General features: G+C 39.2%; 3 protein-coding genes across 3 annotated transcripts; 1 reads left to right on the top strand and 2 right to left on the bottom strand.

The window, feature by feature from the left end:
• Nucleotides 1–11,121: 11,121 nt before the first annotated feature.
• LOC137255573 (histone-lysine N-methyltransferase SETMAR-like) lies at nt 11,122–11,715 on the bottom strand. Its single transcript, XM_067792997.1, has one exon. It carries the CDS (start codon nt 11,713–11,715, stop codon nt 11,122–11,124), a length of 594 nt encoding a protein of 197 aa, XP_067649098.1.
• An 18,646-nt stretch (nt 11,716–30,361) lies between these two features.
• LOC137256063 (male-specific lethal 1-like 1) lies at nt 30,362–47,806 on the top strand. Its single transcript, XM_067793747.1, has 8 exons — nt 30,362–30,927; nt 34,205–34,341; nt 35,008–35,321; nt 36,135–36,196; nt 37,479–37,546; nt 39,549–39,679; nt 40,507–40,579; nt 43,827–47,806. Exons 1-8 carry the CDS (start codon nt 30,514–30,516, stop codon nt 43,909–43,911), a joined length of 1,284 nt encoding a protein of 427 aa, XP_067649848.1. The 5' UTR covers nt 30,362–30,513; the 3' UTR covers nt 43,912–47,806.
• An 811-nt stretch (nt 47,807–48,617) lies between these two features.
• On the bottom strand, nt 48,618–60,267 carry LOC137255741 (ribosome biogenesis protein wdr12-like). Its single transcript, XM_067793246.1, has 12 exons — nt 60,164–60,267; nt 59,472–59,557; nt 56,922–57,022; nt 56,630–56,736; nt 56,321–56,436; nt 54,856–55,010; nt 54,196–54,241; nt 53,248–53,339; nt 52,723–52,863; nt 52,206–52,311; nt 50,565–50,697; nt 48,618–48,817 (listed from the first exon to the last, which is right to left on the bottom strand). Exons 1-12 carry the CDS (start codon nt 60,214–60,216, stop codon nt 48,664–48,666), a joined length of 1,290 nt encoding a protein of 429 aa, XP_067649347.1. The 5' UTR covers nt 60,217–60,267; the 3' UTR covers nt 48,618–48,663.
• Nucleotides 60,268–60,948: the final 681 nt, after the last annotated feature.

Here is a 60,948-nt window from a genome sequence, read left to right on the forward strand (position 1 = left end):
ATTTTCAACACCATGTTTAATAATTACTCACATGAAATATGTTTTATTCAACATTTTATGCGCCATTCATGGTATTCAGATCGTTCTTCGCCTCCATTACCCTTGACAGCTTCCAGTTGAACGGAGTGAAGGAACATGAATAAGCAGAAATTAAAAAGAAATACCATATTGCCTAATTTTATCGTGAACCTGTTGGAGTTTATTTGTCTTATCTGCCGTCGCTATTGTTAGAATTTTCTCAAAAATTCCCTACATAAAAACACTTCTGGCGTAATAGGTGAATGATGCTGTAAGTATTTCATATGGAATAATACCCTCCTGTTCCTTCACTCCGTTGAACCGAAAGCTGGAAGGGGGAATGTAGGCGAAGAACAGTCTGATATACCACAAGTTGCGCTTAAAATGTTGAATAAAAAGTATTTCACGTGAGTAATTGTACAACATGGGGTTGGAAATGTGAGAACACAACCCGATGAAGAAATGGCTGTATAGTTTTGAGGGTGGCGATGTTTTGTTTTGACTTGAAAAATATTTTTCGAACCAAAGCGAGGAAAGGATGTTCCCAACCTTTGCTCGCTTCGCTTGCATGTAAGACGACTGGTCATTTTCTCTATGCTGCACAACCCATTTGCATTACAGTTTGCCTGTGGTTCAACCATGGGGGTGGGGCATGTTGTCAAATTTGTACACATTTATTAATGTGTGTCAGCCAATTTGTTCATAGTATTATTAAAAGATTATGCATGGTAAATGTGGGGTAGGGGGGTCATTTATTTTGTACACGACACTCGGGATTAGGGTTAGGTGTCATTTTCTTTGTCAGGAATTTACAGGACGCAAATTCCTGCATTCTGTATGGATTAAAATTGACAACGGATGAACAAAATTGATTAGCACGTCCACAGAGAAGCATAAAAAGTTCAAATAATTTTTTATTTATGTGTCGATCAAGTAACACTGAGTCTGCTGCTTGATGGGTTATGAAGTCTTTTGCAGGTTAGTTACTGTGATGATCACTATGCAAAACACAAAACAGTAACTCAATTTGCAATAATATTATAACATAGTATTAATAATAATATTTAAGTGTCTGGGATCCCCATTTTGTAGCCAGGAAAATTAAGAGGATGATTCTCATGGACCCTCAAATACAAGACTCAAGGTAAATCCATGCTTTGTACATGAATTTTAGGGGGATAGTCAGTCAGTCACATTGTACATGCTTCTCCATACCCATCACACCACCCCACCCCCACCCCACCCCCACCCACCCACATGCCATGAATTATGAATGATCCCTAACTTGGGATAGAGTATGAAAGAAAATTGTACTGTCATATCAAGATGAAATAATGACGCTCATGCTGCATTTTCTCAGAAACAGTTGTGTGGAAGATAGTATTTATATTCAATAATGTTTTCATCCTTGAAGGATTAAGTAAGGCCAATATTTTATCAGAGATAGTTTACTGTCCAGAAAAATTAAACAAACTTCATTCTTTTAAGTATATACGTGTTGGCCTAGTTGTCTAAGCTGCATCAAACCCTGTGCAGATCTTGCAGAGTCCTGGTTCAAATCCCAGTTCACCCTGGTTTTGTATTTTTGATTTGTCAACACTGTGTGTGTGTGGTTTTTTAGTTTTTTAGTGGTAATCTTCCAAGCTTTACTTGTATATGATACAACTGCGATACTAACTCACTGAATCGTGTAGATGAGGCTATAAGAGCGTGACTTAGTGCACAAGCTGGTTTAATATTGTAATGTGTCCATATGTACATTCTTATGTCTTCTGTACGTTACGATGATGGAGTCTCCTCTTAATGTGTGTAAATAGCATTATAACAGGTTGGCCAGCATTGTAGCAATGTTAGAACAGTTAACTATGGTTTGTTTAATCAACATGTTATACTTGTACATATCCAGAGTGTTTGATGTTCTTCTGTCAGTCTTATTAAGTTAAGATTTGTATAATTGATCATTGTTGTAATTTTTGTTTGTTATATATCATAACTTGTGTTTGTCCTGTGAACCTCATACTAGGTTGTCGTACGTGTTTGATATTTGAAACAGATATAACTATATACAGTGTCTGATATACTGAGCCTTGTTACAACACATAGATCATTTTGTGTCAAAATTTAAAATTTTAAGTTTTGCAGTGTTTTGGTCAGACCACAATGCAAGATATTTAAAGAGAGTGAATACTGAAACATCTGTGCATAAAAGCCACACATACAAAATGTACAATAGCATAAAAAATATCCATTTAGTATGTTCTGATAATTTTATGTAGTGCACTGTTTATGTAATGTCACACAACTGCAGGACAGATATAGTGTCACATTGGAATGTACTAATATTTGCAGTGGATTACATGCAAAGTAGCTGTGAAAGAAAATGGAAAAAAGGGGTTATCAGAAATCCAGTTTAAGTGATGTAGGATTGGAAGCAAAATATAAATACTGTCATGATCAATGCCCAGCAAATGTTGCCCCGCCCACTTTAGTTAACAAATAAATATTGAGATTCATAGCATATTGCATTGTCGTTTCAAATACCAATGCAGCCTTGCCCACATTAGTTAACCATTTCAGTTCACAAATTGACATACACAATTTATCCACATCTCCCATGAATGCATACATCATTTTTGTGAAGCTGCTGTTTTTCATATCAAACTAAAGTATGGAGAAAAAACAGACATGTAGACTCAAAATGTTATGTTTTACATGGACCAGCTCATGGGCGTCTAGTCATGGTTCCACGAAATTCTGTTCACAGAATCCAACTCAATTAAATTCTGAGATGTATAAATGATTTTTGAGGTAAGGACAAACAACTTTGATTGACAGCTTCTGCATATAGGTGATGCGATGTTTCAAAATAATGATGCAAGAATCTGCATAAAAATGGAGCATTGCCTGAAAAAACATACAGAAAGGTTGTCTTTATCTGATTCTCCATCTTTAAAAAATGCCAATGTGATTTTGTGTTTTTGGCTCAATATGGACATGTCGGTTGTACTCATTATAACTGATGAATTTCTTTGTGTGGAATGGCGGAACATAGTGCATACTCACTAATGTATTGTGTTGATGATGCTGTTATCCTGACAACAAAGTATAGGCTTGTCCAGTAACCGAGCATTGGCAGTGTTTGATGTACTCTTACAGGTGGATCAAGACCACAGTGGAAATATTCTACTCATGTTGTTTTACCATCTTTTACTGTGATATTGTGAAAATATACGGAAAAGGCCATAACAAATCAGTAACTTGTTTGTTGGAGTTGTACATCATTTTCTGAAAGAAAATATCAGGTGATTTCAAAATACATATTGATGACAAAAATAATTGTGAACATGTATGAATGAACTCCAGCTGATTCCTAGGCACTAAGCTTCCAACTGATATACTGTAGTGTTGACAGAGACCAGCTGTGTTAATGGTCGATGTCTGTTCAAATAAAACACTTGCCATTTTGTATATGTAGTTAGTAGACAGGGAACTAGCCTGGTATTGTGATCACAAGGGAGCATGAGGGCAGTGTCATTTTTTCTCTAGACTCAGAAAATTTGAGTTTTTTAAGAATAGGCTGGAAGATTTTATTTTATTATTTGTGAAAAACTGAGGCAAATATGTTTACATTTTCTGTTTGTTCTGTTCAATTTTAGTGTGTAGTTATTTCGAAGCACTAGATTTTCATAGATGGTACAGAATCTAATAGGAAAACAAATTTAGAGTTAATCACTCTTCCATTGATTTGCATTCGCAAAACATCGATGATCTCCTTACTTCATAAGTGGCTCAATCATTTGAGATAAAGAATTACTGACACAAAGTTCCAGTTGAATTCCCACAGTTCTTTATTCTCATATTTGTTGTTCATTTAGAAAAATACAACATATTTTAGGTAGCAAGAGATGAATGAACTGCATGAATTTGCTGAATTTTGACAGATCTATTTGATTTCGACATTTGTCAACAGGAAATTTCATATGGCACCTTTTTCAGTTTTTCCTAAATATTTAATATGGTTGAGGGCTTTGCAGGACACAAGCAGAATATGTGGGATTGCTTTATTTCTCTATTTATTTGGTGGTGATGGTATTTTTACTATTTTGTTTATTTTTTTATTTATTTTTTTTTTCTCAGTATGTCAGGTAGATTTTTATCAAGCCAAAGACATAAACATCCCGCCTTCTCTCCTGGACATATACTCCAGTATCAGTATTCATGGTCGAGTATCTCAAAATCAAAATAGACATGTGAATGTGGGTAACAGCCTCTCCGTCACAGTATAAATGTCAGTTCTTGAAAAATAAAAAAAAATTAAATTAGGTATTAGAATTGGCAAGTGTACAAATTTTTTACAACTGTTCTATGTTTTAAATAATTTTTAGCTACATTAGAATGACTGGAATGAGTGGGAAATTAAGCTCTGAAATACAAAAATAGACTTCTCATTGTAGAAAACATCACATAGCATTCATTAGTGTTGAAAAGCTCCACCGATTTCTTCAGTTTTACAAGAAACAAAATAACCCCATTCCAACCTTGTCCTTTGTAGTTTTCATATCCCATTTTGATTTTATATCAAGTGAGAATAATAAGAAACTTAATAAAATAAAAATAAAATTACATTCCATTACAGTGGAAGCTGTCTAAACTGGCATTCATCAGAACTAAAGAAATTATCTGGTTTAGACAATATGCCGGATTGTAGAGCTGATGATAAATATACATGCCATGGAGGGGCTGAGAGTTTATGCTGGTGTTGACAACTTGCCAGATTGGACAGATGCCGGTTATGACAACTTCCACTGTATAAACAAATACATATAGAAAAGGGGTTATGTAACTGTTAGACAACTTTTGTGGAAATATTGAGATTATCTTCTTTTAGGGGTCATTGTTAAATTGACAATTATCCACTCCAGCCCAGAGGACAGATATTTACGATGTTCTTGGTATTAATACATAATGTGTGCTGAAGTGCAGTCATGCCATTACATGTTGTCTGATGTCACTAGGTCTGTCCAGGATTGACAGTGTACTATGTATCCACCAGACAAAGATTCATATTCAATTATTAAGTCTCCATGTTTATGTTTAACGGTATGTGTAATTTTAAGAAACACTAAATTCCATCTGCTCAATAAAAAATGGCAGATAGCTAATGTAGTTCCATGGGTTTGGGGGCACAAGGAGAGAAGTTTGAAAATATGACTCTTGGCATTGTGTCGAAAAATACAGATGATATGAGGGTTTAGTGCTGTGGTGTGTGTATTTTCCAGTATTTATTTTGGATTCACATGAATAAATAATGTGTGTGTGTTTAGGGGTAGGGGAGTGGGTTTTTTTGTTGTGTGTGTAATCAGATCATAGTTTTTCAGACATCATACTTTCAGGAGGTTAGTGCACACTCGGGCTGTAACAAGGGTTTTGTATCACACAGATATCGTAAATACCTGATTGATGGCTCATGTTTAAGATAAAGTTATATTTTAGTTCATGACATGTTTTATGATCATTCATGTGATTGCAGATATCACATATTTTTCATTTATTATATACCTCAGTAAACTTGGAATAGTAGTAGAACTTAGAATAGTAGTAGATCTTAGAATAGTAATATTAGAGTGCAATACGGGATGTCCGTATAGCACCCCGTATTGTGCCCCAGCTGGTTCTGCTTTGTCCAAAGTTCATTAAAACAGATTTGTGCACGATAAGACAGTATGTGAAAAACATAGAACGTCATACTAGTGCATATTTTTCTTATGTGTCGGAAAATCAATAATTTATGAAATTGTCATTTCTTTAATTGATGTGAATGGATGTTTCAAAGACATGTACCAAGCTGCTTGTTCTGAAGCCTGGGTATTTAGTAATCAGTGAGGTTCTGACTGTGGCAACGTGTTGTATGGGACTATTTGGAATGTTCCATTTGAATCTTTACTGTTTATTTTGTGAACTGGGTCCATGTACAACACACATCTATACAGACCACACATTGATATAGCAAACACATTTTTATTGCACAAACGTATATCAATGAAGCTATATTATGTTTCCAGTACATTTGAACTAACTATGCAATGACAGTTAAATGCAGAGACCTTAATCTCTATTTTATTGTAGTCGTTAAAATTTGCTTTTGTGAAATTATTGTCATATGATCATTTTCTGAATCCATCATGATTTGGTTTATTTAGTTGACTACTAACTTCATGGTCAAACTATTAATTTTGATCCTTGGAACTACTATAGCCAGCACTATGCATTTCACACTTGTTTCCTCTAAGAATATTGAGTAAATACCTTCCATCAGTGAATACATCACACGGCATCAGGTATTATGATATGTATACTCATTGAAACAAATAACGGAACATTTGAAAGTACAGGTGTTCCTTTGGTCTTTTCCAGGTTTCGTTACAAGGCATGTATTGCACTGAGAGTTAGGGGTGGTGGGGTAGCCTAGTGGTTAAAGCGTTCGCTTGTCACACCGATTCCCCACATGGGTACAATGTGTGAGGCCCATTTTCTGGTGTCCCCCGCCGTGATATCGCTGGAATATTGCTAAAATTGCGTAAAACCAAACTCACTCACTCACTCACTCACTGAGAGTTAAATTCTTGACACAAATAAAGGAACACTTGTACTTTGAAATGTTCCCTTCTTCATTTCTATCAGTATACATGAGGATGCTTGAAGCTATGAAATAATGACAGCTGTTCTTTTAACAAGATAGAACATGAAACATGTTAACATTATTTGGGGAACAGTATTTTTTTATGGTTGGGAGTTTTGAAAAAAATGTTTTTAATTTTTATCTTATTGTCTGAATGAATAAATGTTAAAGAACATCTGTTTGTCATTAAAATTTGACACAATCCCATAGCTATACACTTCCTAAAACTTCTCCAAATACACTTACATACATGCCACATCGAACCTTTATATATTAAAACTGTCAGTCCCTTGGTGGTTCATTGTAAATAATGATTGGAAAACATCTAGGAATGTTGTTTGCCAACATGATAACTTCATAATAGTTGAATCCGAATAACATTGCAACATTTTTAAGGGTAATGAATGCATTTCACAATATCTGATATTTAAACAGTGATTGCCATATGTTCAGGCCACTGTAAATTGATTTTTAGGATTTCGTCCACTTTTATTGTAAAAGTAAAGGTGGGAGGCATATATTTTAAAATTGAATCTTCCTTTCCATCCATTGATTTGACTTGCATGATGACTGAATGTTTGGATCAACTGAGTACATGGTGTATTTCAGCACATAAAGAACAAAGTGGTGAGGAATACAGTTTCTTCATCTGTAGGCCATGGGGATACCATTCTCAGCCACTAAATAATAAGTAATCAGCTCATTTTGAATTGTTGAACAACAGGAACATATTAGTGTGCCAGAAATTATCCCCCAGATGTTGGCTTCAAATATATCGGTTAGAATATTTAGAATTAGAATAGGGTATTTTGGAATGTCTGTGTGTGAGGCAAAACGATGGTTCTTAAGTTCCATGGGAGAGTTTGCAAAACCATTGAAATGAGTTGCTTATTTGAAGCAGTGCTGTGATAAGACAATGTAACTGACATGTATTATCATTTAACTGGCAGATGTTATCATGGAGGAGCATAACATGCTAATATACTTGTCTTTAGGTTGGGGGAAGGATGAAGGGCACTGCATAATACTGAGATGAAAATGTAATAATTCTTTTGTTCTGGCCCAAGGTATGTAGGTCCTATATATGTTCCTGGGATGGGCTGCCCTTAGAGAGGGTTGTGCTGTAGATAAAGACTGTACATACACTTAAGGGCTTGAAACCCATAAATGATGTTATTGAAAAATATATGAATGTCAACTTTTATCGACTCTAAATATTTTTGTTTTTGCTCAATGTTATTTAGTTAAGTATATAAGAGAGAACTCCTACTGAGATATTAAAAAGTGTTTTTGACATCATGCTTGCTGTTTTTGTTGTGTGTATTTTGATAGATTCCATCTCTCTGTATATGACAGAAATATTGGTACATTGTGGTTAGTGTGACTGCTTGCCACACTGTAAGTCTGGGTTTGATATACAAGGAACGAGAGAGGTAAATTCTCCGCCACACTCAGCAATATTCTAGCTACATGGCGGCGGTCTGTAAATAATCGCGTCTGGGCCAGACAATCCAGTGACCAACAACATGAACATCGATCTGTGCAACTGGGAACCGATGACATGTGTCAATCAAGTCAGCCAGACAACCCGATCAGTTAGTCGCCTCTTACATAGTTGCCTTTTGCGGCAAGCAGGGGTTGCTGAAGGCATATTCTACCGTGAACCTTCATGGGTCTCCCATTTAAGGGTGTAAAGCCTGTTCCTAATATAACACATACACAAACATACAATGTATGTTGTTCTGCTCCTATATGATAGATTTAACCCTTGTTATCAGTGTTGGCGTTAACGAGGGAATCTGCGTTTTTTTTACGCAAAAAAAATAAAGACACGCAACAATTATTCTGCGTGCTCCTTCTGGTCACATTGATTATGATGTGCTTCAGCAAAAAGTACCTTGAAACAGCAACATATGTAAAAACAAATTTTGAAATGATTTCGGATTGTAATGAAAATTTCACGTGCATGTCTGTCTGTCTGTATGCACTCATACAAAAACTACCTGAACTGAACTTTTATTTTCACTCAAGCTGCAAAACTGCAGCATAAGAGGTACACTAATAGTGTTTACATATGTAAACAGTTGAGAGATGGATTCTTGAAAAACGCTATAAATGTTTCCTTTGGAGGAAGTTTCAATTATTGAGATCCATGTTTGCTGATATATATCTCTTAATTTACATTTGATAACAGTTTTAAGCCAAGATAGACTTTCAAACTTTTGGGATTTCCAGATGAAACTTGGTCCAAGATCGCCGAAAATGCATTTGAGATACATTATCCATTTACGCTCACATTTGCCAAATATACAATCGTTGAATATTAATGCATATATTAAGAAGCACACTTAATTTTTCCAATTAAAAGTTTAGCCCCAAATCATACCATTCTGCTTTTAATAACATTTACAAGCGGGAATCTGCCAAACTCGCCAGATAACATGAAGTTAGGTGTACTTTTCCTGAGTGATGCTAAATATTTGAGAAAGCGTTAGATGAACACTTTCAAAGCAAGAGGTATTTTCAAAACCCCAGACCTCACATCCATTTAAAAGAATAGGGGTGACCATACAATCAAACAGTTTCAAATGACCACGAACACTGATTATACTGCATGAAACTTCAGTGTCCAGAGACTGCGGACATGACGGGGGACTTCGACTTTCATTAGTTAACTTTATGTTTTAATCCAGCAATATTTTCACGTACAACTGTGCATGCATTCTTTGGATAACATCAAAGACCACCATGCTTACATTTGGTCAGATGAGCGTTACAACCTTCATGGTCTCTAAAATTCATTCAATGTTTTTAACCCTGTTTTGACATACACGTGGAATACATTTCCAAATTTGCCAAATTGGTAAAATAAATATAGATTTACATATTTGCACACACATGGCATCAACGCTATTTGATAGTCACTGTGGAAACCAGGTGTTATAAACGTGGCACCAAACTCTAGAACATTACTCACAAAGACGGTGTCCTCCCATTACGCAGACAGACAGTGCGCAGACCTTAAAACATTTACGGTACAATGAACAGATTAGCTATTACCTGTTACCTACTCATTAAAACACAACTAACAGACTGAAGCTATTTAGATTGCCTAAAATACATTGATGTGAACAAAGACCAGGGGCAGAAACTACCAAGCAAAGTAAGCGCTGCGACTGTTCTATCAGCCACAACACAGACTGGCACAGTGCTACAGATTCTTCGTGGAACCAAGCTAAACGTCACGTAGCAAGGATGTTCGGTCTTTTGGGGAGGTGCAGTCCTGTAGGCCAGCTGTTGCTGGTGATACTGATAGCGGGTTCTGATCCCATTCTCCACTATTATGTTTCTTGGTTTGTCTACAACATACCTGTGCTAGTCAAACCCGTGAGGATCAGGGTAACAATTGGTCTTCAACAACGTGCTTGTAAAAAGCGACTAACAGGATTGGATGGTGAGGCTCACTGACTTGGCTGACATATGCATCGTATCCCAATTGCGCAGATCGGTGTTCATGATGCTAATCGCAGGATTGCCTGGACCAGTTTCGACTGCCGCTATATAGCTGGAATATTGCCGCATGTTAAAAAAGAACCCAACTAAACCAAGCATTGAAGTGGAACAATGATCAAAGCCTTGATAAAACCGTCACACTTAGCATGTCAAGGTGTACTTGGCGAGTCAGAAACAGTACTACAGATTTCTGAACAACACCTTTGATGTGTACTGCTCAAAGCGGGTTTAACCCGAATTTACTCACTTACAGTGTCAAGGTGCTAATCTGATCAGAAACAGCACTAAGTTGTGCATGGCTCTGCACAACGCCCTGAGTGCAAGATGTGTTGACGATGAACTCCACTTCCTACTGTTATGTCCTCATCAAAAGACATGTAAAGAACTGTTTGTATCACCATATTTACGGGGATATAAAAAAATTGAGCCTCGCCCTGAAAAAGCAAGATTTTGGAATTCATAATGCTATACTTTTCAACATACAGTGTAGTCCCCTTCCAACTTCACACACTTCTCCCATCTGGTTTGCCAAATGCTGATTCCTGATCTGAAGAACTCCACATCTTGGTCCAGTCAAAAAACCCTCCACAGCAGCGATAAGCTCATCATCATCCTGTAATTTCTGGCCCCGGATGTGTTTTTTCAGTCGAGGAAAGAGGTGGAAGTCGCTAGGGGCTGGGGCTGGTGAATAGGGAGGGTGAGGTAAAATTTCGTACCCGCATTCGCGCGCAGTTTCCATTACAGCTCGACTGGTGTGGACTGGCGCATTGTCCTGGTGAAGAAGAATCCCTCGCCGGATCATTCCTCGCCGCTTCTCTTTAATGGAATGGCGTACCTGCCTCAGAAGATTAGCATAGTACTCTCCATTCATTGTCGTGCCGTGAGCCAAGTATTCGATGTGGATAACACATTTACTGTCCAAAAAAAATAGTTGTCATAACCTTCTTTGGGGACCTGGTCGATTTGAACCTCTTTGTCCTTGGAGAGGTAACATGTTTCCATTCCATTGACTCCTGCTTGCTCTCAGGTTCATAATGATGAAGCCAGGTTTCATCACAGGTTACAATTTTAAAGTGAAAATCTTCTGGTTTGGCATGGTAACGAGTCAGCATCGCGCCACTGATGTTGACCCGAGAAAGCTTCATGTCATCAGAGAGCATTATTGGGACCCATGTTGCACACACCTTGAACATGTGGAGATTGTCATGGAGTATGCTGTGAATGGATCCATATGAGAGCCCGGTTGCATCTTCTAACTCGTGCAGGGTGATACGACGATTTCCCATCACAGTGTCAATGTTTGCTTGGATGGTACTGGTTGAGGGTGGTCCTGGACGGGGGTCATCATCTAAGCTCTCTCTTCCTCGCTGAAACTCTTTCACCCAACGTTTGATGGTTGTAGCAGAAGGGGAAGGCTCTTTGTAAACAGCAGTGAGTCGCTCTTCAACATGCTTGCCCTCCAGGACAAGAAACTTTATTACTGCTCTATATTCAACCTTGTCCATTTTTCACATTCACTAGGGCGTATATCTCTTCTACAAGGCACTGCCACTGAAGAAATGCATCCAGCTATGTGATCCTACCGGGAATATGTAGCTAGGGCACTAATATACGTTAGGTGCCCTGCCCATTACTATTTGTCAAGTATAAATATGCAAGGCTCAAAACTTTTTGATTTCCCCACGTAACAATCTGTATCACGATAAGTTAGTATCATTAACGACAACAGCAAATTCTGTTCATATAAAGAGGATATCACTATTCCCCTAGGAAATGTATCATGTTAATTAGTTTTGGATCGTATATCAATATATCTTGCGCACTGTATTACTTGTACAAAGTATGCAATAGAGCTGTCCCAGTCAAAGGATCTCTTATGAGTGTAGTATATATTTTGGGGTGCATTGTTTAAATTGAGTGTTTAGTTACTACGTTGTTTGGAAGGTCAAAACAACTCAGAGTGTGGTGCACCATCTGTTGAAGAGGAATTCCATTTCTCTCTGTTATATCCTGTTATAAGACATCTAGAGAACGTTTTGTACTACAATGTTATAACAATTTATCCCATGATACACTTGTCTCATTAATGTCAACAACACATTCTGTTCGTATGAAGAAGTTATCATTGTTTTTCAAAAGAAATGTTTCATGTTAAGTGAGTTAGTGAGTGAGTTAAGTTTTATAACGCTCTCAGCACTATTCCAGCTATATGACGTCGATCTGTAAATGATCGAGTCTGGACCAGACAATCCAGGGATCGACAGTATGAGCATCGATCGACGCGTAGTCGCCTTTTATGGCAAGCATGGGTTGCTGAAGGCATATTCTACCCCGGGACATTCACGGGTCTCATGTTAAATAGCCCTGCGTTGTAGATCAATATATCTTGTGCATTGAGTGATGATTTTGGTATCTTAGCACTATGGGCCATGAGACTTCAAATGCAAATAAACCTGTCACTTGTCACTGGACAATTAAAGGACTCCCGCGTCACGCCATTGCAGATCGTATGATCCCTCGAATGGAGCAGGTGTGTGCACTTCAGTCCTCCACTAGAAACAGATAATCCGTAACAGTCCAAGTAGGCCGTGGGCTAATCTCTTCATATGCCCCTTTCCTACTCATAGAGCGTATAAGTTCTTATTTAACACTGTCTTACTTACCTAGAACATTATCTTACTCCCGCTCAGCATTCAACAGCAGTACAATTCAAATATTGATTATTGGGACAAGTGCATGTGCGTACAAAAATATTCTGAGGGCATAGACGATATCTCAGCCAAAAAACCTGAAGGTATAAATGGTGTGCAACCTTTTTGAATATTATTTCCAGGTTTGAACTATCTCATGCATTTTATTCACAATCACTTTCCTAACTGACCTTCAAGATATTTGGTCGTTCAGAAGTCATGTTGAACTTTTTACGTCTAAAATAGCATTTAAATAGTAATTACTCCTGTCCAAACGAAAGACATATAATTTCACGTAATTTCTTTCAGTTAATGATATTTTATCCAGCTGCCGTTTTCAAATGCTTTACATGTTGGGAAAGTGTCAAAACACCACGTGTTTCATAATATCAAGACGTCAACATTAACCAGAGCACGGAACTTATAGCAGCCTCAGTTTAACTTACTATCAAAATAACTTTACCCCAAGCACGAGGTAAATGCCAACTCTAAACTTAAGAATACGCAACACTGTAGTTAAATTAAGAGATGTAAACAAAGTAAAACATTTACTCATTCTGTGGTGCTGTCAAAAGATTCTGGCATATAGTACTCAAAAAATCACATTGGTATCAATAAACAGAGATATATGTTGATACATGGTATAATGACATCTCGGACACACACCCCACCACCACCACCACCACCACCACCACCACTCCCCACCCCACCCCACCCCACACCCCACCCCACCCTCCTCACTGATCGTCAGACCTTGGGTAATTGTGTTCTGTCCTTGAAGGAGGGCTTCATGTCAAAACATTGGTGACAGAACAGTCTCGTTTCATGGTGACTGGGTTCCGTCCGATTGCGCAGCTTTGTGCGATAACCAATGCAGAAATTTTAGACTAATTAATTTATTTGGATACATAATTATTAATCCCTAAGTCTAAGCACTTGTATAATGTAACACTACACTCCTTCCAATCGTTGCAAACACGTCGTACAGCGTGATCTGTCGTCTTGTGGGCTCCGACAGAGGGAGATCTGAAAATCGTGGAAATCTCAAAACGAGGCTCTGCCGCTAGAAAACTTTGGCGATGGGTACGGAATTGATATTATATCAGTATCATTGTGCGTCACAGAACAACACTGAATAAGCATACTAAACGCATAACAGGTGTAACCAGTGAGCCAAACGCGTTGTGAATCATTTTATGACCTCATCAAACAAGGGTAGTCTGTGCTTTCTAAGTTAAGGTATGCTGCCTATAAAATAATAGAAATACTGTGTTATTATATGAGTTCAAAATTGAAATTCAATTGTATACATGTACACCATTTCTTATGAAACAATGAACTGGAACTGAGTGTAACCAGATTTGTTTGTGATGTCGATTTTCCCTTTCACACGAGAAAATTCGGATCGGCTGAAAAGTAGGTTATTGCCTGAATAGGTTAATGGGACTCATGTTACGGCATGGTTTCAATGCATCAAGACTTTCTACGCGTCGGTCTCTGTTCTGCAACAGATGGTCTCCCAAAGATGCTCGGTGGGATTGTTTTGTGGACTTTTGTCGGGCCAAGGCAGAGTTGTTAACGTCTCTTGACGTAGCAAGACTCCTACGGCCTACGATGCGGCCTAGCACTGTTGGCCATGAAGACTATGATTGTGTTCAGAGGCTGGTCATCGACATGTGAACCCTGTCTAATATGTCAGTGATGTACGGTTGTGCATTCATGTTTGTTTGATCGTCACAAGCTCTAGTTATAGCATATTTACACCATCAAACAATCCCCTCCACACGGTAGTTGCTCTTGGATATTCCGGTGTCCGCAGTGTTTCTTCTGCGCCAAACACGAGCTCGGCCATCAAGCAGGAAACAAAAGAATCGACTCGCGTCCAAACAGTGAACCCTTTCCCGTGACCTCAACTTCCGGGGACGCCAAGGATGCACCAATCTAGGCGTGCTGCTTGGTAAGGGGTTCTTCCTGTTCCTTCGTGCTTTGGACATAACAACGTCTTGCTTCATAATCAGCCGATTTTAGGTGATTCCGGACAAACGACTATATGGAAGCCATTCTGTTTTTAACGCACAGCTTGAACAGATAAAGTCTTGTGATTCACTGAGGTTCTATATCCCCCCTAAGACGTCACTTGAGGTTAACCTGAATGTTGAAGGTCTGTAACGGCATTAGTTAAATGTTCTGATAAACGGCTGGTTGTCACCGAATGACAACCATGCATCATCCTGTTGCCCTCAGTTACATACCACCTGTCCGTACACCAATAACTTACAACTGTTATGAAGTTGCCGGGGGATCTATATTTGTTTATCAAAAAGAACTCCTTTGTTTTACGAGTTGCGAGAACACTTTACATGAAACATGCCCCTACGTGAAGGCACGTGTATCGCACGCGATGTTTGACTTTTGTCGTAGCACGTGTATATATATGAAACCAATTAATAAATTAATGAAATTGATCACCATTATCACACAAATAAACATAACGATCATATAAAATGTATATGGGAGATAAGAATCATGTATATCATGTATATACCATTAATGAAGGTTTTAAAACTAAGCAATGTTTTCCATTAATTTGGTCTGTACTTGTATTTGTTTCACTTATATTTCTTCTAGCTGTCTAGTTGCTATTATTTTGGCTATCACATAATATTGACTTTGAAACATTCCTGTCGTCTAATACTTAACACAGGCCTAAACCGTCAAATATTTGACATACAGGACCCAGTTGTATCAAACATTAATGAAGCATTAACATGCCATTAATTAAAGATGAATTGAGGATTTAATCTATCAGTAGGGTTTAATGTTGGCATTAGTTGATTAAGCAATGGTACAACCGGATCCATGCCATTTATGTATAAACACGCACCCCGTCTTATGGCTAACAGACAGACAGATAGTTTATTTAAGTCTCACCCTCATATAAAAGTGCAGATATGTGCATATAATATACGTTAAATGAACCACCGATAAGGCTTATGAGAGACTATTATATAAAAGTGATATATATGATAAAAATAACAAAATGGAATTAGCCGTATAAATGATGTTTTCTTTTTTGGAGTAGATAAAAGCAGTTTGAATTTAAAGGTGAATGCATTACGTAACCGCGTCCATCCATCCATTGAAAATGCTAAAATACTCTTTTGGTAAATACACTGAAACAACTAAGTGCTCATTGTGCGGGCTTATAAAAGGCCGGTGTACACCCCGGTAATCTGTGTGTAGTTGTCAACACTTGTACACGGACCCATCGCCCTTGTATTACTGAGTGAGTGAGTGAGTGAGTGAGTGAGTGAGTGGGCGAGGTTTAACGCTACATGAACACAATTCCAGTGACATCACGACAGTTTAAATGGGAAGGAATGTCTCAGACTGTGCCACGTGAGCCTGACTATACACGAGTGTAGCGGGCCATTTTGTTTCGTTTAAGCCCGATTAGTTGCAAATAGTCAATTTAGTGCTTTGAATTTAGATAGTATTGAAGACTTGCACAACTTCCATAGCAAAAATTATGTGTAAGCCCGGACATGTTTTATGTAATGGTAGTTGTGCTCCTGCCATTGCAGGACAGACATACAAACGTAATCGGGTCGAACTGCAATAAGAAACCAATCGCGGCGCCTCAATCGACCCCTGCACATTCTGAGAACCACGTGGGTTATATGTTTTAAAAAAGAACAAATTTTGTTTTAATGAAACGGTTACACCAAAAACCTCTTTGTTATTGATAGACACATACAATTCGGGTCACGTCACAACCAAGTGACGTTCTTATATATATTAAGCGTGTGGACACTCTCACGTTTCTTCTGAAATGGCGTACTCACTAATGGAACACTTCCGCATTCGTTGGGAAAATCTTTGTAATTCCCAAGAAGTAATTAATACGCAAGCTTCCTGGGGCCGTTGTGCATAGAAAACAGATGTGTCTAAGCATATTCATAAAGTTTAGTTCAGACCATTATGTACAGATGCTACAGTTCTGAACAAGGAAACTTTTTTAAAAAAGAAAGAACATTTAAATAAAAAAAAACATGGAAGAAATTGGTGAAACGTAGAATTAAACAAATAATGTTTTATACAAAATTGGAGATTACCTGATTGGGGAAATTGCATCTGAAAACTTCTAATTCAAAAATATTCCACCGGGAGCATGCTCCCGGACCTCTGCCATCTTCGCGGCCTCGAACGTAGGATCGTAGACTTCGGCAATGCTGGCCTTCACCCAAATTAAGAATGAGTGAGGATGGTTTATGCTCCATTAGATAATGAGCTTCGTAAAATTCACCCGTGCAAGGAATCGTTCACTCAAAGTAACAGAACAGAAAGCGAACTCAAAAAGTTTCTGGCAGCCTAGGATTTGTATGCTTGTTCCGTGTTTGTAGCTATTTTCACCAAAGTATATATGCCACCATCGAACATCCTGTGTTGGACTATCATCGGCGCAGTTCGATTTACAATGAGTGAGTGAGTTTATTTTTATGCCGCTTTTAGCAATAATCCAGCAACATCACGGCGGGGACACCACACATTTTCTTCACTCATTGTATACCCATGAGGGGAATCGAACACGGGTCTTCAACGAGATGAGCGACCTCTTTAACCACTAGACTGCCCCAAGGTCCAGTTGCAGCTGGAGATCCTCTTGTCCAATATCAGTACAGGAGGCGGATGCTGAGAATTTGGACGCTTGTTTTGTTTTCCGCCAGTGTTTGGCCATACAATAACAACAATCATTTAGTCGGAGAACAATGTGACAGACTGGTGGCTTAATGGTGACCTTCTGGTATTAATGACCTTCACCCTTTCGTGCATATATACCCTAGAAAGAAACTGAGTTGTTGTCAAATTTAACTTTCAGTTTTGTTTTTGTTTTAATCAGAGTAAAGTATATAGTGTTTGTCATATAGAACATGGGTTGGGATTGATTAACGCCGTTTATCACGCATGAAAATATCGACCTTGCCTTGTACTGTGCTTCCCTGATTTGTTTTGGTTTTAGATTCTCCACAATCTCACAGACATCGCCAACAGCGCGTATTAATCAACACCAGTCGTCACAGTCAGTGTACGGTGACAAAAGAGTTTGGTCTTCCCGTGGCTATGGATGTGTACTGGTGTCACAGTCAGAAATCTGCGTAGACGAATCTGATTTGTTTGTTTATTTTAACGCGTATAGTTTTAAATTGTTTCAGTAAATTGTGAAAATACTGAAAAGATCAAATGAAAATAAACGACGGACATGATTATAAACGGTGATGGATAGAAACTAAATCTAATATATAATCTATACCCAGCGTTTGTGCAACATCTAGCAACGGTCGCAACTCTATAACATAATATCACTGTCACAGGAACAACATACAAGATGTTAAGATGATATATGGAGAGGGAAAAACCCAATGTGTACATATGTCGCTGGGGCACCTTCTAAATTTAAACATATTTTTGTGTTTCTATCAATTTTGTTAAAGAGACGAATGTATGCGAGGATGTATGGAAAGAATTTCAGTAAAACGTAAAATCAGTCGGTTGGTGTTTATACGATGTAGCTGTTTGCAGTGGAAATTATGAATTTCAAGCTATTTAAGTTTGTTTTCACCGGCTTACAAAATCAAAAATTACTTTCTTCTGATAGTAACATGTATATTTCATTGATGGACCATAGGATTTTGCGTGACATTGCTTGTAACATAACAATTTCACTCTTGGAAGCGAGGCGGTTAATATAAATAGAGGATACCAAACGACCTTCTGTGTAATACCATTTTTATTAAACGAGTTAATGATTTGGTATCAGACGAGCGAAAGCGAGTTTGATACTAAATCTTTAACGAGTTTAATGAAAATGGTATTTCACGGAAGCGAGTTTAGTATTCTGTTTATTACTCGCCAACATAAATTGACAGAAACTGCGGCGAAATTGCCTACAGTGTGAGGACTCTCAGCTTTCAAGTCAAGCAAGGTCTAGTAAAATCGCGACATCAACATTAGCATTGTGACGTCACAACTTTGAACCATTTTGACGTCATACGTTAAGCGGTATTACACTAGTGTAATATTGAAGTGAAAATATTACACTGCAGTTTCTTCAACGGGCGAGTAATAATATCACTTACAATATCACTTATATCGCTTTGCACACACAAACAACCCATAAACTACGGGGTACGTGGAAATCTGTGCATAGTGACACCATCACCCGGCCCCATGGAGCAATTGACGGCAACACAATTCGTTCCCAGCGCTACTTCAGCTGTGTTTAACAGAACTTCAGCCAGTTTATTGTATCAGTCGGAATTGTACCATGAATGAATGAATGAATTAGAGTAAGAATTAAGAACAAGAATTATGTAAATGAATGAAAGAAATAAAGAAAAATAATAAAAGAAAGAAGTACATACGTGAATGAATGAAAGAATAAATGATACGCCGCGACCTTCCCTCCCAAAACATGTTAAAGAACGCAAAAGTATCGCGAGAACATAGCTGTCCTTTTTCAAAAAAATCTATTTGGAGAAAGTTTTGTTTATATTAATAAATAATTCAGATATCTTATTGCATGTGGAGAATGGAATGGACATTTTATTACTTGACACTGTCACATACCCCTCAAAAACAGAAAGTGTAAAACTGTTACAAAGCGTTGTAAACACCTTTCCAGTTTTGTCAAATAATAAGATCAACAAGAAAGAAAGAAGTTATGGAACTATAACCCTAAAGCATCACAAACATCAATTGCGGATCAGATCAGATCGGCGATATGTCATATTTTTCACACACCTAAATACACCCCGAACATTTTGTTTTAAATTATGAAACTATCACTATTACTTGCAAACACATTTCACCTGATAGTATATTCCCCCCATAAGAATTTAAGGTGTGTGTTAAAGATGTTTTTGAAGCAATAACTAGGAACACTCACACAACGTCGTGTAGTATTTCAGTGGCGGATCAGAACAGATCAGTGATATGTCATATTTTTCACCCATCTCAGTTACACCCTAACAATTTTTTAAGTTATAAAACTATTACTATTACTTGCAAATACCTTTCAACTAAAGGTATGTTTCCCTTCTAAAAACTAAAAGAATGTGTGAACGAAATTTTCATCGGCACAATTTAGTCTATCTTCGCGGTGAATCGAGAATAGAAACCATTGAGCTATAACATACCGACTTGAATCTACTGTCCTAATACTGACACTAATACCAATTATTTGACTTAAGCTGAAGTGACAAAATAGGTAACTTATCTCCTACATGTAGGATTTCAGTTGTTACAACACAAAGCGAATTTAGTCAGCTGTTGAAAATAAACCGGCCTCAATCTTAAATACTACGCTGCCATCATACTGGCTACACTTGTTAAGTAACGACCCGAGGCATACCTTCAGGGGCATACGATCAGTTTCTTCTCCCTCTATATCAGGTCTACCATACAAACGGTGAACAAATCATCAAAACTGATCTCATATACACCAAAATGACCGTTCTCGGACGCTGTTGCAGCTGATACGCGAGTTTTGTTTCCATTTCAAAAGATTAGTTTTCCGTTACAGGAGGTTTGTTTCGGTTTTAGAGGATATTGTGGCAGTTTCTGATGATTTTTGTTCTGTTTAGGTGTATATGAGTTCAGTTTTGATGATTTGTTCACCGTTTGTATGGTAGGCCTGTATATCGTCGCCCTGATACCACTAACCTAAAATCGTTCCTCCTATGACGTCACTGCAACCCGTCTGTGGTTTCATTGGCGGGAGAGAGTAATATTACCTTGCCAGTTGAACATTTAAATCACAGAATTTTATTCAACTTCGGATAAAAGTTGTCTAAGAAATGGCCATAGTTTAAAATCATTATTATTAGTTTGTATTACAAGGGTTTAAGCGCAGTAGTAGGAACAGTGCTGTACGTGACGAACGTTTACTTAGACCAACTCTACTTGTGCATACCCCCTTGTAATACAAGTAAATATTGCAGTTTGATACTGTGAGTTTTTGTTAAGCAACTTTTATCCTTAGTTGAATACAGTTCTGAGAATTAAATGATCAGTTGGCGAGATAGAATTATGAGGGTTCGCAATCTTAAGTTCACTTCATTCTCTTTACTTTTTTGTTTAAAGTGAAATTCATCTGTACGTTTTCACAGGAAACAGACCATAATGTATCAATTGATGATAAATCTGAACACCCACCCTCTTAAAATGAATGAATGAATGAATGAATAGTGATCTATATATCACAGAGAAAAAACATACATCACAGAAATATCCTCAAATATTCAATCCAGTATCCTGTGCTCCCTAAAGAGGTACTCATGATCATAAACAGCTTCAACTGGGATGTTACATTTCTAACCGCTGAAAATCTCTTCAGAACACGTGGACTTGCAATAACTAATTACGGTTAATCAGGAAGACTTTTTTTTAAAAAAAAATCATATTTCATTTACGAAGCACAAAGTTATTGGAGAAATTATTCTCATAAGAACCTAAAGACATTTACGTTTACACCATAAGTTTAAAAATATGTGCATATATGTTCCTGATCATGGGCGTCCCTCTTATAACGTTGAGCGTATGATATGGTAATTTGACTCGTTTAGTTTCTGGGATGTTTATGGCCGTTTTTAAAAATAGGAATGCTTGTTTAATTCATGTAATAGAATAGTTCACCATATTTAGAATCTAAGTCACCCCAAGCGCCATATAGCAGTCATGTATTCAGCATATTGATAGCTGTCGTCAAGAAATGCGACTGATGTCTTGCTTATCAGATCTTTTGCCTATTTCAGTTCCCTTAAAATCGATATTTCTTTCCTGTCAAAGTAAACTTTTTCATACCACGGGAGACAACTCCTTCCCTCCTAATCATTGCAGAAACTCGTAAATATCGGAAGATTGTTGCATCAGCTCATTTTGCCTGTTAAACGTGTCTAATGGAGCTAAATATGCGTATGAATTAAAATGCAATGAATGGCAAACTCTGCGATTGTCCACTTGTCCAGTATAACTATATGAAAGAGGTATGCAGGCGCACGTTTGACACATTGACTCTTTGGTGAATGAAAACCACAAAAGAGTTACTCGGTGTCGCATAACTTTGTTACCCATGGAATTTAAGTCCCCGTTGTGTTTTGTTGGAGTCGATATGAGTTGGCTCATGTGGCCTGAATTCACTGTTATTATAAGTGTATTTTTGATAATTGCAAATTCACGTCCGTGAATTCCGTCATGAGAAACTGTTTTATTCATGACAAGTATTTCGAGCGATCACCAGTCCTTGAGCGTCAATGTAAACTCACATGTCGAGGTTCTAACCGTCTGCTGGCGATTATCCCAGGTAACAGTAATTCTTCTTGATCACTCTTCGGAGGTTTAACTTCAGTTGCGTATTTGTGAAAAGATGTTTGTTGTTCAATGCTACTGTGAGTTGCAATATTTAAAGAGTGAGTGAGTGAGTTTACTTTTACGTCACACTCAGCAATATTCCGGCTATATGGCAGCGGTCTGTAAATAATCAAGTATGGACCAGACAATCCAGTGACCAACAACATGAGCATCGATCTGCGCAATTGGGAACCGATGACATGTGTCAGTCAAGTCAGCGATCCTGACCACCCGATCCCGTTAGTCGCCTCTTACGACAAGCATAGTCGCCTTTTATGGCAAGCATGGGTTGCTGAAGGCCTATTCTACCCTGGGACCTTCACGGGTCATATTTAAAGAAGTAATTGCACCACAATACTGGAGTAATTAAGAAATTAATTCCATGGTTTGTTGATTGAAATAATTTAATCTTCAGTCTACAATAGTTAACTCTTCGCTCGCTGACAAACTTTTCGAACAGTCACTAGAGAAAAAAATGCGTTTTCGCGACTTATTGAAAGTTAAACCGACAAAAATCCATGGTTCAGATGAGTTCATAGAGAGAATAAGTTTAGAAGTTAAAATAAATCCATCTGTGATCCCAAAACCAAAGATCCACTTCTCTGACCGACTTGTCCATAAATTCTTTTATTTTTCATAAAGGGAATATGAACGATACCAACATATGCAAAGAATCAGACGTTTCACTCTGATATGGTGTCTCTGTGAGCCATTTAGAAAGTTGACAAAATGTGACACAGATAATATTTTGGGTTACATTTTCTCTATGGAAGGCGCAGTGGGTGGCTGAGTGGGTTAGACCGCTGACTTTGTGTGCTGCCGGTGGGGACCAGTTGAAACGGTGACACGGTAGAACGGTGACAGAGAAATGTAAAGGCCACACATTTATTTTTTTCAATAAGAAAATACTAACTAAGATTCGTCTACGTATATATGATGCATACAGTAGCTTCACAACAGCAAATGAAGACTTCTTCCTTTCACAATGTTTTCAGTTATATTGTGAATCATGCATTGTCTTCTTTACACAAATATATACACGTCCTACTTTGCGCATGTTGTCAGGACATCAGACAGATCTCCATCTCGGTGCTCGTTCCAGGCTGCAAGGATTCGCTTCTGGCTCAGTGTACCTTTTCTCCTCAGATGGGATGTCGGAACACCGTCTGCACCAGTTCTTGTCTACGTTTGCACCAGTTCTTGTCTACGTTTGCACCAGTTCTAGTCGACGTTTGCACCAGTTCTAGTCGACGTCTGCACCAGTTCTTGTCGACGTTTGCACCAGTTCTTGTCGACGTTTGCATCAGTTCTTGTCGACGTTTGCACCAATTCTTGTCGCCGTCTGCACAGTTCCTGTCGACATTTGTACCAGTTCTTGTCGCCGTCTGCTTTGTGGCCGTTATATCTGGCATCCGTGGCGATTAGGTGATTGTTTCTGAGAGTGTGGGTTCGAATCCCGGATGACACTCGACCTAACAAACATACTAGAATCTGTACTGTACCGAGAATGTGTAATCCTTAAGAAAATATATTTGACCTATATTATCTCTCAGAGGCTGATATGCAAGAAATTAAGAGAGTATTTGTTGTGAAAAATCCCCAAGTCTAAAACTACACATTCCAATATCCAAGGGAGATAGTAATGATATAACACGTGGAAAAATGTCTTGCTCAAAATGATTCCCGCTGGTTGATGGGTTTGTCTGCGCGCGGAGAATTTGCGGTATGAAGTCTGTCTGGGGGAACTAAATCATAACCATGTGCTTTTTTACCAATGTATGTAGCCCAGTCAGCTCTCAAACAGACTTACGACCCTTGCGTGTACGGTGTTAATTATAACATACAAAGCCTTACAAAATGCTCTCAAAGTGGTTAAGGCGTTCGCTCGCCAGGTCGAAGGTCCAGGTTCGATTCCCCACATGGGTACAATGTGTGAAGACCATTTCTAGTGTCCCCGCCGAGATATTGCTGGAATATTTGCTAAAAGCGGTGTAAAACCATAGCCAGTCAGCTTTCAAAAAGTGTCATTGTTCATGGTAATGATGTGGAGACATTTCCAAATTAGACACGTCATTGTCCATATCAATGTTCCATTCCCAGAGTTGACGTCATGTATGCTTCAGGTGAACAGTCGGTTTGCCTTTGCCTCTGTGACCTCGCGAACACCTGGTGTCATCAATGTCGGGTAGAGTGTGTGATACTGTCGGAACCGTATCATGGACTTAGATTAACGCTGAAAGTCTGAATATGCATATTATTCTGATAGTATCTTTTAAATTGAAAAGGGGTTCCAGTAAGTTCTGGGAAGCCCAGAACCTGAGGAAATCTAGACTTGCTTCGTTTAGGACTTCGGCATTGCAGGGAGGGATGGGAGGTAGGGGAAATAGTGTGGTTCAGGGACTGCGGGACAGACTACATTGCAGGGAGGGCTAGGCAGAAGGGAAAATAATGTGGTTCAGGGACTGAGAGACAGACTAACAGACTACATTGCAGGGAGGGCTGGGTGGTAAGGGAAATTATGTGGTTCAGGGACTGTGAGACAGACTACATTGCAGGGAGGGCTGGGTGGTAAGGGAAATTATGTGGTTAAGGGACTGTGAGACAGAACTACATTGCAGGTGTGTGTGTGTGTGTGTGTGTGTGTGTGTGTGTGTGTGTGTGTGTGTGTGTGTGTGTGTGTGTGTGTGTGTGTGTGTGTGTGTGTGTGTGTGTGTGTGTGTGTGTGTTTGGGGGGAGAGGGGCTCTGTTGTTTGGTTGAGTTTATTTTCTACAGATTAAGATAGATATGCAGCAGAGAGGGTTCGCGTGATCCTGGCACAGTCAGGTTGGTAAGGCTTATCATCAGCTCAGGGCCCTCGCCCCCTCTACACGCAGGCCGGACAGCGAATGGGACTTTTCCCATTCAAAAACACTGCTTAGTCGAACCCACCAAGAACTTTCCGGACAATATGGAGGCTCCCCAACACTGCAGCTTCCTGCATTACCCAGATTGTCAGAAGGGCTGTGCTCCCGGTGTTGAACCCGGGCACTCTCTTGATCTGAGCCAAGATATCAGGAGGTACCAAACCAAGGGCACCGAGAATAATGGGGAGCCTGACGACAGTGTACTTGGGATGCAAGCGAGACATTTCAAAGGCGAGGTCCGTATATTTATCATGCTTTTCCTGAATGTTGCCAATCACATTGTTGTCAAAAGGGACAGAAAATTCAATGATGTAAATAATTTCATTGGTTTTATCAAAAAGGACAAGATCCGGTTTGTTGGCTGGAATTCGTCTCAGGCTGTATATTGGCGTATTCCAGAGTTATTATTATGGAAAAGGTGTTGGCATTTTAATTTATAGCGAATTACACTCATACCGCCATGTGAATGACCCTGAATTCCAGCCGTGCGTATATATAACAACGGTGTATCCAGCATTCCGGTGGAGCATACGGTGAGAACATTTGTCTTGGAGCGACCATTTTGCCGTCAGTCGTGCTGCGCGTATATAAGGCTTTCGAAACTTCACTCTTTTTACCTTTTCACAATATTCCACGACCGAAAACAAACCTTCTCTCTTTATGGAATGTACGCTTCCCTAACACAATAGGTTTGTTTGGAGGTCCATGTGTAATGCACAATTTACTTCCTTCTCTGTGCTAGTATATGACCGAAGCTCCATGAAAAGTATTTCACTTACCTGCCTTGCTTCAAACAACCTTTTCCTCTACGAGCAACCGTTCTGAATAATACCTGTTTTGTGTCTACAACATATTCTTGTCGACATATAACTTTGCTGCGTACAGCCGTTTCTTCTGACTGCAACCTATTAATGACTACGTCTAACATTGCTACGTTCAAATGTTTTTGTGGCATACAACATATTATCTTAAACGTTTATTTTGCACTGTACACAAAGTCGTGCAAAAAGTATTAGGACACTTTTGGTAATTTCCATTTACTTATATGTAAATTTAGTGTAGCATAAATAATTCTTACGATTTCAATCGTTTAAAGATCCAAGTCAAATTTATATATTGGTGAGGAATCATCTTACCTACAATTACATAATTTCTGTTTAATTGTCCGTCGCTGATTTGTCGAATGGCAACTTAATCAACATATGTACAGTGCTTGTGCATCCCTTTCTTGGGTATATGACGTTATCAGAATTTCATTTTATTCAGCATTTATGTACATATACTGGTATCGCTTTCGCATGCAGCAATTAGATCGGTGACCAGTGTATATTTCACTTAGCCTCAGAATGTTTGAAAATTGGTTACATTGCAGATAACCAAACGAGCTAAATCATGATTACCTGTAAATATTCCATGACATAATCATCAGTTCATTCAATGAGAACACAAATTTACAGTTATTTTAACAGGCGCAAGATATGACAGCAATACATCGAATTTGCAATATTGTGAATTAAATTATTTAATATCATACAACGAAAGTGAATTTAGAAAATATTTTTGTGTATCAATAAATACTTTTGATACACATATTTAATGAAATGACTGATAATTTCAAGGCCGATTTTCTTATGTCAGTGAATATTATATATGAATTCATAGCTTCAAAACACCATAAACAATAAAATAACGATAAATTCTAATTACTTTATTTCAATTTATTTTTTGAAATTTCGGAAGTGCACATCCCTGTCTGCTTCTGGTTGATATTACAAGCCCACGTACGCACACGAGGTATACATGTATATAACTGACGTATTCGGAGGTCGGGAAGCCTGTTGATTTGTACTGACTAATGAACGATTGTCCGTCGACCAGTGACAACCGAACAACAGAATCGGGACTATGGGATGGAAAATCTCACGACAGATCAGTAAGTTCGAGCACAGCTGTTATCTCTGGTAGTTTTTATGAGGGATAATTTACTGCAAAATATATCCATTTCAGCATCAGTAGGTATAATATTAACACACTATACTGCTTCAGAAACAAACATGAATATTGACAAGATTAAATATACCAAGCTTATATATCTCGGTCATATTGTGATTTATCAGAGTGTCCATACCTCAGTTATATAATGTCGGTGTGTTATTACGCGATTATATGATGGTTAATCAATGTGTTATACCTCGATTGTATGATTTATTGATGTGTTATATCTCGATTATATGATGATTTTTCGATGTGTTATACCTCGATTGTATGATTTATCGATGTGTTATACCTCGATTATAGGGTGATTTATCGATGTGTATAACACTCGATTATATGATGATTTATCAATGTGTTATGTACCCTCTTATTGTGATTTATCGGTGATATACTTCGATGATATAATGATTTATGTGTGTGTTCTACGTCGATTATATAATGATTTATCAATGTGTTATACCTCGATTATATCAAGATTTATCTATGTGTTATATCTACCCCTTATTGTGACTTATCAGTATTATACCTCGATTGTATAATGATTTACTAGTATCTGAGTGTTACATCTCACCCTATTGCATGTGGCGTATCTCCTTTCTATAACTATTTATCAGTGTCTAATACTTCCCTTATATTTTTATTTATCAGTGTCTTACATCTCCACTATATTATGATTTATCAGTGTCTGATATCTCCTGTCTATTATGGTATATCACTGTGTTATATTTCTCTTTAATTAAGTTATATCTTCGCCCTTTTGTCATTAACAGTTTTACCAGTGGGATATATCTTCGTGAGTGTGTCATGTGTCTGCTATTCAGAGATATGCAATAAAATACACTAGATATCTTCACTGATAGGAACCCACTTCTCTGTGAGGGAATGGAGTACGTTGAATGTTTGAGGTTATTTCTGAAGGTCATCATAACGTGCCATTACTTAAGGCTGGCATTTAGTTTCGTTATTGATCATGTTTTAAATACCTGACGTTTTATCGAGAGTTACGTTTAAAAAATCAGACTGTTTAAAACTTTGTTTAAATAAATTAAATTTTGATTCAAAGTTGTGTTTATGAAACTTTGAGGCAGCGATTCTTCGGGCTAATGTTTGTTTCTTCAGAATCAAAGATTCGCCATTTGCTTGTTGCTTTATTCTGGCAAGACCAGGCTACAACCGGTTGTCTATGTTAACAGGCGGAACAGCGCGTTGTAGAGTGTGCTTGGTGAAAAGTGCATGGCGCATCTCCCTGAATTTTCCGTTATGATCGTATATTAATATATCGTTGAGAATACACGTTCACGTCCCAAATATTGGTGAAATGTATCGGCAGCTAATCTTTCAACAGGTATCCCCATGACACTAATCATCTTGTGTTGTGACATCATCATATTTAGTGTTGAATTGACGTTAAATGTATCGCTTGAGATATTTGTTGTTTGAAACAAAATACCTCGGATGTTCACAATAGTAAAAGCATGTTTTCTCGTTAGTCATGAGGCCATTGCAGAACAGATATAAAGTGAATCCCCTATATTCACTGATGTTTATACTAGAACTAATTTCAATATTTTCTGGAAGTGTATCTTCATAAACCTCTATTTTCTGGTACCTTTGTTGAGAGCAAAGTCTCAAGGTTGTTTTCATTTGCATGCTTATTTGTTTAACTAATGTCGCACTCAGCAATATACATGCTGTATAGTGGCCTTCTGTAAATAATAGAGTATGGACCAGACAATCTATTCATCAACATGATGAGCATCTACCCATGCTATTGGGATAGGATGACATGACTGTGTCAACCGAGTCAGCGAGCGTGACCACCCGGTCCTGATTTACTAACCAATTACGACAAGCACGGGTGTTTAAAATAATTCTAACCCATAGATCCCTTATCTTCAAAGAGTCCTACTATATTAAATCAGACCATCCTGAACAAATATTTTGCATATACGTTTTGTAAACAAAATGTATGTCACGAAGATACATATATCCCCCTGAAAAAGAATCACCATCGTGATTAGGGGGAAATCCCGTATATATTTGTACATAGGACACGAGTCATACATGAACTGTAATGACTGTATTCCTGTAGAGATGCATGACTTGTGTGTGAACAGTGATCTTTGAAAAAAATACTCTAAAAATACTCTTGCGTCCTTCTCAGGAGGTACCGGAATGACGTCATCAACGTTTGTTATCTACGTCACGTGTTTCGTATGACGTCATTTATTTACATTCGTTATGAAAGAAGGGAGGTACGTATGTAAATACCATTAATACTAAAGAGGTGAAGCGTTTCTGCTTGTATTGTACCCGCTTTGGATCAGGAAAAGGAGGAAATCACTTAGAGTAAGTGAGCGACAGTGTGAGTATGACTTTAGCGCTGTTCCAATATCATGACAAGGGACACAGATTATGTGATTCACATAGTGCGCCAATATTGAAATCAAACCCCAACTCTGACATGACAAGCTCACGCTCTAACAACTTGCTTAACCCCATATATCACTTACCAAGACACAAGGCCGGCTGTTTGTCAGCTGGTGCTGGGAGACGTGTTATGATATACTCCATTTAATACACGACTTTATCATCTAAGGGGTGGGTTTTGTGTACGTCTAGTCATTGACGTCATTGAAAGATTGCAGTTTACGCATTAGATGGAACCGTTGTTGACATTTACTTAAAAGGGCATATGCCTTGGTATTCCACGTTAACCTGCTATCAAAGTACTTGTATGTATTGATTGGCTTATCGGGATGTTAGGCTGAATCAAACTTTTTAAAATATTCACGATCATTAATTAATGTATTATCACACTGAAAGTGACAATCAATTTAATGTCTCATAACATCAAAATCCAAGCTCCGTGGACAGGTCACGTTATATGAATTAGTTACGGACACCGCACAAAGTAGTGTCGGGGTTTCCCCATTTATACCACAATGGCGTTATACGTTGAGGTAGAGAAATTTAGCTGACAACTCAACAGGAATACATAAGATTGTATTGGGACTAGGAAATAGTGGTAATTTTGGACACAGCGCACAATTTGACCCTGCGTCAGATGTACCCTCGGCTCGCCCCCGCAGACTGTATGTAAACATCAACTGCGACTTTGTTTACAAGGCACTATTTTCAACGGGAACTTCAGCGCCAAAACACCGGTGAGGATTTACTCCAACGGGTTTGATAATTCTGTCTTTGAAGTAATCGTTCAGATACATCAAAGGACGACATTGATAGTGATTTCTGAAAACAGCTTCGCTATATGTCAATGCATCGCTTGAACTGCCAGACGATAGTATGAAATCGGATGTTAACACGATGGATTCAAAGTTTCGTTCAGAAGGCAGGCATTATTTACAAAAGCGGCGGTTATCATCGAAAGCTATGAATGGAGGTTTCGATGAAGCCGATCTGAACCTTGCCATCCAGGAAAGTTTAAAATATGCTAGAGGCCAGAAGGAGCCCGATGTGAAGAAAGATTCGGACAACAACCAAAATACAATTTGTGGTCGCCCGCCGCTGTCAACCGAAGATCACAACGCCCTGACGAGAATGACCGGGAAATTGTTGAATGCGGAGAGCTCGCATCCAAATGAAAATAAACAGTTGAAGGACCTGTTACTTCTTCACATTGAATTAATTCAGCATCAACAGGATATGATATCAAAAAGAGACAAAGAGATCAAAACGCTAAAGTCGGAGAAAAACGCGGTAAGGATAATTTTATCTCAGGTGTGGTGTACTCAATGGCGAGGCAAAATGGCCGACTTGGTTTTCCAAGTTAGAGTTTGCTTATCATATGTCAACGTGATATGTCAATGAAGTTGTTTAACTATACCAGTCTTATTCATGGCGAAATTACAAAAATGTTGGACCCAAGACTGGTTGCCGTACATGTTTTGATTAGATGTATTGACAATCACACGGTCGCGTGAAATGTTGGAGAGTCACGCATATAATTGAGCACTGAAAATTGCTTTTCGTTATTCTGCACATGACAGTTTCGTTATCATTTTATTGGGAAGTAAACTGCCGTTTGGACATATTCTTAGGCCATGTTTAATTGCATTTAGCGATCTAGAATTGGCATCACCGTCGTGACTGTTGACAGTTCGACACCAACGGACAGACATGTGAGTGCGCAAACGGAAGTTGTGATTTCAATTAATATTACTACGCTTTGGGATCTGTTAGAAAAATAGGGCAGCTAACGCTTGCATCCTCGCATTGCCAGTAATCACATATTGAAATCGGCTCGGTTTTCCTATTGACGAGATTGGAAATGATGCACGTTGATGCAACTATATTGACAAATTTATTGGGAGAAGAGTAATTCGTGCACGCGGTCACCAGCCAATCGCAATGTTCGACCTTCAACCTCTAACCTATACGACCGAGTGACCTGAGAAAACAACTTGTTGCCAGTTTTGACCTCCTCGCTGCAATTTCTTTATGTGCAGGAGAAGAACCATTCAAATGAGAGCCTTTCCGTTTGAAGTATGTACATAAAGGTCGAAACACGAAATAGTAGATATCAGTGATGTAGTGTTGTTTGTATCTTTTTAAGCATACCCAAACAAATGCGATGGTGCAGACTGACCTACGACCTATGTGCTCTAGTCACATGACTGATCATGTGACCCAAGCCAACACCAACCGCATTTCTTTGTGTACATATCAGCTTGCTTGGGTAGCCTAGTGTTTGGTAGATTGTAAATAATTAGTTAAATTATTTCATTAAACATTCTGAAAATGATCCAGTTTATTACCGGCAGTATTGTGCCGAGAGGGCTGAGAAAAAGGCTAAGAAATTTACTTGGAAGGAAGGTAAGTGATGGAAAATCCAACTCCAAGCCAGGGTTGCAATCAACATGGCCATTTCACAAATCCTTCTGAACGCTGAGTGACGAGGCACGTCCACAGTTGTTGAACTATTTCCGAATGCCTCAACTGTTGTTCGCCTTCATATTGGTACAAGATGGTCATTTTTTCACCTTTCTGGACAGTCACATGCGTAGTCCTGCCTTTTGTAATATATTCTCCTGAACAAATCAATATTTTCCCATCTGTAGATCTTCTGATATCCTTGATCGTAGTATGGTGTTATTTTCATCTCACAGCGAGGTAATGTAGAGAGGTCCAAAGATTTCAGTATGATTAACAGAGTTACGATGTGATTTCCATAGCCAAGAGTTAACAAAAATGGATTGTAATGTCGACTAAATATTGGCTGGCCAGTATGCCTGTTTTCATTTGCTCACAACAGAGACATGCCACTGCCTGCCTCAACAGAAGATATGGTATTGAAGACATTGTTGCACTGTACATGTGAAAATGATTTTTACAGTGATAATAACCAGCATGGTTAATGAACTTTGCTTTGAAAAGTACTTTCTACTCAAGAAGCAATAATTCCAGTGATAAATAAGATGGAAAGGAATTTGCATACACACTAGCCTGCTTGTTTTTGGAATGTGTATTGAAAAGCAGATGCATCAAGGTTTTAGCCTCTGAATGTAAATTTATTAAATTACCTTGTGTCTTTTAGAATCCATTTAATGTTGCATGGTGATGCAGCATGCAGGGGTAGATTCATCTGTATCAGTACACCTGTTGTCATGAAAGTGATACTAGGTTTATATGAGTCACAAAAGAATCAGATTTGTTTTGCATTATGAATTTGTACAGGTACAAAATTATTCAGAATTTTGTCAGTTTTCGATGACTTCAGATTGTAACAATTTTGGCCATTACATTTGCAAGAAGACAACATCTATCGTGATGTGAGGACACAGTCCTTCTGTGGTGGTGTGTGTTCCTGTGCATAAAGCTCAGGTCACAATCAGGTGAAGTTAAACGACAGTGGGCGCGGTCATTGGTCGGATGGGTGAGCTGAAGCTTGACTCCTGAGTTTCTAGGACTTCAGTCCTGCCCCACCACGAAGCATATGACATGTGTGGTCTCACATTAGGCAAGTGAGTTTGTTCAAAATTGACTCTGTTCACCTGTCAAAAATGGGTACCCTGGGGGGTAAGTCATATGACTATTACCATCTAGTGTCTAGCAGGCAGCTTGGGTTATCTGGGATGATGATATGCCTGCTTTGGCTGTCAGCCCTATGAGCATTCACCTTGTGAATGGAGTTTGGTGCAATATAAATGCACATAGTATTATTTTTAACAGATTAGGATAGCTTGCAGCAGAGAGGGTTTGGGTGATCCTGGCACAGTCAGGCTGGTAAGGCTTATCATCAGCTCAGGGCCCTCACCCCCTCTATGTGCATCCCAGACAGCGAATGGGACTTCTCCCAGGAAACACTGCCTAGTCGAACCCACCAAGAACTTTCCGGACAATATGGAGGCTCCCCAACACTGCAGCCTTCTGCATTAGCCAGATTGTCAGAAGGGCTGTGCTCCCAGTGGAGAACCCGGGCACTCTCCTGATCTGCGCCAGGAGATCAGGAGGTACCAAACCAGGGGCACCGAGAACAATGGGGAGCCTGACAACAGTGTACTTGGGATGCAAGCGAGACATTTCAAAGGCGAGGTCCACATATTTATCATGCTTTTCCTGAATGTTGCCAATCACTTTGTTGTCAAAAGGGACAGAAAATTGAATGATATAAATAATTTCATTGGTTTTATCGAAAAGGACAAGATCAGGTTTGCTGGCTGGAATTCGTCTCAGGCTGTATATTGGCCTATTCCAGATAAGTTTGAAAGCATCATTTTCCAGGACGCCCTGAACATGTTCAGGGTCGTACCATGGATGGACCCCGGGGTCAAAGCCACAGGCATAGTGGAGACAATAGTAAAAGCAGTGTGCCATGCCATCATGTCTTTTAACATGTTTAAGGTATGCTATTTGTGCCAAGGAAGGGCATCCACTGACAAGGTGTTGGACAGTCCCTGTAAATTCATTGCAAAGACGACATTTCAAACAGGTAAACAACTTGAGTTTTTAATTGTATTGCTTTTAATTCTTTCAGTTACAATGTCGCTTGGAGCGAATGGAGCGTCGGATGTCAATACTCAAACAGAAGGAGGAATCCCATGATACTCACGTGGCGAGGGAAGCCGCTATCGAGGCTGCATTGGCCATCCCCCCAGACAAGGGAGTCAAGAGGTGGGTCGTCAGTTGTAGTGAATTGACAGGTGTGACAGTGTCAGTGTGACTGTGGTGTAAACAGGTGCAGCAGTTCTGTTTGCCTGGGAAACATAGGTGGGAATGTGAGTGTCATGACTGCATCCCTAAGACCGAGTTTCTTTGGTGATTATTAATGTGACAACTTCATAACTCAGACACCTAATTGCCAGCACACAAAGTCAACCATCTAACCCACTCAGTCACTGCATCTTCCACTGACTTTGTGTTCTGGTGATACACACCTGATCTGACAGTGTGGGCTTGAATCACAGATGTACTGAGAAAGTGGAATCCCAAACATAGCATTTGATACGCCTGGCCATTTTCTAAAGGGCATTTTATTCATTACACTCGACATTAAAATACGTATCACAGTTCTAGTGCTACAATAACTTTGTAAAATGGGGCCTAGGTTGTTTCTTGGTATTGGGCCCACCAACAGCCAGCTACAGAAGTAGCTGGATGATTGCCCAGTTATGAGATTTTGCTCTGACTACGATATCTAAACAGAAGATATTTTACCGTATTGGAAGAAAAGCTTGTCTATATTTTCATTATCGTTGTTATATGACTCATTTCCATGAAGCCTGGCAATACTGAAGTCATTTCATGTGGAGAATCATCCAAATACTTTCTTTTCCCCAGGAAAGCACATCAGTCAGCAACAGAGAAAGATGGTCTTCCTTCCAAGCGTGCAGCTCTAGATAGGGAGTCTCCGCGTAACCATGGAAACCGATCTGTGCACAGAACTGTTACAAAGACTGTTACCAAGTCGCAGGTGGAGGTGCCAGAGTTGGACATTGATGATGATTCAGACAAGGAGGATGTTGTGGAAGGGGAAGAAACACTGCTAAAGACAGACTGCACATATCACGTGACATGTTGTGAAGCAAGGTCACGGACTATTGACAATATATCGTATCCAAATTTGTGTCGCAGTGCACGATCACAGACCTTAGGTAATACAAGAACGTTTATATTTTCAGGTGGAAAAGTTGTATAATTTTGTTTGAGTGTGTTCATAATTGTTTGATATGGTTTGTTTTCAAGCAAGTGAAGAGGCCAATCAGTTATGTAAGTCATGTGTAAGAGGAATACTGATACTGAATGTTAAGAAATATCCACCATTTTGTAGAAACACAACTGAGTATATTATTATATAGTATGTAAGCTAATGACAATCATTCCATTTTGAATTTGTGTGACTTATACCCAACAATGCCATATCATTCTTAAATGCACTGACATATTTTAGTAGACAACAAAACTGGCTGAAAATGTCATAATTGATGTATGTCGTGAAGTCACTACATGTGTCGGGCAGTGGTTAAAAGGACTTGTGTGATGTGCTGATCATCTGAAATGATGTAATGAATGTTATTCTTTTGAAAAGATTGTTGAACTAATCAAAAGTGTATACAACAGTGATCATATGCAGCTGTTGTTACACTCAGGGACAAGTACGTTTGGTGTACAAGTGGAAGTTACACCGCTATGGATCTTGTGTCATGTATCTACAACAACATTGTTCAGCTGGAGAAATGATTTCTTGGGTTGTTGGTTCTATGTCTAGAAACAGTAGAAGTCCTTTGAGAGTGTTGGTGGCATGCTCAGTTCCTACTGTTTGAACTCTCCTCCCATATCTGTTGTCACTGATTTAACCTTCATAGGTAACCCACAGACAGTGAGTCCAGCTCTGTGTTTAACCCATGCTCTCAGGTTGTTTTGCACTGTGTTGCTGTATTGTTTGATTGTTTTCTGTTCCATTTCAGTTGAAACACCCACATGGAGGTTCAACAAAATAACAAATCTGTACCAGCTTGAAGGGACAGAGGTGAGAATGGAGTTTGTGTGGTGTGTGTACATGCTTTTGAAATATACATTGACACATAGGCCTTAGGCTGACAGATTTGTGCTCAGACTGACAGTGTTACATTTCAGCAGGTCGTTATGCTGTTGCAGCTGCCAGTTTGTTTTGAGTTGTAAACATGGTAAATTACTCATGCTTTGTAAAAAGGGGCAAAGATTCAAAGTGCTAGTTAATCAGTAGAACTGTATTGGACCTAAACAGTTCACAAAGCAGTGATGAAATCTGACACCAGTCTACATCCCCTTGACTACCTCATTGGTTACTGTTGATACCAGTGCTGTACTTCTCTTAGGTGTGGATCCTGCCTTGAATTCTCACTTCCTAGGTAACTTAACTCAGTAATTGTGTTCTACTAGTACCTGTGTAATTACTGCAAGTTTTTCAAAAACAGATTGTAGTGGTAAGAACAAATGGTCATGGGTTCGATCCCAGACCACGACATACCAGTGACAGTAAAAATATGGTGCTTGTTGGTCCCTGGTGCTCGGTATTAATCATAATGATTGCAGCAAGGACTGGTCGGCTTGGAGTCGGTGTAATGTGTCTGGGTGGGGTATTCATGCTGAACTGTGACATAGTATCTCAGTGAGCTAGCACTGTAAAACCAGCTTAAGTCTTGGCTAGTGCAAGCTGTCTCGCATGCGCATGCATGCACATCGCTATGTGAGCAAAATGTTCTCAAGTACGACATTACCCCAAAGCTTCACCTTTCCTGAAAGGATGTGACAGCCCTTATTTTTCACCTTACCTGATAGGATGTGACAGCCCTTCGTTTTCACCTTACCTGATAGGATGTGACAGCCCTTATTTTTCACCTTACCTGATAGGATGTGACAGCCCTTATTTTTCACCTTACCTGAAAGGATGTGACAGCCCTTATTTTTCACCTTACCTGATAGGATGTGACAGCCCTTATTTTTCACCTTACTTGATAGGATGTGACAGCCCTTATTTTTCACCTTACCTGATAGGATGTGACAGCCCTTATTTTTCACCTTACCTGATAGGATGTGACAGCCCTTATTTTTCACCTTACCTGAAAGGATGTGACAGCCCTTATTTTTCACCTTACCTGATAGGAAGTGACAGCCCTTATGTTTCACCTTACCTGATAGGATGTGACAGCCCTTATTTTTCACCTTACATGATAGGATGTGACAGCCCTTATTTTTCACCTTACCTGATAGGATGTGACAGCCCTACAGCTGAATGATTCATGGGCTAAAGTTTGTTTTTCTGATTTCAGAACCTAGAAGATGAGGTTTTTATAAAACGACATCAAAAGCCCGAGCTTGAAGAAAGGAGAAGGAAACGGTGAGTTTTAGCAGGAATGGGAACAGCTATAGCCCAGTTGTCTCAAGTGTTGTTTTTTCCCCAGTTTGGACTTGACCTTCGGCATGGTTGTCTTCATGTGAGACAGAGACTGTATGCAGTGCATATGGGCATTTATTGAAGTAGTCACCATACCTTGGCATGTTCATGTTACTGCATTTAATGGGATTTCCTCTGTCCATCAAGTTACAGGTTTATAGTGTGTTTTTTCCTGATTATTACACCCCTGCTACAAAGTAATGGGTTGATTTAGCGTTCTTTCTGTCTGTCCTTCCATCCAGAAACTTTGTCCGGAGCATAACTTTTTTAAGCATAGATGCTAGGTTCACCAAACTTCAGACATCTTAATCATTAATCATTAGCCATTGATGTGCCTCTTGCTATTTTGAAGTGTTTCAGAATTTTGTTTTTTGCTGTTTCCATAGAAACATGACTTCGTGCCAAATGTGTTTGATGGTTTTGTACAGAGCACATCTCTTAAGTTTACATACTAGGTTCATGAAACTTCTCACATGCTAATGTGTTCGAAGGTGGTTACATGGCCACAGCATATCACGGAAACCATACAGACTAGGTTCACAAAACTTAATACACAAGTTAATCATGATGCACAGATATGTCATGTGCTATTTATTTGCAAAATGTGATTATTAGAAGTGTGATGTTAACTTTTCAGTCATTTCAAGCATTATGTGGATATGTGGTTTATTCTCTGTATCTAGATTAGTTATTTCCTTGATGTTATCAGCATGTGATTAATTTCTGTATCTACATGGGTTGTTTTGTTCAAGTCATAAGTACAAATATAGTTCTGATTGATTCTGAATAGTTATTTTTTAACTGATCAGTACAATACATAAGCTCCCCCATGTCTCCGGATATCAGGAATGGTTTGGGTTAGGTTCAATACACTAGGACGTTTTCATTATTGGATTCACTTTTCTTCAGTTAATCGTTTATTGTTGTGGCTATTTAATGACTGAATAATGAACACAGGGAGCAAGTGGTAAAAAGTGACGTTCATTATGTTGGCACTAATGTATATCTGAAAAATGCACTCATGGAATATTATATTTTTGTATTATATCCTTAAGACATTTTAGATGGAACTCACATAATGTATAAAATTGTTATATCTTTCTTTGTAGCGCCTTGAGCGAGCATCAAATTCACAAATACAGGCGCAGTTTCAAATACCCACTATTATTATTATTATATGTTCTGTACTATGTAGTATTACAGTTAAGAATTTGCCGTGACAAAGGCTGTAAGAAATCCCCTGTGAGCCAGCAAAACAGAACAAAGACAAGTCTAAAATATTCAAATTTTGTATTATTTAGCAAAGAGAGAGCAAGTTAAACAATGTCACAAGGCAATTTCACAATACCGCTTTCAAATACAAGTGAGACAAAATATAAGGCAATTGGTCACAAAATATAATTTAGCAAACTCACCAAAGTCTTAGTGTGAGAGAAACAGTTATGCAGAATGTAACACAGTGAGCGGTCTGATAGCAGCTATGAAGATTCAGGCGTTGACGGCTTTGTAGGCGTTGATGTATACTCCAGTGAATGTGTCCGTCTCCACCACCGCAGCTAGCCTTTATATATACATTTAGTCATTTTCTGAAAATTGGAGCACATGCGACCATCGCCACTCACATGGAATGCCCTCGAAAAGTGTCTGGAAAGTAAGCAAATAGAAAGCCCAGGGCAGATAACTCTAAACCACTTCCGGAAATCCTAAAAGTGCTGACCACCTATTATATGAAATGTGACCCATCATAATTATTATTCAAGACACTAAACATAGTGACCCAATAATAAATTTTACTTAATAACAAAATATACAGAAAATACACACAGTAGTTATGAATAATTATTTATTCATTCAAGCGGTATGTAGGTCGGGGGTGAGTAGATTTTCTTATGTTGTTCTTGGAAATGAAGCACCTGATCAGACTTTCCCAATGTTTGTGATTTAGATGGGACTTGCAGCAACTACGTGAACAGCGGAATCTGCTACGTCTGAAGGAAAAGGAGCAGCGAATTGTCCACAATACCAAAGAAGATGATGAGAGTCACGTGGAGTCCTTCATCCCATGTCTGGATGATAGTAAGTACTGCTTGCCAGAACTATTTTCCTTCCCCAGGTGTACCACACCCACAAGCAGTGATGACAAGGCATTACACTAAATCAGCGCATTATCTTTTGGGAGCGGTGTGCCAGGATGTGGACCTTTCTGACAGTATATTATATGTTATATGCTTCACTTGAAGGATAATATGGTCTGATGTATGTATGCCTCTTTGTATCAGTGTCACCCAAGCCGTACTACCTGAGAGAGGAGCATGCAATGTATTTATCTTGCCGCCATTTTAAATTTTGAAAACTGATAAGCTCGCTACTCATTGTGACATGTTAGCAAAATGGCATCTACCTCTCAACTGAATTTTTAGAATCAGTGAACCATATTCTGGCAAGCTTAAATCTGCTCTAAAAATGGTTAATTATGTTTAAGTGTGCAAATGATGTAAGTGTTTAGTGTGTTTATGTATAAAATAGTTTAAATAAAGCATTGAAGGTCTGTAAAATAAATGTGTACATACCGAACTCATAAACAGCCAATCGAATGGTTTTGTAGTCCATGCAATGAATGTGTCATATTATGATGTCATAGAATTGTTAGCGACAGCGTCTTAGTGGAGAGTTTGGTGGTTGGAGTGGTAGTATTTTTTCCAGTTGTCACCTTCCAGGGAGAGGTGACATGGACACTTGTTAAAGCGTCATTGACCAGTCAAATTTAAGAATATTACAAGAATGTAATCACTGTAATCTCTGCCAGAGATTAGTGTCCCTTTGTTCAGCTACTTCTTGTTTGTAATTGTATTTTATCCTTGTTGACTGCCTTACATCTAAGACTGGTATTATTTGTGTTCCAGTAACTCATATTGAGGTGGGAGAGAAGCTCACAGTTACAGCTTTCGGACAGCCTATCCCCCACATGAAGCCGCTGTGAGTATATTCAAAGCCTGTATAATGTCACCTGAGTGTGTGGGTGGGGTGGGGATTCTTTTTCTTATATTTCTCCTTGGGGTTCGTCCTTGGTCTTGTGAGTGCACCCCTACAGGGCCCCCATGGACCTCTACAACCAAAAGCAGGTAACTCTAGACTATAACCTTGCACCTGACTTTCCATGCTGTTGTACTGACAACATGTGTCCTGCAACTGATTGAGTTCTGTTGAAATCCCTGTAACATGAGCACTTCAGAAACAGCTACTGTAAGTATGGTTCTCGTCTTTTCCGACATGGGCAATTTAGAAGTTGTTTCATTGTTTTCATTCATGTAGGTTGTAAGCTTTTTCCCCCGCCACTGTCTGCTTGCCATGTGCTTGTCAAGATGGCGGTTGGGTCATATTGCTATACTCACTTTATCATTGTATCCCGGGTTATCTAGGGTTAGCAATGTTTAGTGTTGTTGTAGCGGTTGTTCCTGTTGGCGTAATGGCTAACCTTTAGTTAGGTTTGCCTGCTAGCAATTTTGATAAAATATTTTATACATTGTTATCCTGGCACTTTTTCAAGGAGCTTACACTTTCCTTATTTGCAGTTTACTTTCACTATTTGCAGTTTAAAGCCTGCGCAACTTGTAAATTGTGTAATACGGTTAAAGATATGCATGATTCGTGCCAAAGATGCCTGCTTGAACATCATCATGAGGAGCAAGATGACCCTTCTTGTGCTGTTTTCTCACCTAAAGGAATCAAGTACAGGTGTGATGATGTACTGTTTTACAGTAATCACCTGCGGGCGGGGGCTGACATCTGGGCTCAGGACCCACCTTGTAAACATTCCCATAAAAGAAGGCGTCAGCCAGGTCGTCCTTTTCCGTGTCAGCTTCTGAAAAGGCCAAGATTTTAAAGGCGCCTTCTCCTCCCCAAGTCTCACCCTCACTTGTTTCACAAGCACCACTAATTACATATGATATTTTGTATTCTCTTTTTCAGCAACAGAAGCCATCAGTGAAGTCTGTAATAGACACAGCACAGGGGCCGGATCAGATGCATTGGTGGGGAGGGGGTGGGGGAAGGAGGGTTGGATGTGGCCTGAGTTCAGGCTCAGAGATGGCTCCTCCCCTAGGCAGCTAGATCCTAGCTTGAGCTCTGGAGATAGTTTGCTTGGGGCACCTTATGTCAACCTGGCTGTTGGCTCAGGTTTGGCAAAGGGCACCCCACGTTCCATCTGGGAATGCAGGAAATCTGGCGCCTTGGCGCCTTAGCACCCTGGCTTGGGCTCCATCAGGGTGCAGCAAGACCCTTCCCTTGTGGCTCCTCTCAACTTGCAGAGTTCTTCATGCTCTTCTTCAGTGGCACCCTGGCTTGGGCTCCATCAGCATGCAGCGAGAGCCTTCCCTTGTGACTCCTCTTGACTTACAAAGTTCTTCATGCTCTTCTTCAGTGGCACCCTGGCTTGGGCTCCATCAGGGCACAGCGAGGAACTTCCCTTGTGGCTCCTCTTGACTTGCAAAGTTCTTCATGCTCTTCTTCAGTGGCACCCTGGCTTGGGCTCCATCAGGGCACAGCGAGGAACTTCCCTTGTGGTCCCTTTCGACTTGCGGAGTTCTTCATGCTCTTCTGCAGTGGCACCCTGGCTTGGCCTCTCTTGAGTACAAGAGTCTGCTCATGGGGAATTATGATGAGGTAGACATGGAGTAGGATGACGAGAGGGAAGAGTTGGAGTCAGGAGCTAATTACTCCTTTGGGTCCTCCTTGCCCCAGGTGGCTGCTTCGGTTAAGGCGACTGATCCTGTGTTTCGGTCCCCGGGGCAGGCGCTCACACCCAGCCGAGTTTTCTACCATCACTGGTTGGCGAGGTAGTGGACCCTCTCCTGACTGGTGCCTGTACGAGGTTCAGTTTTGGATTTAGGTAGGAGGTACCAGTTGAGGATGGAGCAGCTATTTGAGCCTCCAGTGGTGGACAAATGCATTTATGCTTTTGTCACACGTGGGGAGTCGGCGTCCTCGTCTTTAGCTTCAGCTAGTCAGGGCTGGCGGTTTCCTCCTTACCAAGCAAATGCCCCCAGACACAAGTCCTTTGATGTTTACCAATGTACAGCACAACAGTTTCGCGTGGTGGTTCGATTGGCCTATCTTTCTGCACTATAGGGTCAACTACTAGACCAGGACTCGGACGGTGACAATCATTAGGTCCTCATGCATCATCAGCTCAGTGACATCCATTCTCATCTGGCTAGAGACAGTATAAGGTGCTGTGCTTGTCAGATGATGGGGGCAGTCATGGCTTTGGTTGTCATTGGCCCGCTATTCATCAGTGCTCAGCAAGCACTCCTATCATTGCCCTTTACTATGGGATCTTCCCCGTTTCCAAGGACTTTGCAGGTAGTGCGGGAGGCCAAGGAGGCAGTGTCTATTTTCAAGGATTCTAAACCCTTGCTGGAGCACCTATCCACTTCTCACCAATGGCCTTCACCTCTTGCCTCCTCTTATCATTCTGCTCTGGCAAAGAAAACTGCGAGGTGGACTGCCCCACTGCAACATAAGAGGAGCAGGAGGGCTGGAGACAAGGCCAGGCCCTCTCAGCTGCAGTAGCCTGGGGCAAAGGGAAGCAGCCTGGCTTCTGTCCCTTAGGAGTCTGTCTTATGCTTATATGTACCCCAAGGAGGAATATATGAAAAAGAATCAACAAAACCTGTAGAGGTTGCAGATTCTTTGAATATAGACCTCCTGGGGGTACATTCAGTCTGATTTCTTTCAGCATGGAAAGTGAGGTGCAAGGTTATAGTCTTCGAGTTACCTGTTCTTGGCTGTGGGGGCCCTGTATGGGTGGTCTCGTATGATGAAAACAGCTTTTGTTTTGTAAATATTTTATTCAAAATATTGTTGCAACTGTCATAGGGATTTGAAATGGACATTAAAATGCTTATATGTACCCCAAGGAGGACTATATTCAAAGAAACTGCAACCTCTACAGTTTTATTTGAGTTTGAGGGCTCCATCATGCAGCCTTATCCAGACCCATTATTTACTAGTGACCATGATCTAGCTGTGACATCTAACGTTCACATCTAACGTTCACATTTATGTATTCTGAAGGAAAAAAATAAGGGTACAATCAAATCTTGCAGAATAGTGTTTACTTTACTGTTTACCTTCCTGATATCATGCCAATGAATGTTAATTGTTATGTGACATTGCAATCTCGTGGTATTTGGGTAAGACTTAAAACCCCTTTTGTTTTCAGAGAATTTGAACTTCCCTGGGAGACCAACCGACAGTGTACATTGGCATCTAGGAAATCTAGCGTGTATCGACCCAGGAGAAGATGATAGTTGCATGTAGTAGTAACCTCAGTAACTAGCCCGGTCTCATGTGACCAGCCTGGTCTTGTGGGACTAGTCAAGTGTGATTAGACTGGTTCTGTGTGACTTGCCCATTGAGAGTAGCCTGGTCTCGGACTAGCATCGCCCAGCATGACTAGCCTGGCCTTATGTGACAAGCCAAGTCTTGTACGACTTGTTAGTTCTGTGGCTGCAGATGATTATCCATGTCTTCTGGGACTCTCTTGGTCTCGTGACCAGAATGGTCTTAGGGACTTGTTCAGTCTCGAACTATCTCTCTCTGTCAGCAGTGGCACTGTGACAGTTATTGATTTATTATCATATTGTGTTATATCCACTTGATAACTGTGGACACCATGCCCAATTGTCCACTGACAAGGCGTCCATAGCTTACATCCTGCAAGTGTCAAAATGGCATTACCGAAATTAGTCAGTAGTCAGTTTGATATTTGATAGCCATTGGAACTGCCATATTGTCAAAATTGAAAGAAACAAACAGATTTTTATCTAGCACAGTCTCTTGTGTGATTCATGGAACAGGTCGTGTGTGGATGAGGTTGTATGAGCAGACCATTGTCATTGTTACCATTTCATGTCGTGTGGTTAGATTGTGAGCATTTGTGTAACCTAGCTGTGCAGTATGAGACCGGTATTGGGAATAGAAACGTAAGGTTATCTCTACACATACTGGGATGTCACTGTTGGCTTACTGTGGGCAGTAAATATCAGAGAACAAGTATTTATCATGACTTAGGTAATACAGTATCTGAAAATTTTAATGCAAAGGATGAATATACGTTGATCCTCTCGGGCTGCTCATGAAAACGTAATGTTGGTAAATGTGCTATGTTTTCTTCAGATAGTTTCAGTCAGATTTGCGTTCTTTGAAAGTGTAGTTATGATATTATAATGGGGATCTGTTTTGTTTGTTTCATGCATCTCACAGTGACTTTTGACTTTATAAACATAGGGCTGGTCAGTTGTGTGGGATGGTAGACTAAGTTGTGGATGGGGCTGTTTCCCAAACTTATCTTTGTTGCACAGTTGATTGAAATTTATGTACTTTAACAGTGGTGTTGTTAGGTTTTCAGATCAAGGTCCTCACCACACTAATTATGCTCAACACATTGGTGTTTACTGTTAAAATTTTGAGGAAGTTGGAAAATTTATTTTTGATGATGGTCTGAACATCGATGTAAGTTTTTTTTTCATCAACTTCTCTTGACTTATGCTGATACATGAAAAAGACACAAGGTTGAGATTTCCTATCACAATTACATTTTCTCACATTAAGTTACCATCCTTGATATCTTCAGGGCATACCTTCCGATGAATCTCCACTATACCCTGGATGCATCTACAGCTCGGCCCAGTGAATTTAATACCTGCTTTGGTTGGCTTTTTAGCCAATCAGGTGTCTACACTGGGAAGTTGAGCATAGTGATCACAACTTATTTTCACTTTTTGAATTATGTAATCAATTTAACTTGGCAACACAAGCCATACAGAGGTTCTGTGAAAGAGGTAGAAGGGGTTCTTGCATATATGTTTTTAAACTTTGGGACCTGTCCATTTGTATGATTTACCCAAAATATGAGTCAAACCTTCACAGCTGCAACCGCTCTTTGTTGACAATGGCAAGCTCGGTTATAACAGCTGACTGGCTCACTGGCTAGTGTGAGAATGTGGAGCCAGCAAAGGGAGGTAATAACATTATCAGGCTGACCCATAGATGCATCCGGGGTATAGTGGAGATTCATCAGAACGTATACCCTGGAGATATCGAAGATGATTTAGTTACATGCAATGCTTTAGTTGGGAGCTGTGTTCAACCCACACCATGCAGAAAGACCAAGAACCAAGATGTTTCAGCTGAAGCATTTACCAGTCTTTTGTTAGAAATAAGAAAAATTGTCCAGATCTACCGTTACTTTGATATTATTGTACTTACTGGGCACATGAGGGGAGATGTTAGGGAACTTCGTCACTTCTCCTCCTGGTTGTATTTTGTTCATGCAGTTTCCTCCAAATCCACTGATCCGATTATTGTTTGTACTGCTACTTGTAGTGTAGGACATCATCACAGCGCCTGTGTCGGTCACGTCATAGTCATCATTCCTCACTCTTCTGCTTTTATTTCCATCTATCATTCAAGATTACTGTTTCATATAGCATAGTGTTTTTATTAGATGTTCTAGCTCGGTCTTGTATGATTATTTCTTGTGCTACTTGGCAGGAGTTAGAGACAAAAGGTGTTTGTCAGTGTTCCTATCTGTGGTATTGAATAATCTTGTGTAAATGTACATCACGTCCATGTACAGGATGAAATGCGAGTCTGAGGGACACTACTTGGTGTCAGAGTTGTCTCCCTTTGTGTAACTGAAACTGCTGCACAATTTCAGTACGTTGTTTGGTGTTACAATTTTGTGTGGTAATGTCTGTTCTAATACGGCTAAAGAATGTAATAGTTAAATTAGATTGATGATAATTCTGTTTACTTTGAGCAGATCATATTAATCATGAAAATCTACCAGGGCAAGGTAAGAGGGAAAAGACTTTTGTTTATAGAATCCAAGTCAGGCCATTCAGCAACACTTATCCCCTCTCGAAACTCAAATCTCTGAACTTATATTTGGACTTAGTTGTACTTTAGTTACCATGGTTACTTCAAGGTATGATGGTTTAGACTGTAATGGTTATCTGGTTGAGAAGCAAACCTTTGTGTTGAATTTGCTGATGAAAAATATGTTATGGGGAAATAATTCAGTTATAAGTAGTTCGAAGCCATTATCTTAACGAGATGGGGACTTGGAACTCAGATGCAGAATGATGTAATTGACTGGCAAAATTAGACCTGAAATTTCGACTGTTTAATGAAAGTGTACATAATGACATGGCTCCTTCCTGGTTCTACCTTAGAGCTATCTAGATGTCTACTTTTTTATTCTCTTTTGCAAGTGTTAATGCTAAGATGTTTGTAGTGGACTAGACTGAATCACTGATCAATGAAGCTTCAACATTGCTTAATTAACACAGAGAGAGAAATGACTACCTTGTGAGAGCCTGACTGGTGTACGCGTGAATTAGGGGACAAATGTTTGTGTTGTTAAACTCTCTCCAACATCATTAAGTGCTTCTGTCAAACCACCTTCCGAAAGAAGCTGGGAAGATTTTGCAATCCTTATCTAAAATTCTGTGTAGATATGAATATTTACTATCGGTGATGTTTATGTGGTTACTTTTCTAAATGTGTCATGTCTGAACATGTGCAAGTATTTCCATGTTGACGGAAGTGGTTTAATAGAATCAAGTTTCCATTGAATCTCACCCCCAGATGGTGTGACACAACACATTTGCATCTCTCTTTTGTGTAAATATAGATTTTACTAACATTTGTTATTATTTTGGGTCAGTTCCACCCCTCCAGATCATTCAACCCATGCTAAATCATTGTCAAGGCAAAATAGTTGTCCCCACCATTTGTGTTTCAGGTAAATTATGACTACATAAATGTGGGTCAAAAGTGATTTGTAAAGAATTTTTTTTTTTTTTGAACATGTTGTCACAGATGGTTCAGAACTAATTTCATTTGCAATGAATGTTGAGTTTGTAGATATAAATAGCTGCAGACAACAGAACGGTAAAATATGGAACATTTTCTTTCACCTGAAGGTAAAGTATGTGTAGTGTTTGGTTGCAAGTTAAACTAAGAGTCCGCCATGGTACCTGAAACTAGGTATTTTCTGTTGCCTTCTCACTATCATGAGTCGTCATTGGTGTAAAATTGTCAGCTCACTCCATTCTATATACATCACATCCCACTGTTGATTGTACATACGTAAATCATGTTTACGCTGCTGTGAAATAAAGTAGTTTAATGTTTTGTTGGTTGTTCATAGTTTTCATTTGTGAATATCCTAAGGAACACTGACTGAACACATTGAGTGTTGTGTAGTACAGAAGCTTTCATCATCCCAGTTATGTCAGTATAGCTTGTGAGTACCTGCCTGTAAGTGTTGCATAGCCATCTGATCCAAAATCCTTCCCATGGCTGTCATGTGAACTTGTAACTTAATATGTCAGGCTTTAGGGGTAATATGTCAATGAGGTGGTGTTTTTTTCACTCTGTAGTTTAGTTCCCACAAAGCGATCTTAGCACTATGACTATCTTAAGCCTATGTTGGAGAATGGGTGTTACAATCATTGTAGTGCTAACATCACTTTGTGCAAGTGGGCCCAGCTGTGATGCACGATAGCGTGGGTAAACACAAGCGGATCTACTCTGCCCAGTGTCAGTTTACAAGGAAACAGGTTGACACAGATTCTGTTGGGAAATGAGAGTTGATGCACAAATGGCCATCTGTGTTAGAATACCATAACTCATGAATGTAAGAGTATTCTCATACAGATGAGTATTATGAACACAACATTTCAGAGTGTATCCCAACTCCATCATCAACGACAAAGTTAGTTACATGTTAATGTTAATCTCAGCACTAAGAGAGCTTTGAAAATCTAGGCTCTGGAATACAAATCATTTACCTGATCAAGGAGTAAGGATATACTCCAAAACATTGTGTTCCTTGTGATAAAGAAGTTGACACCCATAAAAATCAGTTCCTTATGTGTATCACTTCTAAATGCATTCAAAGATCTAATATGAAATATAATATAATACATCAATTAGTAGAAGCTGGTAGATAAGACATTTATTGACACAATACTGTACAAGGTGTGAAATTAGCTGACGTCCATGGAAGCTGTCTTGGAATCATACCTGAATATCTTCAGGTGGTTGTCTGCTCCTCCTGACATCATCAACTCAGGAATTGACCAATCTACTGCCAATATCTTGTCCTCGTGGCCTTCCATGTTGTACAGGGGGGCTTTTGGGCTGGAAATGCACAAGGTCAGGCTCATGACAACCAGAAAAACACCCTCAAATTTAACTCCAGAACATAATGCTTGCATTGTTAACACACAGCTGATGCATATGAAAGGTGAAAATATTATAAATGTCAATTTCTTTACTTTAAGCATCCTCGATATCTCCAGAGTATACGCTCCGATAAGTGTCCACTAAACCCTGGATGCATCTACGGCTCTGCCAGATAAATTTATTACCTCCCTTTGCTGGCTCCGCCTTCTCACAGTAGCCAATCAGCTAGGCCGCCGTTATAACAGAGCTTGCCAGTGTCAACAAAGGTAGCGGTCGCAACTGCGAAGGTTTGCCCACAGTGCGTCCCAGATTTTAGGGAAATCATACATACAAACTGACAGGTCCAAAACTTTTAAACAACATATGCAAGAACACCTTCTACCTCTTCCAGAGAACCTCTGCATGGTTTCTCTTGCCAAGTATAATCGGTTAGATAATTCAAAAGACGAAAGTGAGTTGTGATTGGTTCGCTCAACTTCCCAGCGTAGACACCTGACTAGATGAAAAGACAGTCAAGGGAGGTAATAAATTTATCTGGCAGAGCCGTAGATGCGTCCAGGGTATAGTGGAGACTTATCGGAATGTATACCCTGGAGATATCGAGGATGTACTTTAAGGTACACAGAAGGTTTTCTCTTCCTTCACTATTCACTTGATGCAATACCTTTTATTCTTACTCACCTATGGAAGATACTTCTGTGTAATATGTTTTGACAATATTGCACAAGTGTAATACCACAACATGTATGACATCATAATGGTTTACAATTATGATGTCACAATGCTTAGTACCTTTATCACAATGTTATTAGACCTTGCATGACTCACGGAAAGGTGACAGTCATCACAATGTAGGCAATTTCGCTGCAGTTTGGATCAATTTATGTTGGAGAGTAACACATTGAGTGTACTACCATATCTTTTGTGAAGTACCATTTATACTAAACCCATGAAAGACAAAGCAGCAAAGTCCCTTTCGCATGTTTGTTACCAGATCATTTACTTATTTGATAAAAATGGTATTTAAATGAAGGCTGTTAAGTATCCTCTATTATTACTCGCCCATCGAAGATACTGCAGTGTAATATTTTTACGGCAATATTGCACTAGTGTAATACAGCTTGACGTATAACGTCAAAATGGTTCAAAGTTGTGACGTCACAATGCTAATGCCAATGTCGCAATTTTACTAGCCCTTGCTTGACTCGCGGAAAGCTGAGAGTGATCACACTGTAGTGAATTTCGTGGCAGTTTCTGTCAATTTATTTTGGCGAGTAATAAACAGAATACTAAACTCGCTTCCGTGAAATATCATTTTGTTAAACTCGTTAAAGATTTAGCATCAAATCATTAACTCGTTTAATAAAAATGGTATTACACAGAAGGTCGTTTAGTATCCTCTCTTTTTACACTCCATCAGGTTCCATAGGTTTTTGTCCTCAAGGAAGTTGACATCAATCGTGAAGTAGTAAGGATATACTCAGAAATGCGTGTTCATCGAAGACGTTAACATCAGAGATGAAGGAGTAAGAATATAGTCAGGAAGAACTGAGTTCCAACAACTAGCTAACACTCATAACTTCTTGCCTGTATGTGTATAACTTCTAAAGGCCATTCTTTGACTTGGAGCAATACTGCTTGCTATTTTAACCCAAATCACTGTTAAAAAATGACATGAATGATAATCACATGAAGACCATACCTGCGTGTGTCCCATAGTTTCATGACTGAGTCGTGTGATCCAGACAAAAACTCATACTGGTTGGTTGGTGACCAGGCCACACCTATCACCCAGCCGCTGTGTGACGTGAAGGAGCTTTTTACCACTGCTCCATCTGAAACAAACAGTGACTGAAATAAATTTTATCTCAGCAATCGAGGTACACTGGTGATTCATAAAAGTAGTCCACACCCTTGTGTTAAAGTTGAAGGTACATTGGTAAATACTTCAAGTTATCCCTGACAATGCTGACAGAACCAGGCATCCACAGCATCCAAGCTTTTACTTTGAGACAAGCATACATTTGACACACTGTGGTTTGACTGTACATGCTGCAGTAAAGTGAACCACACGATACATAAGTCATGTCACGCTACGTAAGTTTCATGAAACCATATGTATCACAATACCCATGTCACGATTAAATATGTATCATGATACCTATTTTCATGGTTATTATTGCATAAATTTAGTTACATTTTGAACATTAATATTTCATATTATATATTTTCAGAGTTAAGAACATTATAATTTCCCAAATTTGCGGAAAAATTAATTATAGCTCTCAAAACATCAAGAAACATGATACATCTGCAAAATGTAAATGAAACAAACACATTTATACTGATTGTTTCAAAACTAAATATTGACACAGTTTTGTGTGTATCCATCTTTGTATCTTCTAAGAAAAAGTATAGATGTATTGATATATCATGGCAGCCCGACCACACATGCTGTAAGTTTACAATTTAACAAGATAACCAGACAATGTTAACATGAATTTCAGAAAGAATTTGCAGCACGTAAATAAAGGTTCTGTTTATCTGTCAAATAAATGCTAATACGAGTTGCTATTTCTGAGGAGAGAGGTTGAAACGAATTTCACTCCATCATGACAGAAATGTTATGCAAGTAGGGACGTCTAGTCAGACACCATCGTCAATATCTCCAGGGTCTGCGTTCCGAAACTATACCCTGGATGCATCTACGGGTCGGCCCGATAAGTTTATTACCTCCCTTTGCTGACTTCGCTTTCTCACAGTAGCCAATCAGAGTGGTCACTGTTATAACCGAACTTGCCAGTGTCAACAAAGGTAACAGTTGCAACTGTGAAGGTTTGCTCGACGTGCGACTCACAATTTGGGGAAATCATACATGCAAATTTATAGGTCCGAAACCTTTTTTAACACATATGCAAGAAATCCATCTAATACTTTCAGAGAACCTACGCATGGTTTGTTTGCCAAGTGTAATTGGTTAGAGAATTTAAAAAGTGAAAGTGAGTTGTGATTGGTTCGCTCAAATTCCCAGCGTAGGCACCTGATTGGATAAAAAGCCAGCCAAGGGAGGTAATAAATTTATCGGGCTGAGCCATAGATGCATCCAGGGTATAGTGGAGACTTTTCGGAACGTATGCCCTTGAGATATCGAGGATGGTCAGACACAAGACCACAGAAGATAGTCATGTTCATACTCGACTTAATGATAATGTCCTTGCTAGCGGAGTGATAGTACATGTTTCAGTATACAGCAGTTTCAGCTGCCAGGGATAATTGTAACATGCTAATGGAGGGGACTGAACGGTTGCCTTCATCCCACCAAGCTGCTGACCCAGATTCTCACCTTTGGACCATGGATCATACAATCTGATATGTCGATCTGCTGATGCTGCCACTAGGGTCTGATTCAGAGGGGAGTAAGAGACGTCAAAAAACACTTTGGATCCTTGCTGGAAAGTAGGAGGATGATTTTGAATGAGATCAGTGACCTGCAGTCTCACAACATTCAATTTTATTGCACTTTCCTTGCAACACACATTTTTCCGTTGTGTGACGGAACTGACTGGACTGATCACCGTTTTATGCTATCCGCTGGAGATAGTACCATAGACACCCTGATCAGACACATGACAAACACCAGACAAAGTAACAACTAGTATTAGGCATGGTGTAATTAGTGGAATGAACAACTGACCTTCTGCTCTCCAGCAATTAACACACCCTCACTTGCTCACTCAACTCAGACATCAACAGAAAACAACTCACTCACTCAATCGTTCAGCATATCCACAAATATATTCAGGTGTTGCAAACTCAAGCAAACAAGAACTCTCATTCATTCAATCACTCATTCAACTTACCAATGTTGCCGTCTGCTTGGCTTCCTGCAGATCCCAGATCCTGATGGTGTGATCCCATGATGCAGTACACACTTCCTGTGAGTTGAGCCACACTATGGCTGACACACCCTCACTATGCCCTGACAACGTCAACATGGGTACCTGAAAAACACAAATATGTAGTGAATGCCTCAAACTTATGCTGATACAAACATAGCACTGTTATACTGGCACATGGGCAGCTTCTTCGGGGTGCTGTAAAAATCACTTTCATTTCAGCAAAACTTTACAAATATTGTTGGCTTCCATTTGTCCTTTGCCAATCACCTATCACCAGGCTGGTTTTCACTGTGCAGCCTGTATCTTTGTTGCCTTATCACTTTTGTTGATGGTATATGTACATATATATCCTCTCTGCCTCTGATGAAAGAGAAAGGATATACTCTGAAACATTATTCTGCATAAACCCTGCAAAATCTATGAACACAGTATTACTGTTGCAAACAGCTCGAGATGTTCACATACAACCTTGTGAAATAAACTTACCCTTGTGTGAACTTTAGTTTCAGTTGTTTTCTTCCTCTTTGATGTGGTCTCTGTGCCATCATCGTCTGAAATGTCTGTGTCTCTGTCCAACCCTGGAGACAAAGAATGGTAAATATCATGGGTTCATGTTTTCTAATCTATAAACTTTGAAGCAAGGGACACAACTCCATACAGCAAGATGCAGCCCTTCAGCTACTTGATATCCATTACACAGTAAACAGTGAGTGAGTGAGTGAGTGACACTTTAAACATCGTGTGAGTGAGTCTTATATTACTCATAATTTGCAATTACTTCAAGCACTGACCGGAGATACATATTGGTTCCACATGCTGCATCCTGGATATCTCCAGGGTATACGTTCCGATAAGTCTCCACTATACCCTGAATGCATCTACAGTTCAGCCCGATAAATTTATTACATCCCTCGGCTGGTTTTTCCTCCACTCAGGTATCAATGCTGGGAAGTTAAACGAACCAATCACAACTCACTTTCGTTTTTTGAATGAAGCAATGAAACTTGGCAACACAAAGCATACAGAGTTTCTCTGAAAAAAGTTCTTGCATACATTTTGTTAAAAGTTTGGGACTTATCAATTTGTCTGTATAATTTCTCCCAAATCTGAGTCATACTGTGAACAAACCTTCACAGCTGCGAACATTTTCTTTGTTAACACTGACAATCTCACTTGTAACAGCGGCTTAGCTGATTGGCTACTGTGAGAACGCGGAGCCAGTAAAGGGAGGTAATAAAATTGTAGAGTCATAGATGCATCCAGGGTATAGAGGAGATTCATCGGAACATTTACCCTGGAGATATCGAGGATACACATACTGTAGAGATATTGGGGAATTGTGTGTATGTGTGCTAAATTTCAGGTGGAAATAATGTATTTTCTCCAACAACATCAAATTTATTTAAGATTCAAAATAATAAAAACAAATCTGACCTGCGGACCAGAGCTTCAACATCTTATCCCAGGACCCGGTGCAGAACTGGAGAAAGAAGACAAAGACTCGTCAACATCTGCATCGCGTCTGTGTCTGCTGCATTTACTTACCCACAACAGTGTCACATGTTCATTCCAGTCTGCTTGTATTTCAGCTGTAGAATGACACCATGATAATAACTGGAGTCAGACAAACCTGTGACTGAAACCTCTTCAGTCATTCCATATGACAAGCAGAGTGCACAGGACTTAAATGCCTTTCAAATCTCCTTCAAGTATTATCCCAAGTACCATATTCACAGTAAAAAGCATTCTGGGACCCACTCCACAAGGCAATCGCAGAGCTAAGATGATCGTAACTCCGATACTTTAACACCGATTAACGACTATCGTAGCACTATGAACGCTTTGAGGAACTGAGCCAGTCCACAACGGCCAACATGAACAACTTCTGGCAGTCTTCATGTAATCTTACTCTGCAGAGCTAAATTCAAAAGTATAAAAATGCACATATCTTTCACTTTCTTTCCAAAGCAAGAACATTGGAGTTGGTGTGGTAAGCAGTATTCAACAAGTCTGTTTTGAGGTACAAGATTTAGTCTCATACTTTCTTGACCAACTCATAAATGTTGGTCAAGGCACTGAGAAAAGTTATCTTACTTTGTCTTGTGCATGATTGACAGCAACACAATCCACACTACCAGCGTGACCGCGACATGCACACACACAGTCCACCTCATTCTGCTTCCGCTGCCACATCCAAAGCAACAGTGTCTGGTCATGTGAACCTGTTACAAAACTGCTTATGTCGTCATCTGAAATTAAATACATGATAGCGTAAATGTTGGCAGTTGTGGTACTCTTCCTGTCAAATGCTTGTACCTTTCTTACCTCATTATGTAATATTTATAGATGCTCCATAAAACAATGTGAAAGAGGTTTACGCAGAAAGTTGTAGAAACCTGCTACAAAGAACATGACTGAGCTGACCTACGAAGACACAGTTAGATTTGATCTTTAGCAGCCCATGAATGTTGTTAGGAGTGACTAATGGGATCAAGTGATCAGACTAGCTATTCTCAAAAGTTCCTAGACCTATGAAGTTCTTAAGCCCTTTCATAACACGTAGGCTACGACCAAAGTTAAGAATTCTTAGGGCTACAAACGTTTCAAGAATAAAGGCCCTGACTCACAGACTTGGTTTACCCATGTCATTGTATTCTGATTTTGTTGATCAGTGCTCATGATGTTCATCACTGGATCGTCAGGTCCAGACTCGATTATTTTTAGACCGACAACATATAGCTGGAATATTGCTGAATTTGGCATCAAACAACCACCTAAATTTGGACTAACAGTATCTAGTGGACAGACTAGCAGTTTCACATTGGGATGATGCATATCTCATTATATCAGTGATCCAACTTCATGCTGCAGTAAATGGTCCATCTGGCCAGGGTGGAAGGTCATTGTTCATGTTATTGCAAAAACTATTGTGTTTCAAGAAAAAAATTTACATTTCTCGCACAGTATTTTCTATCTGCCTGTTCTGCACACAAACCATTTTGTGTTCTGGGTAGTTACATTTCTAAAGTTCTTCCTTAATTCTCACGAGACTGAAATGTAACATCATCTGGTTTGACATGGTGATGTTACTGAATTCCCCTGATTTCTAACAGCGACCTCCCAGGATGGCGTGCGAACCTCTGACCTGCATGAGTCACGAATTCATATCTTACGTACCTATTCTCAGTTCGGAGATTTTCGAGTCATGTGTTAATTGCCTTGAAGTACAATCAACATATCACTGATCTATTTTACACCTTCAAGTACAGTGAACTTATTCTAACCCAGAATCCTCTTGGGGGGTTTCTAAAGCATGATATATTGTAAATTGTACTATGGCTCTATACAAACAAAATCAAATAAGCAGGCCATCGGATCCCTTCATCTGTATCTTATGTCTACGGGCAAGATTCACAAAGCTATCGTAGTGCTATAACTGTCGTAAGTTTATGTTCAAGAATAAGAGTTACAATCACCTTGCGGAGCCCAGGATAGCTTGATGCGGATCTATGACAACCTGTTAAAACAAGGTGGGTTGTCATGTTTGAGTTGTACCAACCTTCTTTCATCCATGCTACACATTTGACTGGTGCTGTGTGGCCGGGAATGGTCATCAGAGAATCTCCACTAGTGGACCATAATCTGGCTGTGTTGTCATAGCAACCTGACAATATGCTGCAAATACAGAAATACATAGCACTTGTGCTTTGAATGATACAAGGGGAGAGGCATTTACATTGTACATGTAATATAAACTGAATAAATCAACTCCGTTCATTAGGGTATGATAACGTATTGCCATGAACATGTCCTTGTACGGTGTGGAAATCAGCACAATGCATGTGACCGTATTAGCTATCAATCTTACTAGTGAGTGTTGGCCTGTAGACAGCTGACCCAGTCGTCATGGAGAAGTGAGTTCTCTGGTTTCGGTGCTGCTTGACGTTCAACATACTCGATGTCCAACACATCCTCCTGGAACAGTGACAGGGAGTTTATATCTGGCTCGGCACAGCACCATCTAGTATCTACACTCAAGATTGTACTCAAGAGACTACAGAATAATAAATAAGAGATAACAGACATCCTGAGGTCTCTACTCTTACTTTAACAGTAAATTGTGATTTGGGTTTGTAAGATGTTTGTCCTTTGCTATTTACCGTTGAGACTCCTCTTTGCTCCAAGTAAACATCCAAAGTCACACGGAGGAACTCGCCCTCAATGAGAAAGTCAAAATCCACGCCACCCTCACTTTCTTCTTCTGAAAACATGTATTTCACGATGGAAATGTTTTCAATTGTGTGTTGATGATGATACTAAAAGGCTTCTCACTAGATAGATTTACATGCCATTTGAAACAATAATTTTAGTCAAAATGCCTGACACATCTGGGTGGAAAAAATACAGTACAAGACGAAACACATAGCTAAACAAAAAAGTGCCTATGAATTGACAGTCTTTGTCAGGCATAACAGTTGCTAAATAGGAAAGTTGTTAAGGACAAGACTTTTCACCACGATGATACTTACTTTAACGGTAAATGATTAAAGTTAAATTTGTATGATAAATGTACATTTTAAAGGGGCACTGATGCGGAGCGAATAATGCTTCTCGCTAACGGTCTAATTACGAAAGCAGACCGCAAATTGGTCAGCGCCCACTCCTTCGACCGTGACGGACAAAGGAACTGGGCTCCTGTCCATATTAGCAAAATTTCTTTACTTAAACAGTCAGGAGGCCGGATGCCCATCACATGCCATTTGTTTAAAAATATCCATGGTATTCCTTGTCTGATCGTAACCATATATCCCAGCAGTGTAGTTCTTTTCAGATGCTTGGATGGTATACTTACTGATCCAATTTGATCCTATTTCTGTGTTTTTAACCTCGATATTTAATCATGTTACATGGAAATATGATGTCTACAGGCACGTAGCAAGCCATTTGTTTCAGTACGGAAGATTGCAAAGCTGTATATTTAGGTAGTTTTGAGTGTTGGTTGAGCTGTGATAGCAAATAGCATACGTAAATTTTGGTAGCTATGGTAGCTACAATGGTTTATTATTTATGATAATAAAACACACAGTTGATTTATTTGAATTCGTAAACAAAAAAACGATGACCTTGGCTTTGGTAGAGAAATCTGAAAATTGTCTTACGTAAAAAAAACTTATTTCACTTATTTACCAAAGTACACAGCAAATGCCTGTGTGTATTCCTTATGTAACGAAATTCCGTTGGTATCCTCAAAACAGTTTCGGCCCATAAGTGTTTTCAGGCTGCATGCGACACAGAGATTACATCTTCCTTGCTGTAACTCGCGTTTGATGGTGTAAACCTACACGTGTTATTTGTCATCATTCTCTTGATGGTCAATTCATGAATTTATAACAGGTATAATTAGTAGCAACACCACATCGTTTACTCAACAAAGGTTCCCATTTGGCATTTCTCCTGTCTGGAGTAAATACTCAACATTATAAATTAAGGTCTGTAATGGCAAATGTATTGTATGTTATGTAATATGTGCATGTAAGTGATGCAAGAGGGTTTATCACCTGAGTTACAAAAACAAACATCCATCAAAGGATTAACCGATAACACACTGATTGATTAATTACTTTTGTTCTTCTAGCGGATTTGTCAAAAGGCAGTGTGTGTAGATGACTACACCCTGTCGTAAAGTGTGAGTGCAAAAACAACATCCTCCCTTCAAAGAATTAACCACCCTTGCGTTGATTGATTGATTGCTCAATATTGGTCAACTAAATTACTTAGAATAGTGGACATCATACAATTAGTTGCCAGGTGTGCTATCTTGGGAGACCAATGAGAGGTTTATCTAGTTTTCACCAACGAACGACGTGAAACGATGTGTTACTTTTTCGCAAATGAGACAGTTGTAAGACACGCGACACAGAGCAGGATTATTTACCAGCTGCAGATGAATGGAATACGATTTCTTTTACGTGGATATTGATGGATACATTCCTGAACAAGGTAGTAGCCTGACACTGTTGCTATAAAATTAGTCTGTTTTACGTTCATTATTTGCATTTTGTTTTAATTTATTTGTTGTAGCATTCAGCAGAATCTGTATGACAGGAAACACACACTAGATCGCGTATGTGTGTGAAATAGGATCCACATTGGCAATCTATGCAATGTATAAATGTTGCTGTTATGTTAGAAATTTACAATGAGTATAAGCAAATCGTGTGTTCTTTTATTAATTTTCAGAATCATACAAATATGACAATAAACTAATTAGGGTTATGAGACAAAATATAGAGACGTACATTGGCTTCGTTATTTTTCCGTCCTAATAGTTTTTTACCATTTCTACCACTGGCAGATGATTAACCTTCAAAGTGTTTCATTTGTTTTCATAATACATTTGTAATGAAGTACAATTGACTTCACCTCAGTTTATATGTCTATAATTAAACTATCAATTGCGCTTACGGACTGCGCAGCAGAGGTCACGAACCAGTCATGAATTCTGGGATATCATCCGGGTACTCACGGGAGAAAAACAATAACAAAAGTTTACACCAGTCCACGGAAAATGCTCCGCATCAGTGCCCCTTTAAATAACAACTGTGACAAAGTGGAATCCAGAAGAATTTCACATACATGTTTGCTGTTTGTCTGTTAAACAACTTGACAGCTGATTTCGGAGAACCTATGAACATGAATATGGGACATACCATTCAGAAGTCCATTGATTAAGGAGCTGAGCTCTGTGGTACCAACATTGGCAGGCACAGAAAAGGGGCTGTCTGGAACTGAATATCTAAAAATATATAAATGATGTGAATAAAGATCAGTATGAGGTGCAAAAACACCACTGCCAGTTTGCACATCCAGCTGTTTTAAGCAGTCCACAGTGTCATTTTACTATTTTTAGCTGTCCATGAATAAGTTAATCAATATCCAATCCTTAAACATCGCAAAACTATCATATATCTCAGTCTGGTGCATTTCTCCCTGTAATTACATTTGCTACTTTATGAAAAGCATCGAATCTTCACCAGTGATCAGTTTCGTAGACTCATGTTTCAAGGGACACAGAGTATTCATAATCGTATTTCATAATTTGTGAATCTATGAATTCCAGTCAAAACCAAAATTTGAGTAAAGACGAGAAGAAAATTAAATTAAATTAAATATGCAATCTGATCTTAACAAAGACCACACAATTCAGGAAAGAAAGTCTACATCTACACAACTACATCTTATCATATATCATGGCATATCATCAACACCTTCCCAGTGAATCTGTGATCCGATCCCAAATATTTCTTACAATACTTGCGTGAACGCCGCAAAAATTAAGCATAGAACAGACAATGTATGTAAATGTTGTTTTCAATTAATTACAATTGATGAAAACACGTACGCTGGCTGTTTCGTGAAGAATTTCACCTGCACGTGGGGAGAACTTTCTGCCATGGTGAAATAACAATCCTAACTCCATTCCCGGTGCGTTTACAAAGGGGAGTAACTACGTCTGTCGCATTTGTGTTTAAATATATTTATCATCTCATTGATGACAAGTTCGAATCCCAGAACAGATTACAGTTAAGGTTTTGATGTTATTGCACTGAAATTGTAATTTCTTATAATATGGATGGTTCTATATTCAGTGAAACACATTTGCACTTGTAGAGAATTAAATATAACCTTTTTCTTCTTTATGTTAAGCCAAATGTGGATCTTGAGGTTTCCAATCACTTTCTATTAGGAGATAAACATACTGTGTTGGAAAATCAGACTTATATAATAAAATTATAATAGCTCTAAATCTGATTTAAAACCAAACATGTAGCATGATGTTTTAAAGAAAAAATTAAGAGCTATTGTAATTTCATTAAAAACCTCTGATTTTCCAATACAGTATTTTTCTCACCACTCGACTAAAACCCTGTTATTAAGATTTAAAAACTATAAATGCAGTGTTTAAAAAATCAGAGGTATATACATGATTATATACATCTGAATGACTTTGGCCAACCAGTCACAATCCAGTATTTACTGAAGTCATGGTAGAATGTTTATTATCCTCCTGAAAGTGAACTTTGATACTAGAAGAACTCCATTTCCCACTATGGATTTCCCAGTTTTAGATTGGACTGAAATTATTTGTATGCCTTCCATATCTTAATGCTGTTTTCAATAAAACAA

Source organism: Haliotis asinina, chromosome 11, assembly GCF_037392515.1.
Source record: "Haliotis asinina isolate JCU_RB_2024 chromosome 11, JCU_Hal_asi_v2, whole genome shotgun sequence".
NCBI classification, from domain to species: Eukaryota; Metazoa; Mollusca; class Gastropoda; order Lepetellida; family Haliotidae; genus Haliotis; species Haliotis asinina.

What these genes read in the sequence shown, in the direction of transcription:
- LOC137255573 (XM_067792997.1), bottom strand. Translation starts at nt 11,715, where the DNA reads ATGGACAAGGTTGAATATAGAGCAGTAATAAAGTTTCTTGTCCTGGAG.
- LOC137256063 (XM_067793747.1), top strand. Translation starts at nt 30,514, where the DNA reads ATGAAATCGGATGTTAACACGATGGATTCAAAGTTTCGTTCAGAAGGC. An exon ending in ACCAGCTTGAAGGGACAGAG is followed by an intron (nt 36,197 to 37,478) that starts GTGAGAATGGAG and finishes TTCTGATTTCAG; the next exon opens with AACCTAGAAGATGAGGTTTT. An exon ending in GAAGAAAGGAGAAGGAAACG is followed by an intron (nt 37,547 to 39,548) that starts GTGAGTTTTAGC and finishes TTTGTGATTTAG; the next exon opens with ATGGGACTTGCAGCAACTAC.
- LOC137255741 (XM_067793246.1), bottom strand. Translation starts at nt 60,216, where the DNA reads ATGGCAGAAAGTTCTCCCCACGTGCAGGTGAAATTCTTCACGAAACAG. An exon ending in TTCTTCACGAAACAGCCAGC is followed by an intron (nt 59,558 to 60,163) that starts GTACGTGTTTTC and finishes ATATATTTTTAG; the next exon opens with ATATTCAGTTCCAGACAGCC. An exon ending in CTACAGGCCAACACTCACTA is followed by an intron (nt 56,437 to 56,629) that starts GTAAGATTGATA and finishes CTGTATTTGCAG; the next exon opens with CATATTGTCAGGTTGCTATG.